This window comes from Euleptes europaea, chromosome 18 (assembly GCF_029931775.1).
Source record: "Euleptes europaea isolate rEulEur1 chromosome 18, rEulEur1.hap1, whole genome shotgun sequence".
Taxonomy (NCBI): domain Eukaryota; kingdom Metazoa; phylum Chordata; class Lepidosauria; order Squamata; family Sphaerodactylidae; genus Euleptes; species Euleptes europaea.
In genome coordinates this window covers 30,217,540-30,288,941 of record NC_079329.1, presented here as the reverse complement: position 1 = coordinate 30,288,941, position 71,402 = coordinate 30,217,540, and the positions used below count along the sequence as shown (strand labels likewise).

Sequence of the window (71,402 nt, the reverse complement as noted above, 5' to 3'; positions counted from 1 at the left end):
TTGACTCAGCCTTCCATCCTTCCGAAGTCGGTAAAATGAGTACCCAGCTTGCTGGGGGTAAAGGGAAGAGGACTGGGGAAGGCACTGGCAAACCACCCCATAAACAAATTCTGCCTACTAAACGTTGGGATGTGACATCACCCCATGCATGGGAATGACCTGATGCTTGCACCTTTACCTTTTACCTAAAAAACCTACAAAATCTGTTTCACCAGTGATGATAAGGTGGAAAAGTAAATAGACTTGGACACTATGGGCAATGATTCCTCCACCATGCCATCTTAAGCTTCTTATATTGTCTGCCTCTGGCCTTTATATTTATTGGTTCTAAAGGTCCTTCATGCAAACATTCTTTGGGTACAGCCTCACATAGACAATGTATTGGGTGAATTAGGTGGTCATGGATACAGCTAACAACATTTTCGGTGAGCACAAGTGCAGGAAATGCTGTCAACTCTACCCAAGGTTGCCTTGTTCACCCATCACACCTTTCCACATGAGAGCACTGCCAAAATGCTGGGGATTGCTCATGTGGATAAAGCTATGTGTCGTGTGAGCCAGTCTTGAGGCTCTCTCGATCTCAGTTCCGATTTCTATTAAGAGACAATAGGGAAACTTAATCTCATGCCGGGGCTGTGAGGATGAATGAGAGAGAAAGATGGGGTGCTACTCGCTCTGAACCTTAGCACCAGGATGATCTGTAAATCCAAGCAATTTAACACTTCCAGGTCTAAATTCAGATTGAACAAGCAAAAAATGCATCTCATTTTCTAACATATAGGAGTTAGTGGCGGAGCTCTGGCTTGGTGGTAGAGCATCTGCTTTGAATACAGAAGGTCCTGAAAGTCCCTGGCATCTCCAGCTGCTAATATTATGTCCATCTTGCAGATGACACTCACATAGTAAGTGATGTGAAAGACCTGTATCTGAGACCTTTGAAAACAGCTGCCAGAGTAGACAAGACTGACCTGGAAAGACCAAAGTTCTGACTAAGTTGTGTAAGTACAGATACCCTTTGCAAGCCCGGAAAGTATTTTGTTATTCACTTCTACTTTTTTAAAAATGCAAATGTCAGTTCGTAGCAAGGACCTCTTTGACCAAGCACCAAAACAAGTAAAACACATTGAGAATCAGACCTTAGGTGGTCTGACTGTAAAGCCAGTAAAAGCCTCATATAGTTGGGGATGTAGACAAATGCAACATATCAAAAATCTTAGTGCCAAAGATTAGTTGCTTCCAGTAACACCAGAGTGACATTAATAACTGAAACTTGCCACAAAGAATTGCATTGTTGGGGCCAGAGAATAAGATAGAGAAGGGTGTCGGTTGTGTTGGATCAGCTTCCCCTGCAATAAAACTGATAAGGAAATAGCTACTGGTATTGGACAAGGTTGTGAGGAATACATAAATAATTTTTCAGAATGGGAAGGTGGAGCCATGTATGAACATGCAAATCTGTGCAGGCACTGCCTTCAAACAGATAAAAATCTCATTGCAAAACTAAAAAAACGTTTAAAGGTTAACCATTTTTAAAGGATATTTAGCAAACTGATTTAGCACACTGAGGGGTATTAAAATGTTTCATTAACCAGGGCTTTTACATATTATTATTATTATGTAATGACTCCAATGTATGGCACTCAGGTTGACACAGGTGGAGCTTCAGGTATTGTTCAGATGATGATTTTGGCTCTAGTCTTGTCTCACAGTCTACCCTGTAATGTGTAATGTACTACGCAAGCCCCGCCTGTTTAGTTTCACAGCAGCCTTGCAAAGTAGGCTACTGTTATGTCCACCTTGAAGATGGTGACTCCAAACTGAAGTGCAGGGACTTGAATACAGACCTGGCTGGACATATATTTCCATTGACTCATGGCTAGCTTTCTCTGCAAACTCTTGTGAAGCATGCAACCTGATAGGTTGATATTATACCCCCTTCATGGACGGGGAAATGGAAAAGTAGAGACTCCCTAGTTCGCATTGATACCTGAACAAAAACTTTGGTTAAATTTATATAGCTTATCACCTTAGAGCTGCAACTTTTCTCTAACAAGTTTTCTGTGCATTTGCATACAAGCAAAATCCCACAAGTGCCACGTTTCCTATGCCTGCATTTATGGTCAGGAAAAGGTCCACAAGTTAAAATTCTTAATAGTATGTGCCTATTAAAAGTAGACAGGTATTCTGATGTGTGTGTGTGGGGGGGGGCTGGCATCAGACCACAGTACTGGTACGAAAAGTTGGAACAAGGCCTTTCTCATTCCACATACAAGCTTTTCCCCCAACACAGCCAAATATAATTCTGTACTTGCAAAGCTATGGAAATTTGGCTGACGCTTAAAGGGAAGCTACTGTGGCTACCTAAAATCTAAACATTAATCTTCCTTACTTCTGATTATCAGTAGATTTTTCCCCCGCCTCTAGAATTCTGAGAGCTAGGTCGTGGCATATATATGTTGAGACTTTAACACTCCCTTTCAAAACTTCAAGGTACAATTTGCAAGTTTAAAGCCTTACCTTTTCTCGGAGATCTTCAATGGTCTTGTAATATGGACTATAGTCACGGGTTGCGCTTGGTCCCTGCTTCTGGTACCACTCCCGGATTTTAACCTCCAGATCTGTGTTGGCTTCCTCCAGGGCATGGACCTTATCTAGGTAGCTTGCCAGGCGGTCATTCAGATTCTGCATGGTTGATTTCTCGTTTCCACTAAGGAGACCATCGCTGACAGCCATGCCGCCTCCAAACCCACCTCCAGCACCACTACCAAAGCCTCCACCATAGCCTCCGCCAAAGCCTCCTCCATAGCCTCCTCCATAGCCTCCTCCATAGCCACTCATCCCATATCCACCACCAAGGCCTCCTCCAGCCCCAGAGGAGACCAGCCTTGCAGAAGAGACAGAGATGCCCCGGCCACCAGAGCCACCATGGATGCTTGGGGCCCTGAAAGAAGCACCACCAAACCCTCCCCCTGAGACAGAAGAAGACTGCCTGAAGCTGTAAGAAGAGGTCATTGTGAGAGGAAATGTGGAAACCAGTTCTTGGCAAGAAAAATCACACCGTTGGTGCTCTGGATGTAAGAATGTGAGGATCTCTCTCGTTCCCCTCTCTCCTTTTATGTCAGCCACTGTGGGAGTTGTTTGTCCAACGAGCTGATATGTGAGACCTCTGGAATGGACCAGCCCTAAACCACTTGGCAGCAGATAAATTTCTCCTCATTGGTCAGTCGATACAAAGTGGGTTGTGTTTCCTTTCCAAGAACCTGTATTTCCACCCCCCCTCCTCCCAATGTCTTATCTCGCCCTCCCCTCTTTTCCTTTTACAACAAAAGGTGTGATTCACAGTAGGTGGCTTTCTGCTCCAAAGAAAAACCTGGGTGAAAGCTGACATGATAGTTTACTTAAGCTGCAGCTAAATCCTCAAGCACACACACCTGTCCTAATACACACTGGTTCCTTTGTAGAACCAAGTAAAAAAGAATATATAACAAAGATCTTGTGGAGGGTGGTTGCCAGATAAGGTGGGGAACACATAGCAATGAAACTGGAATCTGTGCTGGCATGGATGCAACTTAGATAAGATACAGCTTCCTTTTACAGATGAGCTGAATGTATCCAGAATGTCTCAGCCATTTATTTCTGTGACAAAAAGGGTACATTTCAGAGGAAAATAAAAATCTGCTTCAAGTAGTGTTGCTCTCAGTTTCTTCTGCTATTATAGTCATACTACAATAGTCAGGGATTCCTTATATGAAATGGGGTCCATTTTTTTCCATTTAGAATACAAGAATCTTCTGAAGGGCTACCTTTCCGAGGGTTCAAAGTCACAGGTCTGCATTGCATTGCCTGCAAACTGGTATGCAGCCAACTTCTGTGGCATTTGGTAAATAGACAACTGAACAGTTGAATGCAGTTTGATTATGGTTGCCAACCTCCAGGTACTAGCTGGAGATCTCCTGCTATTACAACTGATCACCAGATCTCTATCGAGATCAGTTCACCTGGAGAAAATGGCCGCTTTGGCAATTGGACTCTATGGCATTGAAGTCCTTCCCCTCCCCAAACCCCACCCTCCTCAGGCTCTGCCCTAAAAATCTCCAGGTGTTTCCCAACCCTGAGCTGGCAACCCTAAGTTTGGTGCAATTATTCTGATGCAGGGCTAGGCGCCTCCAGATCATTAATCTTCCACAGTGTTCCTTATTTTAGAGGCATGGTATACTCATGGCCCATGCCTGCTCCGGGTGGCCTAGCAGCACTTTCTCCTGAGCCAGCCAAATGGGATATCCCTAGGCTTACCAGGTCCCTCCTCTGCTCCAGTGGGAGGTTTTTTGGGCAGTGGTGAGGTATGATCGTGCGCTCACACCGACGCACTGATGCAATCGCATCACTTCCGGTTTATACCCGGAAGTGCCGCATCACAAGGGGCCTTTACCACTCAAACTGGGAGTTTGAGTGGTAAGTGATGCGGCACTTCTGGGTGTTAAACGCATTGCAAGGGGCCGTTTACCACTCATACTCTCAGCTTGAGTGGTAAAAGGCCCTTGCGGTGCATTTACACCCAGAAGGGTGTAAACTGAGAGTTTGAGGGGTAAACAACCCCTTGCAATGAGGCGCTTCCAGGTGTAAATGCATCGCAAGGGGCGCTGTGGGTAGGTGAGCGTGCATGCATTGCCTGCCAACCTTCAGCTGGTCAACGGGCAGCCAGGTGGATTGGCAAGGGTTTGCCTGCCACCACCTGGCACTTGGCAACCCTAGATGTCCCATGCATATCAGTCCTACATCAGTGGTAGAACATAGGCCTTGCATTAAAGCAGAAAGGCCTGACTTTGAGGTAGTGGTGTTATTTAATAGCTGAGTGGTAGAGTGCAAATTTTGCACAGACGACTTCCTAGTTTCATTCCTGGCTAAATGTTCTTGAGTGGCAAGGCTTGAGGAAGCCTGGTGCATTTGCAGAGCTGTTGTCAGGCTTGGGATAGATGGGCTGATAGCCTGACTTGGTAAAAGGCAAGTCCTTGTACGCTTCATAGAACTTGGAATCAGGTTTCCGCATGGTGCAGACCTCATGACTCTCTAGGACTGCCAGCTCCCATACATACCTGCCCAGCTGTTGAGACCATCATGTGTGTGTGTGTGTGCCCTTCTCTTGGTGACTACTACAGAAATGTGAGTTTCTGTTGTGATGCCTTGTCTGTGGAATTCCCTCCCTGCATCCATTCTCCTGGCCCTTACTTTTCTGAATGTTAGGCAAGAATTTGGTGATTGGAAACTACAAGAGCAGGACCCAAATCACATATTCCCCCTCCTCACCATCTCTGGTCCACCCATCTCTGGCTTGAGCTTGTCTTACCCCTCACCCCCATCAAACCACTTCTGGCTTGACTGTCCCACGCGCACCCATGCTGTCTTCAGCTTGTTGTTCCCCACACTCAGGTTTCCCTACCGACTTGCCCACTCACCTCTCCCCTTTCACAGTGAGAGTAGTAGAAGAAACAGATGAGTAAGGGGAGGCAAACCAGAGACAGCAGTGGTTTTGCTTCCTTGCATTTTGGGTTGCTACAGCAATGCAAACTATCACCTGAACACTTTGCAGACCCAGTGTCAATTTGGGGTGTGCTGAGAGCCGGCTACCTAAACCCAAACTCTGGCTCAGGTCCCCCCCCCTCCCGACACAAGCTGGTCAGTCTGAGCCCTTGATTTTTCGTGGCATCTGTACATATCAACATTAACTTTAGTGGAGGTTACACCCCAAGTTATTATTATTTTTTAAGCTAAGATTTTTCTGCAAACCTGGAGTTTCCCCTGGCCTTAAACAACCCAATATTGTAGCTGTGGCTGGAAGGATCCATATCTCCTTATAGAAACTAAGATATAAGAAGTTTTCTGCATTGCACATAAGCAGAGCAATGGCTGGGCTTTTGAAACCTTCCAAAGGGTGATCTCCATTTTCTAAGACCTGGGGTCAAGTTCACTGGGCAGGCTTTCCTTCCCTTCTCTGTTTCTAGCAGTGCGAAGGATTCTTGCATTTTCTTCCTGTGGGACTGAACTGGATGTTGCCAACTGCAGAGAATCAAGGTGATTCAAGTATCGGATCCAGGATCTTTCCCCTTCTGCAGTAGGAACCATGAATGAGGACTCACAGAACCAGCCTGGTTTCACCTCCCAGTGCAAAAGCTGGGAACTAACTGAACCTTCCTTGAAAACAGAGAAATTTTGCACTCATTTTTGCATTCAGTGATCAACAGCCCCAACCATTCAAAAGAGGAAATGCAGCTCACGTGTTTCTGCTCCTATTGTTCATTGTGTGGGTTTTCACTTGGGTGTGGCCAAAGCATTTAGAAGTGACTTCTTTCATTCCCTGGCATGCAGTGTGTACCCAACTGTCCAAAGTTTGGATAATAAATAGCCCAGTACGAATGACACACAATAGTGTTTCCTAGCAGGCATTACTTCCTAATATCTCTACATCCTGTCCAGCATAGAGGCAAGAAAAACTTGCTAAACTAGTCCCTCTTCCAGAGTTTCTCAAGAATGTGAAAAGTTAATTTTGAGTGGTTGTAACCTTAGTGACAGGAGTTAGGACAAAAAGAAAAGTCACAGATAGCTACAGTTCTTGGGGGGTTGTATATGTTACACCCAATCCAAAAATCTGGTCTATGACCAAGAAAAAATTTCAACCAGAATCAGTATGCAAAATAAGTATATCTGCTCAAAGTTGCTTAGTGCTATTAGGTTATTCCAACATTTGCCCCCCACCCCTGCCACACTCAAACTGCAAACAAATTTCTTTTAGCTCCCCCCCCCTCCGTAGGGTTGCCAGGTTCCTCTTTGCCACCAGTGGGAGGTTTGGGAGGTGGAGCCTGAGGAGGGTGGGTTTCTCCCCTAGTTTTATCACTGCTCTTCTTGTTCTCTTATCAAGCGCCTCAATCTTTTCCTCTAATCCAAGAATCTTATCATTCCAATTAAGCTTTGCCTCATTTATTGTGCATTTAGAGTCAAGAATTTCAGGTTTAGAGCTCAATTGGTTAATGAGAGTTTGTTGCTCCTTAAATTTTCTAAGACTTTTAAAGATTTCTTCAGTCTCCCCCACCCTCCTTAATATCTAGCCTTTTCTGGAGAAAACCTAGCTCCCCACACCCCACCCCGCAAGAGACACTGTAATTGCTGCCTCAAAATTCTTTCATTCAGTCACCAAAAGCTCTCTAATGTCATCTAAGGTTAAAGAAGTATTGGAGGGAGCATTTACATCAGACATTTCATGTTGTTTTTCTTAGGCCCAGTAACTAACTATCAGACTCAGAAGTAAGAAACCTATTACCTGTTCCATTATTACTTACAGGACTGTTACTTAAAGAAAAGACTCGGTCAGTCTCCATCAGAAAGGCAAAGGTCCCCTGTGCAAGCACCGGGCTATTCCTGACCCATGGGGTGATGTCACATCTTGACATTTACTAGGCAGACTTTGTTTATGGGGTGGTTTGCCATGGCCTTTGCCAGTCATCTCCACTTTATCCCCAGCAAGCTGGGTCCTCATTTGACCGACCTCGGAAGGATGGAAGGCTGAGTCAACCTTGAGCTGGCTACCTGAAACCAACTTCCGTTGGGATCAAACTCAGGTTGTGAGCAGAGCTTGGACTGCAGTACTGCAGCTTACCACTCTGCGCCACGGGGCTCTTGAGTCTCCATCTACTACAGTACTTATCTCATGTTTATCTACACATCTACTACAGTATTTATCTTATGTTTATCTACTTATCTTATTCTTAACTTATACTATATCTGCTACTATTACAACTATACTAAAACACTCAACACTCATCCACTGCTGTTAGTTGCCTAACAGTTACAGTTACATATGGCTTAAGCTCTATGATACAAAACTAAGTTAATGCAGCCTGAACAATATCCTAATGCCAAATTTAATTTAAAGAAACAGTGTTTTGGGGTTGTGCCTAGGGGCCATGCCAGAGGGCCTATACCCCTCTGGTGCTGCCCTTACAGGGCAGCGTATCTGCAGGCTGCAGCTAAAATAAATAGTCTGGCCCTGGAGGGAGGTCTCCAGTCAAGGCTGGGGTGCAGCACTGTTCCAGATGAGTGGGCTGGCACAAGCTTTCTTCTTTCCCCGTCACAGGACTCTTTTGGCTTCAAAATCATGAAAACTTTCAATGGTTATAGCATCTTATAGCATGTCAAGATGGCCAAGTAGACCAAAATGTAAGATTCAGGAGTAGGGTTGCCAGGTCCCTCTTCGCAACCAGTGGGAGATTTTGGGGGTGGAGCCTGAAGAGGGTGGTGTTTGGGGAGGGGAGGGACTTCAATGCCATAGAGTTTAATTGCCAAAGCGGCCATTTTTCTCCAGGTGATCTGATCTCTATCGGCTGGAGATCAGTTGAATTAGCAGGATATCTCCTGCTACTACCTGGCAGTTGGCAACCCTATTCAGGAGGCAGTCATCCTGCAGCATACTGGAGCATCCTAGGCCCTGAAGGAAGATGCTGGTTCAAATCTCATTCCTAATAGCCTGATTTTTAGGGGAGGGGCTAGGGTTTACTGGTAGAGTGCCTTCTTGCATACAGAATGCCCAAGATTCAACCCCGAAGATCTCAAGTTAAAGGCTGTCATGGCAAAATCATGACAAAGATCCCTCTGAAAAAGGGCAATTACTTGTACATGCAGCTCTGATTTGGATTGGGGAAGGTGTGTGTGTGTGTGTGTGTGTGTGTGTGTGTGTGAAACCTTCCAACTCCACTTGATTTCACAAATTGAAGATGACCTGTCCGCATTAGTGATATTTTAGGAGGAAAATGTGTGCATTTAAGGGACATGTGTTTTCCCCCTGTTTAAAATGCTATAAAGAGCACAGGGACCTCTGAGCATGCTTTGTCTTCATAAGGCTATGTTGAGGGTGGGTTCTTTTTAATTTAAAAAGTAATCTTTTCTGCACACCTCTGAGAATTCAGAAACTGCTGCCTTGTATGTGGAAGCTCAGTTTTGTTGCCTTCCCCATTTGCAGTTGAGTCGTCTATCAGAGTTACTGCTGGAAGGACGGACAATGATGTTCTTTATCACTCTTGATCTCATCCTGAAACTGTTGTTTGGAAACTGTTTGGGGGCCCTGAAATGCAAACAGCAGTTATGCAGTCATTGTTGACAGCAGGAGATGGTAATGTTCTCTCTCAAGAAAGAAAAAAATCTGTCTCAAACCACCTGAAGTACCTCTTGCTGGTACTTGATTTCTGACCTGAAAGAAACCAGAGATTAAGCCTTTCTGCTTGTCAAATCCTCTGATACACACCCCAGGTGTGTGCTGGCAGATGTGAGCTACTTGGTAATATGGGGTTAGATCCAGTCTAAATTCAATGGCAGGTCGAAACTTTCCCACCTCCCATTGCTGTTCACCGATCTCCTCAAAATGCTGCTCCTGTGGGATAGGATAACCAGAGGAATGCTTGCGGGGAGGGGGCGTTCAGCAGCAGGAAAGAGGAATTGGTGGATATTGCTAGTTTAGGCTGGATCCAACCCATGGGAAACTTTGCCCATTTAAAGAGGCAGTCTTGATAGACAGGTTGTTTATTTACGGCCCTTAGCCAGATAAAACCAGAAACATGGACTAAAATATTCTTACAAACAAAGAATTACAGTCCAAGTCTTATAACACTTAAAAAATAAAATAAAAACCGAGACACCTCTGCCAATTGGGCTAAGAGACTGTTCTATGGCGATGAATTTTCATTGCTGCAAAGCAAAATTTCGCAACAAGAGGCAGTCTTGATTAAGTCAAAGTCAAAAACCTTTAATGGCATAAAAAGAGCATAAAAAGAGCATGTTAAAATAGTACAATACTTACCAAGTTCAATATAATACAATAGTAGAGTTCCACTATAGGCACCAAAGAACACAGCTATTACTTGTCAGTATTAAAATCAGTAGCTAAAATTTTTGCCAAACATTCGGAACTGCTTCTGTAGAGTTGGGGGACTTATCCGCTAGTAATAGTTGGGTAGTCCTATTCGCTGGGCCAGGGAGATTCATGATGATTGGATCTATGAAATGATTTCTTAAATCGGAGAAAAAAGGGCAAATCAATAAGATGTGAGTTATAGAATCGGGTTCGAGGTGGCAAAATTTACATAATCTCTCTCTAAAAGGGATATTGTGGAATCCCTGGGAGAGAACTGCAGAGGGAAAGATGTTAAATCTGGTGAGCATAAAAGCCCACCAATGAAGGGGTTAATGAGGTTTTGTAGTGGGCACCTCCGGGCATATAAGTTGTCAGTCCGTGGAAACAGGGGGAACATGTCATAGTGGGGCCTGCATTTTATGATCTGTTTTTTATGATCTGTTTTTCAATGTCCCTAATTCTTCTCTGGATGGTGAAGAAAATTTGAGACTCACCACAATTATGGTGAAGAAATTGGCAGAGACACCTCTGCCAATTGGGCTAAGAGACTGCCCTATGGTGACGAATTTTCATTGCTGCGAAGCAAAATTTCGCAACAAGAGGCAGTCTTGATTAAGTCATATCCTGGGAAATTGGAACTCAGGACAAACTAGCAAAAACCAAGACAGCTAATGAGGTCAGATCTGGGAAAAACGGTCATTCTCTAAGGGATAGTCAGGTAACACAGCAGCAGTGTTGACCAAACAGGCTTTTCCTGCTTCGTTTTGCCCAGATCACTGGGGTGGGGGGAGAGAAAATAAGGACCAAACTGATACCAGCTGAGCCTCACTGGCAGGGCAGGAGCCCTTGAATGAATCTCACCACTAACTTGGCTCACCTTCCTTAATCCTGAAGATAGCTGCATGGCAAGTAGGTTGGGCCAGAACACTTGGCATTCTTGCAGCTATTTCCTCGAGAATGTACAGTTGCCATGAGATGGTTTGTTTTGGATAACAGTTCACTTTATACCTTATCATTACTCAGTCTTTCTCCCCCGTATCATTAGGCAATGAGCTGAAGGGCTAAGGGTGGCTGGTAATTGGAGGTGTGGTGGTGGTGGTGGTGGAATGGGCTGGTATGTCCTACTCCCACAAGATTTCTTTGTAGCTCCTCACAAGTGAAGGCAGCTGTACCCTAGGATCAATCTGTGTCCATCTGCCTCTCTTCTTCACCTTATAGGTAAACTTATAGCAACAACCTTATAGGTAAACTGCAGCAACAACAGGGGGAAAAGGTGGCCTGTAAAATGCTTAGACTCCCTTGCTAGGGCAACCAAGTGGTTGGCAGTGCAGGGCTGAAGTAGAACACAGCTCTGAGTAGTGCCGAGGCAGTCTCCATCATGCTGCCACCAGGCTCTGCTCAGGATGCTCCTGGGATTGGGGAGACCCTTCCCCTATCCCCCCCAGACCTCCTCTCTTTTCCATGTGATGATCTTTCTCAAGGAGGCGGTATCTGCTTGCCCTGGAACAGAGGGATCGGAAAGTCCCAGGCCTTTTACGCTTGGCTGTTTCCCTCACAGTCACCCCTCCGATGACTTTGGGTCTGTGTTGTGATTATGCATGCCGTTTCTGACCATCAGAGGTCGCCTCTCTCTCTCCCTGGCCATTAACGCATGGCCATCTTGTGCCGTGAATCTCCCGGGCATGTAGAGATTCTCCTTAGTCTACAAGCATGGCTGTCTCTGGCCTGCGCGTTGGACCCACCCACTTCCGATACTTACCGTGATCTGCAGTTCCTGTGTTATTGCGACTTAAAGTGTAAAAGTGCTGCAAATGTGAGAGTTCACCGGAGCTTTTGCTTCTGGGTTGACTCCCCGCCTCGCCAGGGTGACAGCAGAGGGACCCAAGTCCCTGCTGCCTCCTCCCAACTTCCCCTCACCTCCCCTCCCCTCACCGCTCCCACTCCTCCACCCACTGCCGATTTCCCCCCTGCTCTGCCCAGGGGACAGCAGGGGGCAGGGGTGGCGGTGGGTGGCGGCGGCTTCATCAGTCCCTGTTGCCTCCACCCGCCGCCAGCTTCCCCCTGCTCTGCCCAGGGGACAGCAGGGTGGCAGCGGCTGCTTCGCCAGTCTCCGCCGCCTCCACCCGCTGCCGGCTTCCCCTCCCTCTGCTCTGCCCGGGGGACACAGAGCAGCAGAGGCTCCCACGTGGTCCATGCATGTGGTTTTTTGTTTTTGAAATAAAAAGTTGTGTGATCAACCAGGAATAAAAAGCCTAGAAACTGGCCATGCGTTAATGGCCCCTGTGTTTCCCCACGTTTTGCCAGCGTTTTCAAGTTTGAGATAAAACAGGGGAAACGCAGGGGGAGAACGAGGTGACCTCAGCTGGTCAGAAACGGCATGCATAATCAAAACTAAGGCCCGAAGTTATCGGAGGGGTGACCACGAGGGAAACAGCCAAGCATAAAAGGCCCCAGTCTTACAAACAAAGGCAGCAGAAATGGGGAGAGGGGAGGACATTACTTAACCGTAACCCAAAATATCTCAGGATTTTTTTTTTGGAAATTGCACCACCAGTGCTTGTGGTAGGCTGCAAATTATGGCATGGAAAATAGTACATTCTCTTCTGCAAATCATCCCTCTGTCTCCCACTCACTAGAATGTGCAACAAAAGGAGTTAAGATGCCTCTCGGGGTGATTCAGTGTTTGGCAAACTTTTATGACAGATAAGAGTGCTTGGGGCTTCTCTGATGCATATCAGATTATATCCCCTACTTAATCATCCACCTGCAGATCCTGCAGTGTTAGCTTGTACCGGATTCTGACTGGAGGTGCCAAGAGAGGGAAAAGCAAGAATACACGGGCATTTGAAGAGGCAGGTCCTAACACATAAGACACACAGCAGCCTACTCACAGCTTGGGAAGGTCTTGCGCAAGATGGTGCGCTATTCACTGGGAAGAAACAGGTGTGGTAGTGAGGAGCTGTCTTCTTATCCTAAATAGGATTACCCCATAATCCTTGACCTTTTCAGACCCGGGACAAACCTTTAACCACAAACCACAACATGGAATGCATTTTTTAAAAAAATTGGTGTCATAAGTAGGAGCATGATCCAGTTGTGGGCCATAACCCGCTATCTGAAGAACAATGGCAGTTGGTGTCTGAGAGGTCAGCTACATGTGGCATTGGCTGACTTGCGTACGCTGGTTTTCCCACATCCCTTGCAACCACACAGCAGCTGCAGGGAACTGCTTCCCCCCCTCCTCCCCAAGGAGAGCCCAAATAGGCTTGAAAACAATGCTGCGGGGAAGGGATTTCTGCCTCCTTCCCCCAAGCAGTTTTCTTGCACAAAAACTATGCTGGGGGAGGGGGGGAGTTATTTCACTGATTTTGTTGCTTTACATGGAGCATCTGTTCCACGTGGAACAGCAAAATTGGTGAAATAACTGCCCCCCCCAGTGCTACTGTGTGGCTGCCGGGAACACAGGAAAACTAGTGTAAGCAAGTGAACAAATGTAATGTGTAGTTGACCCCTGAGCAACTAAGGGTGCCTCTGGTTTGTATTATTGCGGTGCTTCCTCACATGATTATACTGCTTTCTGACTCCCTACCCCATCCATCAGCTTTCACAGCTGCTTCCAATTTTTTAAAAGTACATAATTTAAAAAGGGAAGTAATCACTTAAGCATTTTGCTTTGAAACTTACTCTTTAGGTATCTCTGCATTCCTTTGGTGTCTGCCCCATGAGACTAGCTAATCTTCTTTCCGTCTCTTCTTGAATAGATGCCATGGACTCTGCAGGTGCTAAAAGCAGCAATAGACTAGCTGATGCCATTTAGAGGATGTGGAAACGCAAAGAGGGGACAAACTACAGCCAGTTCCATGGTTTACCATGTAAGTCGGTTTAATTACCTGACCATGACTCCAGGGGAATCATCTCCATTATCCAAGTTCTCCAGTGGGGTAAAAGCACTGCCAACTAGGGTCACATGGCCCTGTAGCACAATGGGCCGCTGTGCTGGTGGAAAGCTTACACTATGGTCTTTTATGCATGGCTGTTTCACTCGCCGTCACCCCTCCAACTTTGGGTCTTTGATTGGATTATGCATGCTGTTTTTGACCATCAGAGGTCGCCTCACTCTTCCCCTGTGTTTCCCTGCATTTTGTCCGCATTTTCAAATTTGAGATAAAGCAGAAGAGTTGGTTTTTATATGCCAAATTTCTCTACCACTTAAGGGAGACTCAAACCGGCTTACAATCACCATCCCCTCCCCACAGCAGACACCCTGTGAGGTAGGTGGGGCTGAGAGAGTGTGACTAGTCCAAGGTCACCCAGCTGGCTTGGTGTGGAGGAGTGGGGAAACAAACCCAATTCACCAAATTAGCCTCCACCGCTCATGTGGAGGAGCGGGGAATCAAACCCAGTTCTCCAGATCAGAGTACACCGCTCCAAACCACCACTCTTAGCTACTACACCACGCTGGTCTCTGAAAATGCAAACAAAATGCGGGGGAACCCAGGGGGAGAGCAAGGCAATCTCTGACAGTCGGAAACAGCATGCATAATCAACACAAAGACCCGAATCATCGGAGGGGTGACGGAGAGTGAAACAGCCGTGCATAAAAGACCTCCCTTGCTATCATTGCATTGCTCCAGTTAATAGGGTTGTGGCCATATCAGATCTGGGGTTTCTGTGCGGCGACAGCCCTCCAAGTAAAATCACTCTGCGCTGTCTCCATTCTTCCGCACAGAGGTCACTTTCTCTTAGTTCTCACAGTGCATAATAATGTCATTTGTAATGAAGTTGTTCGTGTGCCTTTTACCTAACACCTAACTTTGTTTTCAGTTTGTGCTTGTTTTCCTTGTCGTCGGCAGCCAGCCTCTGGCTAAATTGTAGAATGATGCAGATAACGTAATGACTTACCCTGCTGAGGATGCCGGGATAGTTTTTTTTCCCTAGGCTGTAGGTAACTATGGAAGCACTCCTGAACATATGGATAGAAGACGGAAGCAATTGTTTGCCTATCGCACTATAGTTAGGGCCATATGGTTCATGATATTGATGTTTTGTGATTAGAAGAATTCCAGATGTGTAATTTGGCCATAGGAACAGCAGCTGGGTGGGAGGAATATGGATTAAGGCTGTGGTGCTGGGGAAATGGGGTGTTAACGCTTGCAATTTGGGTTGTTTTCCCTATCAAAAACGGTCTCTTTTGGGCTGCCTTCATTCCCAATAAAGAAAAGAAAAAACAAACCCCCAAACAGGGGCCCATACTGTGCCTCTCTTTTCATTATCAGGTAGGGCTGCCAGGTCCCTCTTTGCCATTGGCGGGAGGTTTTGGGGGTGGAGCCTGAGGAGGGCGGGGTTTTGGAGGGGAGGGACGTCAATGCCATAGAGTTCAATTGCCAAAGCTGCCATTTTCTCCAGGTAAACAGATCTCTATCGGCTGGAGATCAGTTGTAATAGCAGGAGATCTCCAGCTAGTACCTGGAGGTTGGAAACCCTATTACCAGGACTCACAGCAACACGGGAAGTCATTTTCAATCAGCTAAGTGGTGCAGTAGGATTAATTAGTTCCATCCTTTACCCAGTGCCATGACCCCCCATGACCCCCAAGCCACTTGTGTGTGTATAAAGTGCTGTAAAGTCACAGCTGACTTTTGGTGACCCCAGCAATGGGCTTTCAAGGCAAGTGATTGAGCAAAGGTGGTTTGCCATTGCCTTCTTCTGCAGAGCTTTCCTTGCGGGGGTCTCCCTTCCGAGTACTGACCCTGCTTGGCTTCCGAGATCTGATGAGATCGGGCTATACCATGCCGCCTTCCCTCCCAAGCCACTTACGCACTGGGAATTCCAGTTATGGAACTCACACATCACACAAAGCTTGACACTAAGAACATAAGAAAAGCCCTGCTGGATCAGACTAAGACCATCAAGTCCAGCAGTCTGTTCAGACAGTGGCCAACCAGGTGCCTCTAGGAAGCCCACAAACAAGACAACTGCAGCAGCATTATCCTGCCTGCGTTTCACAGCACCTAATATAATAGGCATGCTCCCCTGATCCTGGAGAGAATAGGTATGCATCATGACTAGTATCCATTTTGACTAGTAGCCATGGATATAGCCCTCTCCTCCATGAACATGTCCACTCCCCTCTTGAAACCTTTCAAGTTGGCAGCCATCATCACATCCTGGGGCAGGGAGTTCCACAATTTAACTATGCGTTGTGTGGAGAAATACTGCCTTTTATCTGTTTTGAATCTCTCACCCTCCAACTTAAACAGATGACCCCGTGTCCTGGTATTATGAGAGAGGGAGAAAAGCTGTTGTATTATGAGAGAGGGAGAAAAGACTCTGAAGTATATGCAGTCAGGATTGAGAGTCTCTTGAGGCATAGTGGAGAACAGGGATTCTATTATCAGTATTCTTGAACAGATTCAGATCATCATCGCAATGACCACAAATCCCAATCTGATGCACGGTAAAAATTCTCCCCTTAGTTGGATGAAACAGGTAGCTTAGCCCATGGTTACATGTATCCGGTGATAACTAGTAATACACAGATTTTAGGGGAACTATAACGTTTAAATCAGCAATAATATGTATATAGATTACTTATCTGTAACATTTTAAAATTTTTATTCATGTAATTCTGGGGGTTGTGGGTTATATATTTTGTATGGTTTTAATCTGGGCGATGTCCGCACTGCACGTTTGCAGCTCCGATTTCTGCGGGGTTTCCTTGCATGTCTGCACTTCATCTCAACTGAAGGATTCCGGTGACGTCTCCAGGGCACAATTTCTCCGCGTTAAGAGGATCCGCTTATACGGCGAATGAATAGAATGAGACGTCTTCCTCACCCAGAGCCTTAAAGTGCGAACATGCAATCTGTGTTCAATCCACTTCCTGCTGCCAGCCAACCCGTCTTTGCTTCGAGCGCCAACTGGGCATGCATGGGAGGGCGCCGGTCGTCATTTGATCCTGGCTTATCAAATGCAGCGGAGAAAGGCGGCGCGGTGGGAACAGAAATTTAAAGTCGTGTTGGATGCTTGTGTACTGGACACGTTTAAATTGCGAGGTAAGTTGCTAGTGCGTTCTCGGGCCTGAACGCTGTTAAGGTCTGTGACTAAAACATTAATAAAATTGATAGTGATAGTAATAAATAGTCTCCCCTCATTTGATTAGGAAACAGTTTAGTGTCTTGGTGCAGTCTTGGCAAGCATTCTGAGAATATCTCTCCCAGTGTCTGATGCTGCTATATGGTCCCTGACGTTTTTGAGCATGTGTGCATTGCCACATTGCCCTCCTGAGAAATGTAGTTTGGTTGTGTACCACACAAACAGCTGGGACATTAGCTCACACAGCACGATATTGTTTCAAAAACTGCAAATGCTCTTTCAAAAAGTTCATGTAGCCTCACAGCATGAAAGGAGAGTTTCACTTAGAGCAAAGAATGAATATGAGAGATTGAACACCAGTCTCTTTGGGTCACATCCTGAGTGCCCATTTGTCATCAGTAGGCAATGATTTTTTGACTATCAGTTTGACCATGTGTAGCTGTTCGAGGGGCTGCCACACCTCCTTCACAGCACAATCAGCTTTCACTCATCCCAACTGTCACACAACCCAGTGGAGCCTCTTTCCCCCTCTTCCTTATTCACTGGTGTGTACTTCTTTGCTCCACTGCCAAAACACAGAGTTAAATCAATCATCAAGTGTAAAAATTGCTGGCAAATCAATGCTGTTTAAAAAATAAAATTACTCTTTGCTGTTCCATGTTGTAATCCCTAGCAACAGTAATGGCTGCTGATCGGTTGGCCTTGGGCGGGTTTTTGCACGTGCATGATTTTGAAATTCACCGTGGGGGCTGTAGTTTCTCCGTTTGTGTCTGTTTTTCATGTCTTCCTTAAAAAAAAATTAAATTAAATTGCGTAGCACAGTGAGAAGCGTATGACAAAGAGAAACAATATGTTGAAAGTAAGTGCACCCTGATTGTACTAAACGAATATCTATCACACAATCCCTGTAATGGAGGATGGACTACTGTAAAAGCACTTCCTTGCACTTTCTATTAGGGAAACAGATGTATTATGAGCAAGGACTGCTCTGATTGGCTGCCTTCTTGCACTCAAGCAACTAAGCGCTAGCACGCACAGCTAGTACGCAGCTGCAATAGGGTTGCCAACTTCCAGGTAGTGATGCAAATAACACAGTAGTAGGCAGAGATAAAAAAGGCGATAGACAATAGATAGCAAGCAGCAAAACAGCCAAGGCTGTAACTATATTACAACGAAAGTAATTATACAAACGAGGCTAAGCAACCGAGGTTACAAAGCAAAGGAGTAACAATGTCAAGAAGAAAAAGAACCAGCTAGAAATAGCTGATAATTGGTGCAAAAAAGTTCATATAAGACATAGAGTAATTTTCTAGTCAATTTCAATGTATCTTCAGGCGACGGAGATGCAGATGGTAATGCGGCTCCGGATGTATTCCAGCGTTTTCGCTACAAAAGTAGCTTCATCAGCCAAAAAGGCTTAATATTACTATTCCTAGGAATAATATGGAGCTCCCTGACGGGCTGCTATCTTGATAAATCATGCGTAACTTCCAGGTGGTAGCTGGAGATCTCCTGCTATTACAACTGATCTCCAGCCGACAGAGATCAGTTCCCCTGGAGAAAATGGCCGCTTTGGAAATTGGACTCTATGGCATTGAAGTCCCTCCCTTCCCCAAACCCTGCCCTTTTCAGGCTCCGCCCCAAAAACCTCCCGCCGGTGGTGAAGAGGGACCTGGCAACCCTAAGCTGCTAACCTGTTTGCAAGTCATTTGAGCTGTTTGCCACCGAACCAAACAAATTTGGGGATTGGCTAGGCCTGAGTTACATGTCACCTCGCTTCCTGACATTTTGTGGTTGGCTGTGCCTCCTGCAGTGACAATTTTGTGATTTGCTCCTCCTCCTGTGGCACCCCTTTTGTCATTCTGCCCTCTGCCTTGTGTCAGAATTCCAAAAGTGCCCGCAGACTCCAAAAGGGTGGGGACCCCTGTTGTAGGGGAAATGGCAGCCAGTCCATAACCCAGCTGGCCAGGATAAATACTGAACTAAGTAAGTACAAACCTCAACACTGGATCAAGTAATCTCTATGCACACATTTACAGCAGGCTATGGTTGTTTACACATGGCTATGATGTCCTTGGTTTGTCCCTCTTATGTCTCACGCTTTTCTATTCCGTTAAAAAAACCCAAACGCATGGTGAACTCCGACCTGCATCAATCCCGCAAATGATCAGGGAGGGATGTTCCCATGCATAGCACCGTGAGTTTACTTGGGGAGTGGTTGTCATTCTCGTCATCGCTTTGTGATTGGCTGAGGCCAGAAGTGGGTTGACCTTATGCTGAGTGTTTTTTTTTTTTTTTTTTAATATATTTTTAAATACTGGAATGCCAGTATACCGTCGCACCAACATAAAACGTAAAACGTCCTTTTTAGGCATGGTTTCACATCTCCCCCCTGCTCTTGAATCTGTGTTATCTGCCCGCACAAAAAAACTACACCACCTGCCCTCCGTCATGATTTTTTTAGAGTGCAGCAAGGCGACAGTGTGGCGAAAGAGCTCCGAGGGCAGAGTGGTGAGGCTTCCAGCATACCATGGAGGAGGGCTGCTTCTTTGTTCTTGTCAGGGAGGGGGAGCAGACCTACTCTTGTTCCATCCTGCATTGTCCCGCAGCAGAGGTGTATGTGTGTGTGTGTATAGGCAAGCAATGGCTGAAGTGCTACCCACCCGCCACTTTGTTTTGTTGGTATATCCACGTTCCAACATAATGTAAAAAAAAAAACCCCAATTAAAAAAATAGAACAAAGGAGCACTTGGGGGATGTCCGGGCATTCCAGCAAATGACGTACATGTTCCCGAGGTCACCTGGGAGGGAAATGGGAGGAGGAGAGGGAGGGAGGAAGTCGATTGGGGGCATGTTGGGACACAGGGGTGCTGACCCAGCAAACAGCTGCCATTGCCGCAAAACTACTTATTTTTGCTACAAAAGTGGGATGGAAAAACCAGGGGAAGTTGCACAACGGAAGTAGGTTGGACCTGCAGGTGGGAGATGATCATGCATTTCGACAAGGGAGATTTGCTACATTCATGGGAGAATCGCAAGACAAAACAGCCATGTGTTTTCAACTCTCCCATCCTTCCCTAAGATACATACCATATTTTAAAAGCTTGAGCAAATAACCTCCCACTATTCTTTCTATTTTCTCTCCACCCACTGCATACTTTCACCTACAGCCAAAGGCTAAAAGTTTCCTCCTGGGCTTAATTCCTTTCTCTCCATTTTATTGTCCCAACCCTTCCCATTCCCCAGAACATAACTTCTCTCTTAAAGCATCATTCCTCATATATTAAATTCCTCCTTCTCTTACACCAGCCTCACTTTCTCATCCCTCCTGTCCTCCAGAGACCCACACAGGCCCAAACTGCATGGTGAATCCTGCATCAGCAAGAGCTTCTGGTATGCAATGCAGCATGGAGTTTTGGAACATAACTATACTGTGTGTTGATAACAGGCCCTCGCACTGATCTGGATGGCCCAGGCTAGCCTGATCTCATCAGGTCTCGAAAGCTAAGCTGGGTTGGCCCTGGTTAGTATTTGGATGGGAGGCCACCAAGGAAAATCCAGGGGTTGCTATGCAAAGCCAGGCAATGGCAAACCAACCCTGTTCATCTCTTTCCTTGAAACCCCTACTGGGTTGCCACAAATTGGCTGCGATTTTATGGCACTTTCCACCACCAACAAGCCCTCAGGAATAAGGAATGTTGATGTTGGAAAGGGGCCTTGGCTCAGTGGTAGAGCATCTGCTTGGCATGCGGATGGTTCCTGTTTCAATCCCCAAGATCTCCAGCTAAGAGGATCAGGTGGTAAGTGGAGACCCTGGAGAGTTGCTGCCAGTCTGGGTAAATAATATTGACCTTGATGGATTAGTACTCAGATTCCGTATAAGGCAGCTTCACATTGTCTTGTGAAACCAAGCAGCAAATTTTGCTACTAAGAGAAGATAGATTGAATGAGCAAACAGTGCGGTGAGAAAGATGGACAAGAGAGATCTGATACACCGAAGACTGGCAAAATGCGAAGAGAGCCCCAACCTCTGATCCAGTATATGCTGCATAAAATCCCAACAGGGATGTGTTGAAACTAGAGACTAGAGATGCCAGATTGTGAAAACAAGGGAACTATTATGTCCCGCACAGTCAGGTTCAAACAGGCCCTTTGCAGAGGGGTACCGTTGCCAAATGGATTTCTAGCTCGTCTCAGCAAGAATTCAATAATAGCTTTGCTTATTGTTACTGTCAGATACAGATCAGTTCTGAATCAATTTGCAGCAAAGTGGCAAGTCAGGAGAGCTGGAGAGTATGAGAAACAGTCTCTGGGAACTTTTCCTCGTCGTTCTTATCTGCTGCCTCTCAAATCCATGTTCTTGACAACTGCAACCTTGCAATGTTCTGCTCGTTCTGCAACCACAGAGAACCTGCAACCGTATCGGGAGCTGGGCCTGCAGAGGGTCTGAACCTATGGCCTGCCAGAGGGAACCTTAAGAGGGGATGACAGCGCTACAGGAAGGATATAAAATGCCAAAGATGCAAAATAGTTTAAAAGATTTTTTATTACTCAGAAGCGCTGTCTTGAGACTCACCTGGAGCCCCGGTTTGTTGGCCCCGCTGTGGGAAGGGCCTGGAGAGGGTGGAAGGTTTTGGGGCAGAGCCTGAGGAGGGTGGGGTTTGGGAAGGGGAGGGACTTCAATGCCATAGAGTCCAGTTGCCAAAGCAATCATTTTCTCCAGGTGAACTGATCTCTATTGGTTGGAGATCAATTGTAATAACAGGAGATCTCCAGCTAGTACCTGGAGGTTGGCAACCCTAGTTAACACCCACTCCACGGTCTATAAAAGTCTGATCAGGGCAGCTCTGCCTCTGCTTCCCTCAGCTGGCAAGGTGCACAGCTGGGGGTGAATAAGGTTTCATTAGGACTTCCAGCTGCCTAGAAACTAGGTTTGCCAGCTCCAGGTTGGGAAGTACTTGAAGATTTTGGAGGAGGAGCCTGAGGTTTGGGGGAGTTAAATGGGGTATATTGCCGTAGAGTCCATCTTCCAAAGCAGCCATTTTCTCCAGGTGAACTGATCTGTTATTGCCTGAAGATCGGTTATAATCCCAGGAGATAGCCAACCCTACTAGGATCCCCTCATACCTAGCAATTTCCCATCCTTATTCAACATGAAACCAGTGTTGCTACATTTGCCAGATCCCCCCTGGCCACGGGTGGGGGATGGGCAGTAGGGTTGCCATATCTAGGTTGGGGAACTCCTGGAGAATTGGGGATGGAGCCTGGGGAAGGCAGTGGGGTATGATGTCATAGAGTCCACCCCAAAGCACCCATTTTCTCCAGGGGAACTGAGCATTGTAGTCTGGAGATGAGCTGTATGTCCAGGACATCCCCAGGTCCCACCTGAAGGCTGCATTCCTAAGGGTTGCTTGTGATATTGTAACATCGGCAATCCAGGCAAAGCAATTAACACTGTCAAATCCAATAAAATGCATTTCAACTGAGATAAATGTAAAGTTCTGCATTTAGGTAGGAAAAATCAAATGCATAATTATAGGGTGGGGGAGATTTGTCTTAGCAGTAGTGTGTGCGAAAAGGATCTTGGGGTCCTAGTAGACCAAACACTGAACATGAGTCAAAAGTGTGATGCGGTAGCTAAAAAGGCCAATGTGATCTTGGGCTGCATCATCAGAAGTATAGTGTCCAGATCACGTGAAGTGATGGTATCGTTTTACTCTGCTCTGGTTAGACCTCACCTAGAGTATTGTGTTCAGTTTTGAGCACCACAATTTAAGAAAGATGTAGACAAGCTAGAACGTGTCCAGAGGAGGGCAACAAAGATGGTGAGGGGTCTGGAGATCAAGTCCTATGAGGAAAAGTTGAAGGAGCTGGGTATGTTTAGCCTGGAGAAGACTGAGAGGGGATATGACAACCATCTTCAAGTACTTGAAGGGCTGTCATATAGAGGATGGTGCCGAGTTGTTTTCTGTTGCCCAAGAAGGTCGGACCAGAACCAATGTGTTGAAATTAGATCAAAAGAGTTTCCATCTAGACATTAGGAAGAATTTCCCAACAGTTAGAGCGGTTCCTCAGTGGAACAGGCTTCCTCAGGAGATGGTAAGCGCTCCTTCCCAGGAGGTTTTTGAGAAGAGGTTAGATGGCCATCTGTCAGCAATGCTGATTCTATGACTTTAGGCAGATCATGAGAGGGAGGGCATCTTGGCCATCTTCTGGGCATCGAGTAGGGGTCACTGGGGTGTGTGTGTGTGGGAGGTAGTTGTGAATTTCCTGCATTGTGCAGGGGGTTGGACTAGATGACCCTGGTGCTCCCTTCCAGCTCTATGATTCTTTGAAATCCAGCTGCCTAAGAACCCCCTATACCTAGTGATTTCCTCCATCCTTATTCAATGTGAAACCAGTGCTTCTTGTGATCTTGCAAAGTAAGGGTTCCAGAGAAAGCAATTAATACTGTCAAAGGTGTTTCCTGGCAAATCAGTGAGGGCAAAGTCCAACAAGCAGGAGAGAGGGAGCAGCCGAAAGCCAAGCCCCTTGATTGCTTGGACCAAAGAGCAAACTTGATCAGAAGATTTAATTGGGAGGGTGGGTAGGGTAGGGATTGTAAGGCCATATCACATGATCTCTGTTGGCCTACTTGCTTCAAAATACTTCATGCTAATCTGTCTGGTCATCTGGTAGTTTTATTTCCTTCTGGGCCTATTGCTATCTCCCAGATTTAAACACTGCTAGGGGCTTGGGCCAAGACAAATATTCAGGCAAATGTTTTCACTGTTAGTATTTTAGGCAGCCCTCAATGTCCCTGGACGATGATTTAATGGCTGGATGATGGTTTGCATGCCCATTAAAGTAAATCACTGAGATTTTTGTGTTTCTAATTTGCTGTGGGAGGGAAGGCAGCATTGGTAGAGCCCGATCTTGTCAGATCTCGGCAAATAATAACCAGGACTGACCCTTCTTAGCTTCTAAGATCTGACAAGAATAGAGCTCTACCATGCTGCCTTCCCTCCTAGCAACAAAATTGGCATAATGGTAGGTTGGGAAATCCCTGGAGATTTTGGCTGGGGGGAGCCTGAGGAGGGTGGGGCTTGGCGAGGGGAGGGGAGGGGAGGGACTTCAATGCCATAGAATCCAATAGCCAAACTGGCCATTTTCTTCAGGTGAATGGATCTATATCAGCTGGAGGTCAGTTGTAATAGTGGGAGAACTCCAGCTACTACCTGGAGGTTGGCAACCCTACATAATGGTCCTTAATTACCGGAGGATATTATTTCCGCAATAGCCTGAAATCTTGCTTTCAGAGCTTAAAGGTAGAGGAGAGAAATAGTTTGGAGCCAAATCTGCAGAGAGAACTTTGAGTTTACTGGTACTGAAGCATCCTTGGGGGACAGTTGCTTTCTTAGGGAACCTTGCAAGGTTAGGCCTGTCTACACAGTATAGCTCACCCTGTTCCCAGCTGGTGACACGTTGTCTGGTGAGAGTACTTTCCACAAGAGTTGACCATTGCAAATGATGCTATATGTTGCATGGTACAGAAGATTAAAAAATACCAACCTTTTCTGTCACCAAGGCGGATTACACAGAGCGAGTCAAAACCCATCGACAGGATGGAGTCTTCAGTAAACAAGACAAGATTAGCGCTGAAGAACCAATCAGAAATCTAAAAACAGCACTAAAACAAAGCATGAACATAAGTCTGAACATGACACATTAAATGGTACAAAAATATATAGCAGGATTCTTTTCAGTAGTAGGCTAAACACAGTAGCATAGACCGCAGCCCCTAGTAACTTATCTAAGCTGTTTTGTGAATCATTTAGTACAGCTCTTGAACAATTCCGCTTTGCATAGTTGGTGGAAAGCCCGGTGAGTGGGAGCCTTTCTGACCTCCTCAGGCAGGCCATTTCACAAGGTGGGGGCCACAATGGAGAAGGTTTTATGGCAATCTTGTGAGACTGTAGGTTGACTTGACATGAAAAGCCCTGTGAAACCCTACAGTCTGATGAGAGCTAGACTTCTGATCTGCTCACAGCACTTTATTCCAGCCAAAAGGTTGGAATATTCCAACCAAAAAGTTAGTTATTGCAACCCTGTAGCCAGCCACCCTTATAATGGCATTTTAGAAAGAATTGCAGAATACATCAACTACTTACTTGTTGTGGGTCAGAGCAAAATTAATGGTGCTGAGACTGAGACAAAGCAGAAAGAATGCCACAGCAAATCTAAAATCTTCCTAAGAAAGTTCAGTCTAGCTGAATCGGTCACCTTATTATTTTTTAAAGAAATGGTTGTTCACTTGGCCATTCCAGCCATATCTTCATTGCAACTGCTACAGATGCAGCTGACAGAGGTCATGGGTGTTTTACCTGAGGTTCGTTGCTTGCTGGACCCACACTTTCCTGTTGGGAGTCTCTGCACCAGCAGTCTCCAAGCTCAAATTAGGAAGTATTTGAATCCCCGCCCCTTGAAACGCTGCTTTGTAATTGGCTGTAGTGAGAGAAAAGTTAAACTGCTGCCTAAAAAATCATTTTAAGAACATAAAACAAAAAACGGAGCAATCTGAAAAGAGGGGGTGGGGGCGAAATCCAAGCCTCGGTTTAAAAAAGCCTTTCTTCTGCTCAGAAAGAGCTCTGAGAAAGCAGGAAGAATCTGAATCCCCGCCTCTGGGCATGCTGCTTTGTAACTGGCTGTGAGCAAAACTAAGCTTGTGTGTCCCGCACTTTGCCTTATGCACGGAGATTTCACCCGGGCTGAGTTCAGGGGAGAGGGAAGAATAGGGTTAACAGAGGAACGGAAAGGTCCAGGATTTGTGAGGGCTGACAGCGAGGCCATCTCTAATGGAGGGAAAACTAATGCATTGAAGGAAGGGGGGCCAGCTTGGCTTGCAGCTGATCAAGGCCTTCTTTATCTTGTTTCTTTGCTGATTTTCTGTATGCACAACCCTTATCACTAGTCATGTGCAAACACATAAACATCCATTAATCCAAGCCACCCTCCTTTGTACTTAAGGTTTCCACCCTCCGGAGATCTCCTCCTAGGATTACAATTGATCTCTAAGGATCAGACATCAGTTCCCATGGAGAAAATGGCTGCTTTGGAAGGCAGACCCTATGGCATTATACCCTGCTGAGGTTCCTGTCCTCTTCAGGCTCCATTCCCAACTCACCTGGCGTTTCCCAACCTGGATCTGGGAACCCTGCCTCCCCCATCCCCCACTTAAGATTGCCAGCCTCCAGTTGGTACCTGGAGCTCTCCTGCTATTACAGTTGATCTCCAGGCAACCAAGATCAGTTTCCCCCTGGAGAAAATGGCTGCTTTGGAGGGTGGACTCTATGGCATTATACCCCGCTGAGGTTCCTCCGCTCCCCAAAACCTGCCTTCCCCAGGCTCCACCCCCCAAATCTCCAGGAATTTCCCAACCTGGAGCAGGCAACCCTATCCTGCTGGTGGCTGGGGGTGGGGGAACCTGGCAACCCTATTTGTACTGGTCTGTAGCAAAGGTTTTGTCTGGGAAGCAGGGAAATGCATAAGCCTGGACTTCTCCAGAAGCAGTGGCTAGTGTGTGGATGAGGGAAATGGTGACTCAAATTGGTTGGTCTTGTGCAAGTCCCGATGTCTCATCCTGATTTACCCACAACCAGCTCTGAGCATCTTGAAGTAAAGGTGGGATGGGGTGCAAATGCCACAGGTGCCTCACAGATGCCAGATATAACCCGGAGAGAGTAGATAATCTGGAAATGAAATGTGATGAGAGAGAAGGTATGTCTGGACACTGTGTTGTAGCAAGAGAACTGTGCCATTTTCAGGCAGTGGTCTGTATCCCAGGAATGTATCTGGTCATGAAAAAAATGCACTCTGACCCTTCTTGGTTGTCTTTTTTAAAATATAAGAGGTTGCCAGCATGGTGTAATGGTTAAGAGCAGCGGACTCTAATCTGGAGAACCCGGTTCGATTCCCCACTCCTCCACATGAAGCCTACTGGGCCAGTCAGAGTTCTCTCAGAACTCAGCCCTCGTGGAGGCAGGCAATGGCAAACCACCTCTGAATGTCTGTTGCCTTGAAAACCCTATGGGGTCACTACAGAGGGTTGCCAACCTCCAGGAGGTGGCTGAAGATCTGCTATTACAACTGATCACCAGCCGATAGAGAACGGTTCACCTGGAGAAATGGCTGCTTTGGCAATTGGAGTCCCTCCCCTCTCCAAACCCTGCCCTCTTCAGGCTCTGCCCCTAAAAGCTCCAGGTATTTCCCAACCTGGAGCTGGCAACCTTATCGCTATAAGTCAGCTATGACTTGACGGCACTTTCCACCACCAAGAGTTAGCCGCTACACACAACCCTGAGAATTTCCCAGTGAAATTGCACTAGTCAATTTGCAAGCCTATTTTTGAAGAGGTAAGTCAGGCCAGCAGCCAAATACACACCCACATAGTCATTTGTGTCTGGAAGGTTATATGTTATTACAAATTTCCCTGTTCTGACTTGCCGAAGGGCAATTGGCAGCTGTGGTTTTCCGTGCCTCTGCCTTGCCGTTCCGAAAAAATGTTTCAAGTATCTGTGCCAAAGCACCCTGTTACTAAATTGGCCAAATTTCCTCTCCTTCAGGCGCCGCCATCTGCAAAATATTATTGCTAATCTTGGAATCTCCTGGTACCAACTACGCTACACTTATTAAAAATGTTGGGCTCTTGCCTGAATTTCTCAGGTTTCATACACATACACCACTGCAACTCTGAAGTACGTTTTGGTCTGTTGTATTGTTTAACCATCTAGTGTATCAAATGCCCACTGATCTGAACACGATTAAAAATCCCAGTACTCCCATGCAAATCTCACTGAAATGAAAAAGAGCTGTGCTCGTGCTAGCCAAATTAGCTGAGATGCTAGAAGTTGCATGGTTGGATCTCCCTAGTAATTTTAAAAAGAGAGGTTTCCGTATTGTGGGGCCCCAATTTCAGCTGTAAGGGGTCATCTGGGGAGAGAAAAAGAGCTTTATCATCATCTTCTTCTTCTTCTTCTTCTTCTTCTTCTTCTTCTTCTTCTTCCTTGGCGTCCAGGATATATTGTCGCAAACTCACTAATACATTAAAAACTGCCTATTAAAATATTATCAGATGTTTTCAACATTTCTTATCCTGTCTTCTTTTCCTCTCTTCTTCTCTTCTTAATTTCACAAACTCAGTTATAACCCAAATTGGGTTGTGTGATAAACATAATAACACAGTGAGACATACCTATATATGTAAAATTGCAAGTGGATATTTACAATATGATTTAAGACTTTAAGCTCTAATACCATTTTCAAGATAAACATAGTGAAATCAATAATATTGATAGAACAGCTTCCATCTCTCTTGGAATAAATCAGAAGGGTTCATGTTTACTTGATTTGTAAGCTTGGCCATTAAAGCGAATTCACAAAGTTTGTCCCTCCACTTCAATAGTTTTGGTATTGTTGAAAGTTTCTAGTTTCTGGCAAAGATAATTCTGGCAGCTGACATTGCATATTGATAAAGTTCTTTCTGTGAGTTGTCACTTTGAGGTGGAATCATGTTTAACAATTTGCCCCTTTCATCCCCATATTGATTTTCTAATCGAAAGTGGGGGGGGGATGCTGGGTGTTGAGGGTACCCCCTGACTCCCAGCAAGGGCAGAGCTGAGTCTCTGGGGTGGGGGGGGCAGCTGATTGCTTTGCTAGGTGGCTGCATGCAGGACCCAGTGGGAAACCCATTGGCCACTCATCCAAGAGGAAACAACACAGGTTTTGCCAAGCAGAGTGACAGGGATCAGGAGGGTAATTATAGGGTGAAAACAGGGAAGGAAGGGGTTAAAATAGGGACGTATGAGGCCGGCTCTACCAATCAACCAGCTTTCCAGGTCTCTGGAGGAGGAGGAAGGCTTGCCCTCCCACAGTGGGGAGTCTTGGCTCCAGGCAGCGGAGGAGCCAGCTGGGGAAAAGGAGGATGGGGTGAACCTCAAACCCCTCCCTTTTTCAGAGGTGACGCCTTTAATGAGCAGGCAAGCAGCCTTCTGGAAGGGAGCTCAAGCACTGAATGCAACAGCTGTTGTTACCCCTTTAAAAAAGGATGACGGGACCTGTCACTATTCCCTTAAAAAGGTAACGGTCCCCTGTGCAAGCATTGGGTCATTCCTGACCATGGGGTGACGTTTCCAAGGCAGGCTTTGTTTACGGGGTGGTTTGCCAGTGCCTTCCCCAGTCATCTTCCCTTTACCCCCATCAAGCTGGGTATTCATTTCACTGACCTCGGAAGGATGGAAGGCTGAGTCAACCTTGAGCCGGCTACCTGAAACCGACTTCCGTCGGGATCGAACTCAGGTCGTGAGCAGAGCTCAGTACTGCAGCTTAACACTCTGCACCACGGCGCTCTACTGTTCCCTTAAGGAGCTAGTAAAAGCTGAGAGAAGGGTTGGTGTCACTGGAAACCATGAAGGCACAGGAGACCACACAGAGAAAGGGTTGAGCACCCTCTCCTCTTCTCACACGTGGTCTAAACTGAGGCTGCATGCCGCTGCAAATCTCTGTCCAGGGCACAGAGAGATCCTCAATCTCTGTTTCATCTGGTGTGATCTTTAAGCTTCTGTCATGTTAACCTAATGAATGCATTTATTGCCAACATTTATAATTCCACCTTTTCTCAGACTCAAGGCAACTAGCAAACCAACAAGTAGCACAAAACAGCAACAACCTAACAATATATCCACAAGATAAAGAAAACATACACTCTATCCATCTATCCATCTATCCATCCATCCATCCACATATAAAATCACATGCCTTGCCAAAGGCAGCTAGTGCAGGCACTCCTTTAGGAACAATGCAGCATTAAGAAAAGAGGGCTCATTTTGCACAGTATGTGGAGGTGAACCCAGGCTTGCCATCCCATGTACAGAAGTAGCAGCCAGTCTTAATACTCTGCTGAGTGCTCCTGTACGGTTCATATGCTTGAAACATGTTTGTTATGCCAAGACATCACATTTTAAGTACACCATTAAAACACATCTTAAAGTTATGTGCCTGGGAAAATGTAATGTGTAGAGTGGCCCTTAGCCCTGACCTGGATGGTCCAGGCTAGACTAATCTTTTTGGTCTTTTATGCATGACTGTTTTCCTTGCTGTCACCCCTCTGACGACTTCGGGCCTTTGTGTAGATTATGCATGCCGCTTTCAACCATCAGAGGTCGCCTTGCTCTCCCCCTGTGTTTCCCCATGTTTTGCCCATGTTTTCAGAGACCTGTTTTATCTCGAATTTGAAAACGCGGGGAAATGCAGGGGGAGACCGAAGCAACCTCTGATGGTCAGAAACAGCATGCATAATCAACACAAAGACCCGAAGTCATCGGAGGGGTGACCGCGAGGAAAACAGCCATGCATGATAGACTTTCAGATCTCAGAATCTAAGCTGGGTCAGCCCTGGTGGAGAGCCAGCATGGTGTAGTGGTTAAGAGCGGTGGTTTGGAGCAGTGGACTCTGATCTGGAGAACCGGGTTTGATTCCCCACTCCTCCACATGAGCGGCGGAGGCTAATCTGGTGAACTGGATTGCTTTCCCCACTCCTACACATGAAGCCAGCTGGGTGACCTTGGGCTAGTCACTCTCTCTTAGCCCCACCTACCTCACAGGATGTCTGTTGTGGGGAGGGGAAGGGAAGGTGATTGTAAGCTGGTTTGATTCTTCCTTAAGTGGTGGAGAAAGTCGACCTATAAAAACCAACTCTTCTTCTTCTGGTTCTTATTTGGCTGGGGGACCACCAAGGAATACCAGGGTTCCTATGCAGAGGTAGGCAATGGCAAACCACCTGTTAGTCTCTTGCCTTAAAAACCCTGTAAGGGGTCACCATAAGTCAGCTGCGACTTGACAGCACTTTACACACGCACGCGCACACACACACACACAAAGTGACCTTATAATGGTAAGCCCCAGGGCTAAATTTCTTGCCGGGTTGGTTTCTGGCCTCAACACTTGTCCTAGTGCTGAGAAAGAACTGCCCTGTATGCTCTGGCAGCAAAGAAAATAAGGTCCAATATGGCTGCTAAGGGAGCTGATCCTTCAAATTGATTTTAATGGTCACTAGATCCCATTGGCCAATTGGGACACCAGCACAATTGTTAGTTATTATTTTGTTGTTGTTGTTTTTGTATGCATCGATTTAGCATAGTTTTATTATGTATATTTATTATTAATCCAGAATTCTATTAACGTAGTATTTCCTTTTACTATGTATCTTTGGTGTCCTTGACATGTTTGTAATGGCCTATGGCTAAATGCAAATAAAACCATTCATTCATTATAATGGTAAGCATTTTCGTTTTATCTATTCCATTCTTGCATGGCAGAGCAGAGAATAGCGTATAATTAAGTAAAAGCTGCACATTGCATTGAGCAACTTGCTTCCTTGGGGATTGCTGTTCAGCACTTGGCGGGTTGTGAGAAGAAATTAGAAAAACCCTCAAGGCTGGCAGATCCCTTCCATTGTGCAGAGTGTGAGAAAGCCTTTTTTGCTTCACAAGATGTCTTCCAGCTCTGAAAGCCTTACTGTATGCTTGCTGGAACATCTTCTGGGTTTTGTCCTCTCTGTTGCAAACCCAATGGGTTGGACCCATAGTGCAGATTGCCTCCTGAGCTAGGTTAAATTCCATGCTGAGCAGGAGATGCGGCACAGTTGGGGAGTGAACTCTGCTTGACTTTGGAGGGGGGACTTCTGGAGTTGGTTGGATTCCCTGTTCTCTTCTCAGCGTTCTCGGTGCCCACTGTGAGTGATGAATGATCACATTCCATACGCGTGGCTTCCTCTCCTTCTCTGCATACTCCTCTGGCACATGCTTAGCCTATTCAATGCCCTGATTCAAGTAAAAGCAAACACACCTGAAACCTTAAGATACAGCTCGTTGCTCTCGGAGACAGAATCAGTTGCACAATAGCAGGGCAAAAGCCCTCCTCCCGCCCCGACCTCTAAAGAATGCGAATGGGGGAAAGGACGCCTATGTTTACACAAGTCCCTTCCTACTCATTCAAGTTTCACCTTGAGCAAAAGGAGTGTCAGTCATTTATTAATACGGCACATCACCAGTCAAGAAGGAGAAGGAGAAGAAAAGAAGAAAAAGAAGAAGAGTTGGTTTTTATATGCCCACTTTCTCTGCCACTTAAGGGAGAATCAAACCGGCTTACAATCACCTTCCCTTCCCCTCCCCACAACAGACACCTTGTGAGGAATGTGGGGCTGAGAGAGTTCTAAGACAGCTGTGACTAGCCCAAGGTTACCCAGCTGGCTTCGTGTGTAGGAGCAGGGAAACAAATCCAGTTCACCAGATTAGTCTCCGCTGCTCTTGTGGAGGAGCGGGGAATCCATCCTGCTTCTCCAGATCAGAGTTCACCGCTCAGAGTCCTTATACAGAAGAGAATAGTCAACAGTTGTCTAAAATCCCATCAATATTAAAACCAGAAATTCCAAATAGAAAAGTATAAAATACCTCAAATCCTAAGAGGACGCTACTATGTACATAGGTAGTAAAACGTGCCGTCCCACAATTTGCACCTAATTTTGGATGCGGCAGCACAAAATTTAGCAGTCTCAACAGTAACCCTTGGGTTTTCATCCAAGAGCAGCTTCCTTGCCCTCTCTGCCTCCAAGTTATCTGAGAGCCTGTTAGTCCAACGCTGGATACATTTGCCATGGATCTCTTCATAGTAAAGGCAGCAGATGAGAATATGCTCCATGGTTTCCACATCCCTATACCACGCCTATACCATGCCTATACCATCCCCTATACCACGCCTATACCATGCCTGCATAATCTCTCTGAGATTGGGGAGAAAAAGGAGGGGTAACGGGACAAACGCAATGTGGCACACAAGAATCCCTCCTCAACCCCATCCCGAATGGTACTAGCGCTGCACTTCATTCCCTCCCATTTGGCTTTAGCACAATCCAGGGAACCATCAAGCTGCTCAGGATCCTATGTGGTTGTTGTCAGCCCCGGGTACATTAGGAAACAGTCAACAGAAGCACTGGCTGGCAAGGAATCATAACCTCCCTGACATGAGACCACGCCCTTTTACATCCCATTAATGAATCTGGTATAACGGCCTCCTAGGTCAGTGACTAATCCATATCACTCACTCCCTAAGCTTATCCGATCGTCAGAGTTCATCACCTTAACCGCCTTTGTTGGCCAGGGTTCAGCCCTAGAAGTATCACGGTAAAGTTGAATGTGTCCCCGTGCATGCCTGGAGTGCATTTTCTTCATTGGCAAGCATCCAGTTCCTGTCTCCTGTGTAGGCCTTCCATTTACACACCGCTGGTGGGGAATGACCACACCCCAATTTCCCATCGCCAAGAAATGAAGGAGCAGGAGAAAAAATGGCCTCCACATAATGATGCTCTAGGAATTTCCCCTAGTCTCTATGGTAAAACTAGAGGAGGCAGCCTAGAGAGTCACCAAGGAGGACATCACATCCTCCTTAAACTCCACCTTCCCTGGCACTGTCCTCAAAATCTCCCAGCATTTGCTGAGGCAGTATTGAGAACCCCACCCTACCCCTGTATTTATTGATTTTGATAAATTTTTATACTCTGTTTTTCTATCATGTACGACCCTCAATGGGTCTTACAAAATCCATCCAAATACAACAGATTACTAACACACACACACACACACACACACACACACACACACACACACACAAGTGGTAGATAGATGTTTCATTCTCCCTGGTTCTCGAGACCTATGAGAATTAATCCATTAAATCCTGGTTTTTCGATGTTTATTTACCCTCGAAGATTTTGTTGGAGAGTCATATCTACAGCTAGTATAGGATACAGGGTTGCCAGGTCCCCCTGGCCACTGGCGGGGAATGGGGGGTAGGGTTGCCAGATCCAGGTTGGGATACTCTAGGACATTTGGGGATGGAGCCTGGGGAGGACAGAGACCCCAGTGGGGTGCAGTGCCATAGAGTCCACCCTCCTTAGCATCCATTTTCTCCAGGGGAACTGATCTCTGTAGTCTGGAGATGAGCTGTGATGCCAAGGAGTCCCCAGGTCCTACCTGGAGTCTGGCATCCCTAATAGAATATGATTTTTGACAAAGAAATTGTAATTGCTTCGGAGTGTAAATCAGATACCTGAGCAAACGTGGACTGGCCATTTAACTGACAGGGAAATTTCCTGGTGGGGCATTGCCCTGAAGGGCCACTGGCAAGCAGAACAAAGCTGAGCCAAATCCTGCTATTGCAACTGATCTCCAGCCGATGGAGCTCTGCCCCAATAACCTCCCACCGATAGCGGAGAGGGGCCTGGCAACCCTATCTTATCTTCCACTGGTTGCAAGTAGTAACCCCAGCAAGCTGGGTCCTCATTTTACCGACCTCGGAAGGATGGAAGGCTGAGTCAACCTTGAGCCGGCTACCTGAAACCAACGTCCGTCGGGATCAAACTCAGGTTGTGAGCAGAGCTTGGACTGCAGTGCTGCAGCTTACCACTCTGCGCCACGGGGCTCCTGCTGAATTACCAGAGCCATTCAAAAATCAAACAACTATCAAGTACTCAAATGGCTGATTTGAAGGGAAGACCCGATGTGGGGCTTGGGGACAGGGAGGGAGGAAAACAAAGGCTGGGCTGTTGGAAGGCAGGAGGCCGTGTCTAAGGGCCGAACAACTCAGATTGTAAGGGAAATACAGGATGGGGCTCCATCAGGGCCTGAAATCGCCTGCAGGGATGTTGCTGGTACATAATGTAAATGTAATAGAATGTATGCCACCTGCTGGTGGACTAGATGATCAGCAGCCCCTGTGTAATGACACATTAAGGAACAGAAGGACTGATCCGTCTGTGGTTGGCAGAGAGTAGGATGGGGGGGAAAATCACCTTTTGCAATGCACCGCCTGGATGGCATGGCAGGCTTTCCCAGGCATGCCCGGTAGGTGTCACTCTTGTGTGTTTTTGTTTTAATGCTAGATTGTTCTGTGGAAAGGCCCAAAGGGTGCATAGTGGGTGGTGAGAAAGTTGAAATTATTTCCAGAAAAGAAGGGAGGAGACAGAATGGGGAAAGAAAGCCCCCCACCACCACCACTAAGCCCAGGAAGCTAAATATGATGCCTTTGGGTATCCTGATCAGGCTGTTCGCTGCTGCCCACTGTGGCTTGCTGCAACCCTGCCGCTAGGGTTGCCAGGTCCCTCTTTGCCACCAGCGGGAGGTTTAGGGAGGCAGGGTTGGGGGCGGAGATCAGCGTCATCTATGTGATGACGTATGTCCGGCACCAACTGGGGCTACAGATTAAAAAAAGCAGCCCCAGACGACCACCCCAACGCGTGAGTAAGAAAGGCAACACAGGCTGGAAAACTGCGCCCCTTTCTCCTGCCTCGCACGAAACAGCTGATTGGGGAAAAAACAGCTGATCTGTGGCGAGGCTCTGGGATAGGGCTGTTGAAAAAAAAAATCGGTATAGTTCGGCTTCGGCAAAATTCAGCCTGGTTTTATTCGGGCCGTGCCGAAGTCCGAACTTCCCCGCTTCGGATCCCCGGAAACTCGGGGGGATCCGGAGTTCGGGGAAAAATTCGGCCCCCTGCGCTCCTTCAGGGGGATTCCCGGAAGGCACGCGGGGGGCCCTTTAAACAAGCCCCTCTGCGCTGTCTGCGCAGGCAGCGCAGAGGGGTTTAAAGACCCCCTCCCCCCTCCCAGGTCTCCCAGGAAGGCAGGCGGGGGGCTGTCAAGCGCCTCTGCGCTCTCTGCGCAGAGAGCGCAGAGGGGTTTGAAGACCCCCCTCCCCCCTCCCAGGACTCCCGGGAAGGTAGGCGGGGGGCTGTCAAGCCCCTCTGCGCTGTGCGCAGGCAGCGTAGAGGGGTTTGAAGACCCCCTCCCCCCCTCTCGGGACTCCCGGGAAGTCAGGCGGGGGGCTGTCAAGCGCCTCTGCGCTCTCTGCGCAGATAGCGCAGAGGGGTTTGAATACACCCCGCGCGCCTCCAGGGAGCTTCCCTGGAGGCGCGCGGCGGGCCCTTTAAATAGATCTGTGCCTCCCAGCCGGGAGGCGCAGATCTGTTTGAAGACACCCCCGCCCCCGCGCCCTTTAAACAGATCTCCAGGAATGGCTGTCTTCATTAGTCTTCTCACTGGAGCCGTGCCACACCCCTTTGATACATTGGGTATGGGTGAATACCATGAGTCCTCCTCCTCAAGTGGAGCAGTTGGTGTCGCTCTTCTCACCTCAACTCCTTTGGCCTGTGGTACCTTCCTCTTCTGTTCCTGGGTAGCACATTTTCGTTTCCACAGCTGGAACAAGTCAGGTGTTGGAAGGCCGTCTATCCTCTCTTTTTCCACTCCTTGCCTAAGGACCTCAAAAAATATCTGCCTTCGAGTTACTTTTGGCTCCTTTATTCTACCCTTTGACTACTCCTGCTTATTTTCCACAGCGGCCCGTGTTCCGGGCTGGTTTTCTCTTGAAACATCCCCCAGCTGTCCCAGAAGGATCACCACATCCCCCACTGCCCACCCTTGAGCAGGCCCTAGCAGGGCTAATAGAGTACCATGCAAACTAGGTGGGGCTCCCCTAATTAGCTGTGCTCTCATACCGGCCGTTAGGAGAATAGGGTCAGGACCTTGGAATCCCTGGATATATATCCCAGTTTGCATTGCCATCCCCCTAAGCTGTATTGTTGCCTCAGCAATGGTATTCCCGGGTGGCAAATGTTCCTCCTAGTCCATGGGGGCAGGGAACCGTTGTCTTACACCCAGGCAAATCCAATCAAAGAGGGCCTGTATTTGACCAGTAGCTCCCCTCAAATACCCATTAATGAGTATATCGTTGGATAGAGCACCTAATTTCAATAACTCCTGGGGGCTCATATGCACACCTGTATAACCTTGATCCCAAAGTTGCACCAACCATTGGCTCAAACATTCCCCCGGGTGCTTAGTATTTTTGGTGATTTCAGACAGCTCCTGCTGGCTGAAATCCCTTACAGTGCGAGTGACCTGTGCTTGCCCTCCAGGTGGATCCTTGGCCTTGTTGGAAACCAGAGGTCTTACGTGCACTTTATCATTTCTACTATCTTCCCTCTCAGTCCACTCTGCCTCACTGGAATGCCCTGACTCTGCAGAATTCCAGTCTCTAGGGACCTTGAGTGCTCTAGTTTTATAAGGGTATTTCTTCTGCTGTTGGTTCAGTTTAATGTTAGTCACACAAACAGCTATAGCCCCTGCCTTTTCCTCAGCAGCATTCCTGCCTTCTCTTGCCTGCAAAATCATTTGCTGCTGCTTTAAGGCACTTATCTCTTCAGCCTGCTCTTCCACTTGCTTCCAGGAGGCTTCCAATGACTCCCAGACCATTTTTAGTGCAGTTAGAAGTAGCCAACCCACTTTGCCACATTCCTCTACATCTTCACCTTCCCTTATTCCTATCTTTCTTAAACATTTGGTTATTACCCTGGGTGTGGGACCTCCTGCTTTCTCTAGCTCTGTATCCCATTTGGTAGGTGGGGTTATTGAGTTTAACATGTGCGCAGTTGGGGCCCATGCACTGGTACAAGACCATCCTGGGATGCAGCTTTGCACATTCCCTGCATACCTTTGTCCCCATAATGCCTCTGGAATCCTGCTCACAGCACCAATTGTATTACCCATGGTTCAGAAAAAACAGATTCCAACAGGCAGGTATTGGGGAGAAAAAGGTATGCAACTTTATTAAATAAAAATAACCCTTTATCCAGGCTAATAACCTTAAGAAGATGGGAAGTCGTCTCCTGGGAGGCAAGCAAGCCGTTTCGTCCTGTTTGGCAGCCCTTCCTTGTTCTGCAGACACTCCTTCTCTTTGTCTCTGGCTTCTTATCTGGAGCCCTCCTCTCCTCTCTTCAGTAGTGAGCGAAGCCAGATTTATTTCCCCACCACCAGGTACTCATTATTTACAGTGCGGTGTGACAATTAACTCCCTGATACCCTGAGACTGCTCTGCTCTCACATGGAGAAGGGCTGCATTGAGCACCACCTACCTCCTCGTGAGTACAATTGTCTTCCGCAATTTCCATTACACTGCCCCAGGATGTGGTGATGGCTGCCAACTTGGAAGGCTTGAAGAGGGGAGTGGACATGTTCATGGAGAAGAGGGCTATCCATGGCTGCTAGTAAAAATGGATTCCAGTCATGTGTGTCTGACTGCACTACAGTCACCAGGGGATCATGCCATTCTCCCACTGGACATGTTGGTGCAAACCCTTGTAGACTGGTATAAGAGATTAAGAACAGCTAGCCATTGCCATCCATGCCTGGCATAAGCATCAGCCTGCTATTGTGCGTATGCATCCTAATTTTGGAAAAGGTTGCTTTGCAGAAATAACTGTTACAGGACCGAGTTTTCTGATTGCATCAAGCAGTAATAAAGTTTATTAGACAACCCTCATCAACATTAGAAGGCCAAGCAGTCAGCCATTCTGTGTAACAAAGTAAAGCGAGAGGACGTTCTGCTAGAAAGAGCATTTAAGAACAGATGAACCTAGCAGGATGGGGAATTAGGGGCGCCGCTACAATGGACTTTTATAGAGAGATGGTGAAGACAGAGTTGGGTCGCTGGTGAAGGAAATCAAGTCTGTTTTGTGTTGCAGAGAACATCAGCGGCTGTACTCTTTCTTTATTAGCAGAGCTATTTGTAGGGTTTGGGGTCAGAGCATCTTCATGTGGCTGTTGATTAATCCATAGATTTCCTTCCGTGTCCTGTTGAAAGAGAGGAGAAGAACCAGGGAATAGGCAAGTTATTAAATGTATGAATGCCAAGGATTTAAGCCTGTTGCAAATTATATTTCATACTGGCTTGTCAAGTCTGCTTTCAAACTTTCTAAATTTGCCCAATTTAGCACCATTTTCTTTGAAAGCGTTGGCTTATAATGCAATGGAAAACTATCTGCAAAACAATAATGGAGCACATCATCTCCACTTTCTCCTTCACCCAACTTGTTCTTCTTCACGAGATTATTCCTCATTCTAATCCAATTTAGAAGAACATATCAGATATAAAAGTATTTACAGAACCGTAAAAAGTATTTGCAAGGTAGCCTTGCTGAAGTTTTGGCCTTCCTTAATTGTAATTAATTTCTTGAATGGTGTTGGAGATTCTGAGGCTGAAATCAAGAGCCCGGTGGTCTAAAGATGGAACCTAGGAGAAGGCCCTACTATTTGCTCAAGCTTCAGAAGCCTCTTCACAGAAGAGAACCTCAGGGTGCAACAGTAGCTCCAGGAATTAGCAGTTATTATGAAGCCTCTAGATGCACCAGGGCTGGTATAAATATTATAATTCTGGCCTTTTGGCTGGATATAGGGTTGCCAGGTCCCCCTTTGCCACCAGCAGGAGCTTTGGGGTGGGGGGAGGCGGTTATTTGCGAGCGCACAGCTTGCACACGCACAATAATGTCCCTTCTGAGGTAAACCCAGAAGCTATGGGAACACTTTAGCACATACCTCAAAAAACTCTATGGAAAACATAGAGTTTTCAGAGGAATGTGCTAGAGCATCCCTGTACCCAGGAAGAGACATTATTGTGCCATACGCTGCTGAACATTTGTGGCAATCATCCCCCCTTTAGCTGGCCTGCTTTCCCCCACCAGCCAGCTGAGGGGCAGCGGGCAGGCCTGTTAATTGGCAGGCAATTGCCCGCCATTAACAGGCATCTGGCAACCTTAGCTGGACATGTTCAGCACAGCATCATCTGCCCACTGCATTTCAGGCTCCAGCTTCAAACTTCTTCCAGTCAAAGTTTCAGCTCCAACTCCAGCAACTGACTTCAGAAACCCTGGACCTGCAGTCCTGATTAGAATAGCCCTGGTCTGGCCTTAACATATGATTAGAAATGTATAGGAGAAAAGTAAGCAAAGTGCTCTCAGATGTTCACATATGATGACTGTACGTACATGTACCGTGTGCATGCCCTGAGTGGTCATAGCTAATTTTTGTTTCTGGAAGCTGATGTACAAAGCCAACTTGACTTTTATTTTAAAGTACAGTTCCTGTAGATACCCTGCACTTTTTGCCTACAGGGTAGGGTTGCCAACCTCCAGCTACTAGCTGGAGATCTCCTGCTATTACAGCAATCTCCAGCTGATAGAGATCATTTCACCTGGAGAACATGGCTGCTTTGGCAATTGGACTCTATGGCAATGAAGTCTCTCCCCTCCCCAAACCCCACCCTCTTCAGGCTCCCCCCAAAAAACCTCCCTCCGGTGGCAAAGAGGGACCTGGCAACCCTACTACAGAGGGATGCTTTAATAAAGGAACTTTGTCACAACTGATCCAACCTTTGGTGGTTAATGACCCCCCAAAAAACACCCTGGGGTGATGGTGGAATTGTGTTTGAACCAGTACTTTAGCCTTACCTGAGGAATGTGAACTGGAGTAGGACTGAGACCGTCCTCCGACTTGACAGCTCGATGCTCCTCCACTTCCTCCTCCAACGATGCCTCCTCCGCCGATTTGGCCACCTCCTCCTCCAAGTGGACTGCATGAGCCTCCACTCATGCCTCCTCCGCTAATGACGCCACCACTGCTCATGCCTCCGCTGCTCATGCCTCCTCCGCTCATGCCTCCTCCGCTCATGCCTCCTCCGCTAATGACGCCACCGCTGCTCATGCCACCGCTGCTCATGCCACCTCCACTCATGCTTCCTCCGCCAATTCGGCCACCTCCGATACTGCCTCCTCCGATACTTCCTCCCATACTTCCTCCGCTCATGCCTCCTCCTCCTATTCTGCCACCTCCTCCAATGCTTCCTCCTCCAATGCTTCCTCCTCCTCCAAGGCTACCTCTTCTACCGCCTCCATATCCTCCAGATGAAATTCCGAATCCTCCTCCACCAGTTCCGCTGAAAAAGAAAAAAACAAACAAACAGAATGATAAATAGAACTGCAAATCCGTACAGAGAAAAAAATGCTATAGTAGAATATGGGATGTGAAGGTGATCTAGTAGAATATGTCTTGTTGATGGAACATCAGCTTCTAAGATTAGTCCATGCCCAGTATATTCATTTAGTCTGAGACCTTAAAAACCTCAGACCATTTGAAGTAGACAGGACTGGGTTAGAAGGATGAATAGTCCTTCAATATAATGCTCTCCCCTCTAAATTTCTCGAAGGGAAATAATAATAAAAGTCCAATGGATGCACGAAAATGTAAATGCAACCAGGAGGACACATTAGAAACCACAAAACATGTCCTTTTTATGTGCACGATGTACAATCACATACACTCAGGGCCTCTTATTCCCTTGTTAGTGGATTGTCCCAGACCTCTCAGAAAACATCGTCTAGAGCTCCTTTTGTCAGACACAACACCAAATTTATCAGTTAGTATGGCTAGATTTGCCTGGCTGCCAACTAAAATAAAACAAAATACACTTAAGGCTCTGGAATAACCAATCTGTGATTAAAATCTCTACTGTTTTATGCATATCTTGGAGGATTTTATCCCTTTATTCCAGTTTTTAATCTCCACTACATTTCTACCTTTTGTATTATCGGTCCATAACTATTTATGTATGTATTTAATTTCAATTTTTTAAAAGGATATTTGATGGTCTATGACTGCAAATAAAGTCTGTTCTGTTAGTCAGATTCAATATAAGATAGCGTCATATGTTTACTAATCAACAGTTTGTTACTCATTTTCCTCCTTGATGCCTAGCTGCGGTAGGATTGGTAAGGATATAATGGAAACTAGCAAGTCTGCTTTTTGATGTCTGTTATTGCAGATATTCAAGCAGCGGCATTTATGGAGGTTCGTGGTTATTTTTGTTCACGGTACTACCATGTGTGGTTTGCTGCCAGGACGGCTTCGCTTATCTGACCTTCTGCCAACCTACATTTCTTGCTGTCCTTCCTCAAGCAGTCGGCGGTACTGAGCGATCTCCTGTTCCAGGCGTGACTTGATGCCCAGGAGCAATTGGTACTCCTGGTTCTGGCTCTCGATCTCCATTCGGATGCTGGCCAGTTCTCCTTCCACTGGCTCGATCAGGGACTGAATCTGTTGAAGCTGCATGTTGTACCGACGTTCCGTGTCTTCCAGATTGTTTTGCAAGGACTGGATCTGAGATCAGGAAAGAAACTCATGAGGAAGGAGGCAAATGCCGAAAGCTGAGAAGTTGTCCAGGGGAAGGAGACAAAAAAGGACAATCTTGGCCACTGCTGACAGGAAATAAGAAGCAGCTTTCTGTGCGATCCCTTACCATGCTGAGCTGGGATTGGAGCTCAATCTCCAGAGTCTGATAGTCTCGTCTCAGTTCTGAAATTTGATGGTTGGTGCTGTCAACCTCCTGACCAGTAGATGACACCTGTTGGCGAACCTCCTCCATCTGAAAGGCACAAATGAAGGCTGTGTGATTTATGGGGTTACAGCAAACCTTGTGAACAGAAAGAAGCTAAGACAACAAGCTTAAGAGAGGTCTGGAATAATGGGCAGGCACTGTGGAGGACTCTTTCCACCCATACTTCTGCACCTAGGATCTTGCTACTGATTACTTCGAGGCTTTGGCGATGCCCCTCTTCCCTAGCTCAAAGAAAGCCCTGAAATCTCAGTTCTGCACCTGTAGCATCGGGATTGGCAAGCGATGAGCACTGAGCCAAGCCTGGCCCTATAAACCAGCCTTTCAGGCATCAAGTTAAGTACTAGGGTTGCCAGGTCCCTCCTCACAACTCGCAGGAGTTTTAGGGAGGCGGGGTTAGGTGCTGTAATCAGCGTCATCTACGTGATGATGTCACTTCTGGTTTATCCTAAAGTTCTGGTAGCGCAAAAATCTCTATGGTTTCCATAGAGTTTCTTCCACAAGTGCTAGAGCATTCCTCTAGCGCGATGCCAGAACTTCCACATAAACCGGAAGTGATGTCATCATGTATAGGATGCCGATCGCTCCCCCTCCCTTCCCCCGGCATGCTTCTGCCTGCCGACCAGCTGAGAGACGTGGGCAATGGAAGTAATTGGCGGGCAGTTGCCCGCTATAACCGGGCAATTGGGAACCCTATTAAGTACCCACTTCCTCTTCCCCTCCTTCGTGCCAGAATTAGATATTTTAGGCATCCAGGAGAAACAATCAGTGTCTAACTCAAGATTATATGCAAATGCATGTAATGAAACTTGGATATTTTTAAGTTAAATATAAAGAAAAGTCTCTGATTTAGAGTGGAGAAGTGTATGGTGAGTTGCTCAACTCTTTCCTCCCCACTCCCAATTGCCCTCCTCAAATGCATAACTTTTTCCCCTGTGAAGTTGCAGCTGTGCATTTGCAAGAGGGAACACACGGTCATAATCCTCTGCAAGGAAAAGTGGCCTAGCATCTCATTTCCCACACACGTGCGGCTTCTCTGCTTTACACGGCCCCTCCCAATGCAGTTTGTATCTTTTAATTGGCTACCTGGATTTCATTACTTGTGTTTACAAGTTTAGTTAGGACCTGATGTGGAGATATTGGCAGCTGTTGCCTTGGGGGTGGTGAACAGAGGGGTTTGCCAGTAGAATACTCCGAAGAGGTGTCCTTGTCTCTCAGCAAATCGAGTCGCTTAGACCCGCCCTATCTCTCAAGCCACTTCCAATAGCAATAATATGATCATAATTAAAGCCCTTTTGGAAATATGGTAAGACCATTTTCCCTGCTTGCAACAAGGGATTTCCTGGTGAATTGATAGGGTTGCCAACCTCCAGGTGGGGACTGGAGATCTCCTGGGATTACACTTGATCTCCAGGCAACAGAGATCAGTTCACCTGGAGAAAATGGCAGTTTTGGAAGGTGGATTATATGGCATTAAACCTCACTGAAGACACCCCCCTCCCCAAATCCAGCCCTCCTCAGGCTCCACCCCCGAAATCTCTATGTATTTCCCAGCCCAGAGTTGGAAACCCTATGAATTGATCAGGGCTGCTAGCTAACCCCAAAAGTTAAAGCTGAGCTAACCTGGGGCTCAGGAAAGGGGATATCAATGTAAAAGGATGAATGGGGGTGTCCTGGCCTCCCCTTTCCCTCTACCCTACCAAAACCAACGTCTGACGCCTATTATTTCTATGGAGAACATCAAGCTATTTCTTGGACTGCTGTATTATCTTCCTCTGCTTTCTCACCCATCCACAAAAAAGTGTACAGAAAGACACTTACCTTGGTTTCATACCAGCTTTCCACCTCTCTGCGGTTTTGATCAATGATATTTTCATATTCACACCTGAGCTGGTCGAGACGTTGTTTCAGATCTAGGCCAGGAGCGGCATTCACCTCCACGTTGACATCACCACCGGACTGGTGTTGCAGTCCCCTCAGGGTCTGCAAGAGAGGAAAGAGAATGCATCATGAAATGAAAGCAACAAATCCCAAATAATGCACCAGACTAGGGGGCAATGGATAGGGGGAGAGGCCATTAGCAGAGAAAACAGATTCTAGAACAGGGGTCCCCAATGTGGTGCCTGTGTACACCAGAGTGCCTGCTGATACCGTTCCTGGCGCCCACCAAATGCTTTTAGAAATTAGGCGGGGCTGGTTGTGGCTTTCCCCCACTAGGCCTTGTGGCTGGCTGTGCAAATTAAGAGGCATCCTATTAAACAGAGCCTCTGCCTGAAATGTTGAAGACTCACTATTAGACTTATATATAATCTTGATCCCTGATGTTTTGTGGTTGGTTGTGTCTGCTGCGGCAGCCGTTTTTGTAATTATGCCTTCCATCCTTTGTCAGAATTCCACAGGCTCAAAAAGGTTGGGGACCTTTGTTCTTGAAGAAATAACCACCTGCTTCCTTCCAACCCTTCCTTTCAGGATTCCAGCCCTTTGTAGGTCTTGAACTCTGGAGAGTGTCAGGCATGACATAAAATCCTGGGCATTACAGCTCAGCTCTGCACAAAAGGGAATGGCAGGGAAATATCTTGTAACAGTGACTGCACTGTGTGTGGCCCATGACATTATATTTCTTGACCCCTGTAAAGGTTTCTGGGTCAGGCTTGTTCCCTTTTCCTCCAAAGCAGAAATTAGTCTCCATAACTGCAAAATATTAACATACACAGTGGCCCTTTGAGTAGTGGGAGAACAAGGCTGGTTGAGGAGTTGTATCTTTACTCCTTCTCAAGAAGAATTGAACCTACGATTGAGAACCGTCCCCTCCCTTCATACAGTTTATTTATGATCTTTACATACCATTAATTGATGCACCCTTTTTCCAAGAAGAAAGGTGCTTGGCATAAATGGCATGCCATGGGCAGACTAAAAGCATTTCTGTGTCCGTGGGCACAGAAATATGCTGATCTAATATTGTGGGGAGGGGCTGTGGCTTAGTAGCAGAGCATCTGCTTTGCATGCAGCGGGTCTCAGGTTCAATCCCTGGCATCTCCAGTTAAAATGGATCAGGTAATAGGTAATGTGAAGGACCTCAGCCTGACCTTGGAGAGCTACTGCTGGTCTGAGTAGAGAATACTGACTTTGATGGGCCAAGGGTCTGATTCAGTATAAGGCAACTTCATGTGTTCATAGCTATTTTGAAGTTTGTACCCAAACTAGCTGCTTATTATGCAAGGAAATTCACAACGAGATTCAAAATATTGAATTTTGTTTTGGAGCTGTTACCTCCTCATGGTTCTTCTTGAGGGAGATCAGTTCTTCTTTAAGAGACTCAAACTGCATCTCCAGATCAGACCGGCTGAGGGTCAGCTGATCCAAGAGAGGACGCAGTCCATTGATATCAGCCTCCACATTCTGATGGAGACCACATTCGGTTTGGTACCTAATCCACAAAAAAGGGAAGCAAAAACCATTACTGACCATCTTCATAGAATGTTGTTTCTGTTCTATTACTGTGACTCTTTCACATATAATCAAGTTATTTTTCTTAGCGTATTATCAAAAGAGTTGATTCCCACCACCTTTTCAGTATGTTCAACTCAATACATGGAGACTTTCCAGGGGCGCTGCAAATATTAAGCTGGCCTTTTGAACACCCTGATTTCAAACAAGAATTTCCCATTACTCTCAGGATAGCCAGAGAAGCATCTGAAGACCATTTTACCCACCCATTGAAAAAGTCCGTTTGAGTTGACTTCCACATAGAAAACTGACTATGCTTGTCACTGTTTATTTAATAGGGTGAAATCCAGGTAGGCACAGGGAAACTTTTACTTTTGTATGTGAATATAGATGCACTCACAATGCTCGGATTTAGTTGCACACAGGTTTCTGTGCACTGTAGACAACAACTCCCAGTTATCAACTGCAAACATCTTTTACTTTCGGTGGTCAGATGCTAAAGTCCATTTTGTTCAATGACAGTATTGATCTAAGAACTGGGGCTGTAATCAATCTCCCACTGAAATCAGTCGGGAAAATTTTCATTGGATTAATGGAGGTGAATATTAAGTCACTGGCAGTTAAAGATGCACATTGAAGTATTATTTGGTTTAATGGGCCAAAAATAACCCTTCAGTGGTTGAATGTTACATATATGAGCTATCAATTTGGTATCCAGGGTTTTGGAAGCTGCAACGGGTGCAGAATATTGCATCCAACTACTCTACAGGTTAAGGATAATGAGGCACAGAAGATCAGTTTTGGCTATTCTGATGGCACAACACACTACAGGTTGCAGCTTCCTGCCTACAAAGCACTAAGTGGGCTGGGATTAGCATATTTTACCCAAAGAGAATGGGCAGAGACCTTGTTCTGAGGTTCATCTACCAGCCCATGCAATCAGCCTGGGTTTAGAACGGGGACTTCTTGATGGTAGTCCCTTTACAGTGCAAACTCTGTTCTAAACAAGCCTGTCAGAATCCATCTCTGATTGCATTTTAGGATGCAGTATGCCATGTTTCTGTTCTCATAAGGTTTTAGAGATTTAATTAACTAATGGGTAAGTGTCTTGTTTAATACTGTGTTACTAGTTTCAACTATTTCATTATTGGCTTTGGCTTTGTAGTCATAATGTTATAGAACACTGTTTGTGGGAGTTAAGGCCCACTGAATATGCTTCAGTGGGATTCTCCTTCAGATTTGAACATTAACGAATGACATATTTCCATTAAAAGAGTTCATTTCTGAAATGAAATGGAGAAAGGCAGCTAGATCTGAACGAGGAGGGAGAAATTCTATACTCACTTCAGCTTAAAATCTTCAGCAGTCATCCTGGTGTTATCAATGTTCAGCAGGATTTTGTTATAATCATTGGTTTCACCAACCAGCTGGAAGAAAAGAATGGAAATAGTTCATATTCAATACCTTTGGCCAGGATGACCACAGCATAACAGAACACCATAGATATGCAGACTGGCTTGTCTGTTTTCTGAACTTCAGGTGCTTGACATTCATGCATTTGCACTGATGGGGAGGGCAAGAGGAAACTGATCAGAAGAACAATATTGGGGTGTGTACTTAAGATTCCTTAGCATGGGTTGATGGAATACTTCAGTGAAGCATTTTAGGGGGCTAGATGATCTTTAACTGTAACCTGTCTACTGATTAAGTGGTTAGTTTCAGACACAAGCAATGATTTCTTCCTGCTAGAAATTAAGGAACTTTACCAGATTCATCATAGCTCATAATCCACACCCTGTTCAAGTGTGGGTCAGGGTTACTATTGGCTGTAGCTCGAGGTAGTTGTATGGAAACATAGGTGGATATTACTGCAGTGTGTCTTCTCCCCTTTGCAGGTAATTGGTGCAATGGACTTGGAAGACAGTACATCAGGGGTCCCCAACCTTTTTGAGCCTGTGGGCACATTTGGAATGCTGACACGGCACGAGAGGTGCAGCAGCAAAATGGCTGCCACAAAATGGCTGCCACAGGAGGCGGAGCCAGCCACAAAATGATTGCCACCGCTTAATTTCAGTAACGCAGTGCAGATCCTTCTACAGCCAATCAGATTTCCAATAATCAAACAGAAACCTTGCTGGACAAACGGCCTATGTAGCCCTGCCGACTTCCTAAAGTGGGAACCAGAAAAGGTGTCAGTGGGTGCCATGGCACCCACGGGACCCATGTTGGGGATCTCTGTGATACATTGTACACTAAATCCGAACTTCTGTGCTTGGACTCACCAACCATGGCATATATACAGTGAAATAATTGTCCACAATTTTTTTAATGAGCAATTAATTGTATGTATCAGCCTCTGAACAAATCCATTCATCTATCACAAAATATCAAAATTAGGTCTCTCCAAATAATACCGGTTAGGCTCTGTGGAAAAGAACTCTGCCTTGGTTTCATTGCATTGCATCACATAGTACCATGGTAGCCTAAACGCTCCCAAACAGCGGATGACTTAGTCTGTCTGGACTTTACCACTTCAGATTGCTGGAGGGAACACATTTGAAGTGATGTTCCTCCATATGAAGTTTGTTTAAGTATAGACATCAGGGGAGCCCCTGCATTCTATCACATCATTCCATCTGAAGTAGTACAACTAAGATACAGACTTGTTTTCTCATCTTCTGTTTGTGAAAATGAGTCTGTATTAACAGTATACAATGGACAAGATGAGCAGCTATTGGGACCTAGGAGCTCACTTTAAAGAGTATATTAGCATTTTAAAAGAAAAACATTGTACAGAGAATGAGTGTCCTGTTTCCCAATTTCTTCCATTTTCACTACAAATCCCGCATAAGATGGGAGGACAGCTGCTGGTTGCTTATTTTTTACTCATTGCCTCTTACTGTATAAGCTTTTCTTCCTTTTGTTCAGTGAATAGAAAAGTGTGGGGTGGCAACTGCACTCCACCCTAAGCATTCAATGTGAACATGTTTTATAGTACATTAAATTATGGCCATTAAATATTGCTCAGTTCAACGACACAGTGAAGCCCAAACATTCAAAGTTTTGTAGTATCTGTTAAAGTAGTATCATCTACCTCATTGTAGAGCTGATCGATTTGTTGATAATAGCCACTGTAGTCCCTTGGCGAGCCAGTATCTCCATGCTTCTGGTACCATTCTCTGATTAAGATCTCCAGCTGGTTATTTTCTTCTTCCAGGCCTTTTACCTTGTCCATGTAAGAAGCCAGGCGATCATTAAGATTCTGCATGGTTGACTTTTCGTTGTTGGAAAGGAGCCCCCCATCTCCAAAGCCGGCTCCACCAAAACTACCACTACTGAATCCTCCGCCACCCATGCTACCACCACCAAAGCCAATGCTGCCACCACCCATGCTGCCACCACCAAAGCCACCGCCAAGGCCACCACCACCCATGCCATAACCACCACTACCATAGCCAAGTCCGCCACCATAACCTAGTCCGCCGCCATAGCCAGCTCCGCCACCATAGCTACCACCGCCGTAGCTGCCGCCATAGCTTATTTTCCCTCTGCTTATTCTTCCACAGCTGCCACTGCTGAATCCACCCCCTCCGCCATAACTCCTGGAACCTCCACCAATGCTTCTTCCAGAATATCCTCTTGAGGATCCTGAGGATGAGCCTCTAATTTTGGTACTTCCACCACCTCCACTGCTCATGCCTCCACCACCAATACTTCCACCACTAATGCCTCCACCACCCATGCTTCCACTGCTAATGCCTCCACCACTGACACAACTTCCACCACTTATGCCACCACTACTGCCACCGCCACCTATGCTAACTCTGCCACCACTGCCCTTTGAGGATCCTTTGACGCCGTAACTCATATTGGAAGATATTTAGAATCCAAAACCCACAAAAGCCCCAGTTCAGCTGTACAGCCTAGGATTGAGATCAGACTGCAAATGCTTTCTCCCAGCTGATCCTTATTTATACCTTTCAAAATGGGAGTTGCCACCAAGGGTGTTCCTGGTCCTTCCCAAGGCATTTGCCAATCTTATTGTTTATGTTAAAATGATTTGCCAAAGGGAGTTTTTTTCTAAGCTATCAAAGGCAATCAAGTACATACTTGGGTTTTTTTCACTCTCAAGGAGTTGTAGTTCAGATAACGCACTGCTGCGATGGAGACAGCAGGCACATCTTCACTTTCTTTTCCTTTTCCTTTCATTTTGCATGCTCAAGTTGCAACCTATTCCATTTCCAGCATTTCGGTGCATTGGTCATGTTTAGGTAGCAAAGAAAAACACACCACTAACTCTCTATAATAACATGGAAGGAGGCTTCTGTCCTGAGCTGGCTAAACCTTGATACCCCCCCCACCGTCCAAAAAAGCAAAATGCATGAATGTTATTGGTAAGCTCATGAGGTATTTAAAATGAATGTGTTTTTAAAATTATTTCATACTGTAAGAAAGAACAACAAAACAAAAGATGCCTTTTCTACTTCATCAGTTTCATGATCTCTCTCCCCCCCCCCAGGTAATTTGTGTGTGTATGTATGTATGTTGTATGTACTTTGGTAGAAGACTACTGCAATCAACTTTCCACTTCAAAATTCAGAATCATCCTCTAAAAAGTCCAGAACCCAGGAAACAGTAAATGATGATTAATTGTGTGTGTGTGTGTGTGTGGGGGGTCTTATGGAAAAAAAAACCACTATGGAGTAACTTGCTGCTATTCTTGCCTCAAGCTTCTCGGTGATTATTCGCAGATTAATTGTGGAATGACGTGACCTCGTGCCTTATTATCAGGCTGTGCAAGTAAGCTTACTGGCCCAAGGGGAACAGCCCTATAGTTGGTTAAGATGTACAATTAAGCATTTTGCATAGGGAATCTATGAAAACGTGACTCAGAACTGGAGAGCAAAAGCATCAAGCAGGCGAGAACGCATTTTTAATTAACGAAGGAACGTGGTGGTTGGTTTGCTTTGTTTGGGTGGCAGTTGTGTGTGTGTTAAGTGCTGTCAAGTCGCTTCCGATTCATGGGGACCCTATGAATCAATGTCCTGACCAAGTGACATTTATGTCATCGCTGGCCCTCATAAAAAATTGAGTTTGACACCCCTGGTATAGAGAGTCTGAGTGTTCCCCCAGAATTATTTCAGAAATCTCAGAAAGATCAAGTGGGGGGACTTATCCTCAGTCCTATCTGCGGTTCCCTTTCTCCAAACACCCTTATGAAGTGGGGGGGGGTAGCATTAGTAAGGAGGGCTGATATGGTGGCCTTCAGCAGTTGCATAACCCTCATCTTTAAGGCCTGATAATGCCTGGATTCTCCTGGGGATTTTCCAGTGAGTTCTGGCTCAATCTATTAACAAGAGAGAGAGATTGGGAATTCTGTTTCTAAGCTCCCCAGCACTGGTGGACTCTTCTGAGTACAAAGCATACTGCCTTCAATTAAACAGGACAGTGTTATAGAAAATGTACATTCTAGGGATGCCAGCCTGCATGTAGGACCCTGGGATCCCCTGGAATTACCGCGCTCATTGCCAGACTACAGAGATCAGTTCCCCTGGAGAAAATAGATGCTTTGGAGGGTGGAATCTATGGCATTATGCCCACTGAGATCCCTGTCTTCCCGAGGATCCATCCCCAAATCTCCAGGGGTTTCCCATCCTGAACCTGGCAACCCTAGTACAGTCAACTGACCTGCTGCCATATAGTCATGCTCGTCTTTTAAGGTCTTCATTGCAGTTCTTTCTCTGGGTGCCTCTGGCAGCCAAAGGGAAGCAGGTAGCTACCCAAGCCTGTACTTTCTCCATGGGAGAGTATGGAACAAACTTCACTAGGTGGTTCATCTGATCCCATCTCCGCTGACTTCTCCATGCCAAATGAAGACTTTTTATTTCAATTAGCTTTTCCTTAGGTTCTTTGTTCCCTATCTTTATTAAGTTGGAAAATTCTTCATTGCTACAATATTAACTGATGTTATTGTGATGTTTTGAAATCTGATATTTTAACTACATCTGCATTTTTACTGAGTTTTATTGCGGCTTTTCATTGTGTTTCATTGGTTTATTTTATTGTTGTGATTGCTACATATGATGTGGACTTTTAAACTGATTGCAGAGAAAGGCCATAGCAATAATCTTGGTTTAGAACCGATTCACCATTTCTTTGAGGGTTTTGACCCTTGTGAATTCATCTATGGTTAATGCCTTATATCAGTGGTTTTAAAAAGCTGGTGAGTAGCTTTCTTATATGATATTTAAGGGTAACAACACAATAAATCAGATGTGCAGAGTAAAAGTGATGAGGGAAATCATCAGTTCGCTTTTTCCAAATGAACCATAAAAAATGAATGGAACACAATGCTTTCCAAACTGGCATGCACTGGTGTTCTAGAAAGTCTCTTCGACAGGAGATTGGGAATATCATTGTACACTGATAACAATATCCATGCAGAGTATTAGCAGAAGATTAAAGTGTCACATTAAGAAAGTGGCTTGTAGGGCACCATAGAGGAGACGTGACTTGCGGTCAGTAACATTGAGCATCTTGATTTTGTTGGCCATCCTTGTACCGAACTGTTGAAACAAATATATTATGCAGATTGTGGGATTTGAGATTTGTAAGATATACAAATACCATATTCTCTCTCTCTCTCTCTCTCTCTTCCCCCACCCTCAACATTTAAAGAAAACAAAACTTGAAAGTGTGAACTCTGATATCCTTGGCTAAAGTTTCATTTAAGAGCCCTGTGGCGCAGAGTGGTAAGCTGCAGTATTGCAGTCCAGGCTCTGCTCACGACCTGAGTTCAATCCCAACGGAAGTCGGTTTCAGGTAGCCGGCTCAACGTTGACTCAGCCTTCCATCCTTCCGAGGTCGGTCAAATGAGTACCCAGCTTGCTGGGGGTAAAGGGAAGGTGACTGGGGAAGGCACTGGCAAACCACCCCGCAAACAAAGTCTGCCTACTAAACGTCGGGATGTGACGTCACCCCATGGGTCAGGAATGACCCAGTGCTTGCACAGGGGCCCTTTACATTTTAACAGTTTCATTTAATAAAGTAATTTATCACCTTAAAATCATGTTCATCCATCCTGCTTGTTACATATCAAAAAACCTGTGACTGGTTCAGTCCAGTCTCCTAAGCCAAGAGGCGAATATTTACCAATTAGTTTTGTCCTTTTCTGAAGCAAGCTCTTCCAAGTTTAGCTGTTGTTCTGGCTGAAGCAACAGCGATAGATGTACAGATGTAAGTTAGAAAGGTACAGCTGTGGATGACTTATTGGGTGTTACTCGTTTTGGGGGGGAAACAGACTCACACAACCATGCTTCTTTTGTTCTAAGGGCTGTGCCACTACAAGTAAGATTTAAGCAACTGATATTAGAAGCAACATTTTCACTCCATATGCCACCCACAATGGGCACACCCAGAGTTTCTTCATTGATTGGCTTTCTTGTGAAGATGACCCATTTATTAAAACCTTCCAAAACCTTGTGGATATCCTGACAGTCCAGTGTTTGCTGCTCAGTGGATGCAACATATGCAGTTATTCTAGCTACACAAATAGTTTTTAGCCAAGGCTGTTTTGTAAAATAATCTTCATCTTTCTTTTTCATTCATGTATTTATTTGGGCCAACCAGTCAATTTGTACGTTTTCTGCCTGAGCCGATTGGTTCCATCTTGGGAGGTGCCCAGCTGAAAGAAGATGCCATTTTGTAACCACGTCCTCTTGGCTGAAGGTTAAGAAACCTCTTTGAAGTGAAGACGTTCCCTCCTCACGATGACTATCTTGTCCCTTGCTACACATAAACATTCAACGGTGACAAAATGCTTTCAAGATCATCTGGGGATCTCTCCCATCTTCATTCCACCGCCCAGTGGTGAGGATGTTGTCATCACTGCTTGGGAAACCCAGGCCTTGGTCTTCATCTGTCGAAGCAGACGGGAGGCTTGTTCCCTAACTGAAGATTCGGTTTAATAAGTGCAAATAAATTGTTCTTCATTCTTCTCCTGAGGGCCATGTTACACCGAGCACCTCTAGGCAGTTTAAGTTGCTCCATGTAGTGACTGTTACCATGCCACCACAGAGCCATGGTTTTGGAGGCAGGCTAGATATGACCACGCAAAAGGTAGTCTGGCTCTGCCCGTTTACAAGCCCTGAGCACAGGCTTGCCAACCTCCAGGTGGGGTCTGGATAGGGTTGCCAACCTCCAGAGCTCCTGCTGTTACAACTGATCTCCAGCTGATAGAGATCAGTTCCTCTGGAGAAAATGGCCGCTTTGGCAATTGGACTCTATGGACTCTATGACACTGAAGTCCCTCCCCTCCCCAAACCCCACCCTCCTAGGGATCCGCTCCAAAAACTTCCCGCCGGTAACAAAGACAACCCTAGGCCTGGATTACTCTCAGAATTACAATTGATCTCCAGACTACAGAGACCAGTTCCCCTGGAGAAAATGGCTGCTTTGTAGTGTAAACTGTATAGCATTATACCACACTGAGGTCCATCCCCTCCCCAAACCCTCCCCAGGGTCCTCCCCCAGATCTCCATATATTTCCCAACCTGGAGTTGGCTACCTTACTCCAGAAGTCTCTGAAGACTTTGTCCCTCTTATAGGGTTGCCAACCTCCAGGTAGTAGCTGGAGATCTCCTGCTATTACAACTGATATCCAGACGATAGAGATCAGTTCACCTGGAGAAAATGGCCACTTTGGCAATTGTACTCTATGGCATTGAAGTCCCTCCCCTCCCCAAACCCTGCCCTCCTCAGGCTCTGCCCCCAAAAAAACTCCCGCTGGTGGTGAAGAGGGACCTAGCAACGCTACTCTTCAAACAGGAGAGCCTTGAAGGGTTTACTCTCCCATTGTACTCGTAGGGAAAAGGGTAGGGTTGCTGGCCCTCCTGTTGGGAGGGAAATTGCTGGAGATTTTGCAGGTAAAGCATGGGGAGGGCAGGGTTTGGGTTTGGGGAAGGGTTAAAGCAGAGGAAATGTGATCCAAGCCTCTGCATTCTTTGCCTATAGTCATGGAGCCCGCAGAGATTGGAAGAGGCAGAGTTTGGGCTGCTTTAGACATGGGGAGTTTAACACGTGGATTGACTGGAACATGAGGCTGGCAAGACAAATGAGCTTTCCTGTGAAATGTTGCATGGAATCAGGAGTTTTATTTAAGCTGGGCTGCAAGTAGGGTTTAGCTTGGAAAGAAGGAGGTTAAGGGGAGACATGATAGAGGTCTATAAAATTATGCATGGTGTGGAGAGATTGGACAGGGAGAAACTTTTCTCCCTCTCTCATAATACTGGAACGCTGGGTCATCTGCTGAAGCTGGAGGGTGAGAGATAAAAAGAAGTATTTCGTCACACAACACATATTTAAATTGTGGAACCCCCTGCCCCAGGATGTGGTGATGGCTGCCAACTTGGAAGGCTTTAAGAGGGGAGTGAACTTGTTCATGGAGGAGAGGCCTATTCATGGCTACTGGTAAAAATGGATACTAGTCATGATGCATACCTATTCTCTGCAGGATCAGAGGAGCATGCCTATTATGTGCTGTGGTACACAGGCAGGATAATGCTGCTGCAGTTGTCTTGTTTGTGGGCTTCCTAGAGGCACCTGGTTGGCCACTCTGTGAACAGACTGCTGGACTTGATGGACCTTGATCTGATCCAGCATGGCCTTTCTTATGTTCTAGGGTTGCAAGCTCCAGGTTGAGAAATACCTGGTGATTTTGGGTTGGGGCCTGAGGAGGGGAGGGTTTGGGGAGAGGAGGTACCTCAATGGGGTATAATGCTGTGATGGATAAGGGGTTAATCTGCAGCAAGAGCTGACAGATTAAGAGTGGCCGGAGCCAGAGAGCTGACGCTCTGAGAGGCAGAAAAGCATTCGAAGCTTGGGACCCAGCCTGGATAGGAGGCTGTGAAAGGATTCGAAGCTTGGGACCCAGCCAGAGAAGGCTGTGATAGATTGGAAGCTTGGTGGCGAGACTGAGCAGAAGCCAGACTGTACTCTGTGAACCTGAGGGGTTCTGTTGAAGCTATTGAAGTTTATAAACTCACTGTTGAATAACTGCAGCCTATACAAAAGCTGGTCAGCTATGACATCCAGCTACACAGAATGGCAAAATTGACCATACCCAACAACCAAATGTGAACCTAATGTGAACATGGTGTAAGTGCCGGTTTCTTCGATCTACGGCACAGTGTAGATGAACACTATAAAATGCCCATGCATATCTAGCAATCTCAGAGTGAATTTTATAGAATCATAGAGTTGGAAGGGATCACCAGGGCTTCTGTTGACACACACAACCTGTGGTAGTGACAGGAGTGAGAATTGGGTCGGAGAGGGCCCATTCTCAGGTCACAAAGGGGAATTAGTCTCTGAGGTAGAGCTATTCCGGTAGCAGGGAGGTGTGGAGGATTACAGCCACTGAGGTGGGGTAGTCAGAGAGAGCTGGGCTGGGGACAGAGACTGAGGGCGAAAACGCACGGTCGCTTTATCCTCCTTTAATCCCTGTTTCAGCCAGGATTCAGCCAGGATCGAACGTATGCGTTTCGCCTAACGTGCGTTCGATCCTGGCTGAAACAGGGATTAAAGGAGGATAAAGCGACCGTGCGTTTTCGCCCCGAGAGTCTGAATCTGAATAACAACTCTGAGGGACAGAACTAAGCTTGAAACTAAGAATCTGAAGAAACTTGATTTAAGAAAACATCTAAGCTATCTCTCTAATCTTATGTAGATAAACCTGACTTTGAGTTTTCCCTCCAATTTCTACCTTTTCCTTGAAAATCAGTCCCTATGAGTTCTGTTCAATAAACTTCCCTGTTTTGTCTGTTTAAGTTAAAAAGCCTCTTGTCTCATATTTCTCTCTGAGGTAAATACTGGTGTGGGACTGGAGGAGAGCGAAAATAATTCTCCTCACAAATACACTCAGGCCAATGCTTTTCCCTCAGCATATACGGTTGGGCTGAGAGAGTGGGATATTAAAGTGGTGCATCATAAATGCCATAGAGTTAGGGTTGCCTTGCCAGATCCCTCTTTGCCACTGGCAGGTGGTTTTTGGGGTGGAGCCTGGGGAGGGCGGGGTATGGGGAGGGGAGGGACTTCAACGCCATAGAGTCCAATTGCCAAAGCGGCCATTTTCTCCAGGTGAACTGATCTCTATCGGCTGGACATCAGTTGTAATCTCCACCTAGTACCTGGAGGTTGGCAACCCTACATAGAGTCCACTTTCCAAAACGGCCATTTTCTGTGGGTGAACCGATCTCTGTCACCTGCTTTGGAAGGTGGACTCTCTGGCATTGTACCGCACTGAAGTCCCTCCCCTCCCCAAACCCCACCCTCCTCAGGCTCCACTTCCGAAATCTCTGGGTATTTCCCAGCCCGGAGTTGGCAGCCCTACTACTAGAACTCTTCCCCCTCCTCTCATGTGGTAATGTTTCATGTTCAGGGATTCTGTTAGCTAAGGAAGGCATTGGCACGCATCCTACCAGGCTGCTTAGCCCACTGGAGTTTTCATCTGAAGAGCTTGCCCATCATAACTGTGGCTCACATTGCCCCGCCGCACGCTCCTCCTGCTCCTTGGCTAACATCTCTCTTGCTGTCCTTACTTGCCAAGAAATTCCATTCCTGTTCCTGTTTCAAAACCAGGGTGCCTACGTGCTCCAAAGCACCTTGGCATAACTGGTAAAACCACAGCTCTGCTATCACTTAACCCCAGGGATATTTTTAACATATGTCTGTCTAATTCTAAGGATAGAAAATATAAACATTACCCATAGACAAAGCAATAGGCCTGTCATCCCCAGCCAAAAGTATAGTGAATGAAAACCAAGTGAACAGCGAGGGAACCTGCTCAGTGGTGGTGTTGTGCCAGCGTGGTGTAGTGGTTAAGAGCTGTGGTTTGGAGCGGTGGGCTCTAATCTGGAGAAACAGGTTTGATTCCCCACTCCTCCACATGAAGCCAGCTGGGTGACCTTGGGCTAGTCGCAGCTTTCTTAGAGCTCTCTCAGCCCCACCTACCTCACAGGGTGTCTGTTGTGGGAACGGGGAGGGAAGGTGATTGTAAGCCAGTTTGATTCTTCTTTGGTAGAGAAAGTCGGCATATAAAAACCAACTCTCCTCCTCCTCCTCCTTCTTGAATAAAGGCAATATATATTCAGCTCTTATAAAAAAATACAAATAGCAACTAAATACTAAATGAGGTATTTTTCAGGCCTTTTTTTAACCATTAAAAATAGCAGCCATTAAAGGGAGCAAAAAAAAAATCAGATCCCAAATTATGCCGAATAAAGTGCCATTTCCCCCCTCCTTCCCTCCTTACCAACCTGCTAGCTGATTCCTCGCTACTGCTGCCTCTGAAGTCCATGTCAACTTCAGAGGCAGCAGGTGTGGCAGAACTGAATGTTAGTCTCCTCCAAGCCCAGCGTTCAGCTCTGTGCCACATATTTTTCGGGTTTGGGTTTAATAAACCTGAAAATTTTCAATTATTCGAAAAAGCCGAATCCTTATATTCAGCTTTTTTGATTTTTTTTTTTTTGAAAATTTCTGGGATTATTAAACCCCAACCTGAAAAATACCGGGGGGGGGGGGATGGTGCACAGCCCTAGTCTTATATGCTATTGGTGGTTTTTTGGAGGGAGAGGCCAAAGTTGTTGTGAGGATAAAGATGGAGGAGAGGAGAACGATGTAAACTGCTTTGGGTCCCCAGTAAGGAGAAACATGGGGTATAAATGAAGTAAATAAACAAACAAACAAGTAAAGAGGTTTGGTTGCGCTTTCTATGTGTTAGAGTGCAAAAGAAACCATTTGAAACACTGTGCTTCAAGTCGAAAACCAACCTGTGAGAGATCCCCCTCTCTGAGTTTGCTTCTCCAAATCAGTTGCTCAGACGTTGATACAGAAACAATAGATTTATTGAAGCCTTCAGGAGATGAGACAGGCACAGGTAGAAAGTTGCAAGTGAGGGGCTATACGGGTTTACAGAATATATTGACTCCAGGGCACTGGGGCACTGGGGTTCACACTTATTGTTATGGGAAGTTACAAGCTTGGCATAATACAAAACATCAGACGGATCCCAGGAAGTCTGGTGCGGCTATCACACTTCCAAGGCCGCACCGGCCTGAGGGAGTACTGGCAGGAAGAACAGCGGGGGGGGAAGATACATGGGCCATCAGGCCTGGCGCCTGAGACCAGAAGGTGTGAACTGCTTTTACGAGTTCACTGATAACACCGCAGGTGATGGAAAGCAGAGACACAAAGACAGAGACCCTCACATTCTGCCCCCCTTAAGGCCCCCCTCCGAGAGGACGAGGCTTATCGGGATAAGCGAGGTGGAATTCTCGGACCAAGCGAGGGGCTGCCATGTGGGGTGCGGCCACCCATTCGTCATGAGCGGAGCCAAGGTTTTTCCAGCGAACAAAGTAAAACAGTTTCCCTTTCTTCCATTTGGAATCTAAAACCTTGGATATTTCCAAATGGGTATCCCCTCCTACTACGGTAGGAATCTCATGAGCGGGAGGGGGGTGGAACTGGGGAGCTGCTACATAAGGTTTGAGGAGGCTTATATGGAAGACTGGATGAACTCCCTTGAGAGTCTTAGGGAGACTCAGTTCCACGGTAACCTCGTTGATTACTCTGGTAATGGGGAAAGGTCCTACATAACGGTCGCTCAGTTTTTTGCAGGGGCGAAGAGAGCGGAGGTTTTTGGTGGACAGATAGACTTGCTCCCCCACCTTGAGTTCCCATCCCGGAGACCGGTGTTTGTCTGCTTGTTCCTTGTACTTGCTTTTTGCCCTTTCCAGATTTTTGAGCAACCATGGCCAGGTGGATTTAACCACCTGAATCCACTCCTGAAGATCAGGGGTAGACTGGAGCTCTGGCGAGACGGGGGCAGAACCGAAAGGGCCAAAATCCGTCCCGTATATAACTTGGAAGGGACTAAAGCCGGTAGAGGAATGAGGCGCATTGTTGTACGCATATTCGGCAAATGGCAGCAGGTCGACCCAGTCGTCCTGGTGGAAATTTACATAGCAACGCAAATAACATTCTACTACCGCATTTACTCGTTCCGTTTGACCATCCGTTTGGGGGTGATAGGCGGAAGAAAGGCCCTGTTCCTCCACTCCCATTAACTTTAGGAAAGCCCGCCAGAATTTGGCAACAAACTGGACCCCCCGGTCGGAGAGGACCTTCCTCGGGATCGAGTGTAGCCTGAGGACGTGCGTGATGAACAGTTTAGCTAAGCCCTGGGCTGAAGGAAGACCTGCACATGGAATGAAATGAACCTGTTTGGAAAAGAGGTCTGTGATAACCCAGAGAACCGTTTTCCCCCGACTTGGAGGTAGGTCGGTGATAAAATCCATGGCGATGACTTCCCAGGGACGGGAGGGGTTCTCAAGCGGTTTGAGAAGCCCTGGGGGTTTTCCCATCCGTTTCCTGGCTGTGGCGCAGGTGGGGCAGCTGCGCACATACAACTCTACATCAGATCTCATACCGGGCCACCAGAATTGCCTTCGAACCAGGTGAAGCGTTTTTATGAAACCAAAATGACCCGCTAGCCTGGCTCCATGTACAAGTCCCAATACTTCTTTGCGAAGGGAGGATGGGACATAGAGTTTCCCCCCTTGCACCCACCAAGTGTTGGTTCGTTCCAAGCCAGTGGGGAGGAGATGGTGCTCCTCCTCCTGTAAGGAGGCGTCCCGGAGTCGCTGTTGGAAGGCTTCCGGGATACCTTTGAGCGTAGGGGGGGTCTCTGGTTGGCGGGCTTGGGATCGGGTGGTGACGGCCAAGCTAGGGACTTCCCCTCGCTGTTCGGGAGTGAACAGGGAGTCGACGGGGCGATCGAAATCGTTGCGATACTGGGGAAGTCGTGACAAAGCGTCGGCTAGGGCATTTTCTTTGCCAGGGACATGTTTGAGAGTGAACCGGAACTTTGCGAAAAATTGGGCCCACCGAATTTGTTTGGCATTGAGTTTTCTAGCTCCCTTGAGAGCCTCGAGATTCTTGTGATCGGTGCACACTTCAAACGGCTGTTCGGCCCCCTCTAAGAAGTGTCTCCATATGGTAAGGGCATGTTTGACCGCTGCTGCCTCCTTCTCCCAAATGGCCCAGTTGATTTCGGACTGGGAAAACTTCTTGGAGAAGTAGGCGCATGGCCTCAACCGTCCCCCCTCATCCCTCTGCAATAGGGCCCCGCCCATGGCTACATCCGAGGCATCCACCTGCACCACGAAGGGCTTGGTGCAATCCGGGTGAGCCAAAACGGGTTCGGATGAAAAAAGTAGCTTTAAACGTTCAAAAGCTTGCTGGCACTGGGGGGACCATTGCAGACGGGCTGAGGGAAGCACGGCGCTAGCCCCCTTGTCCTTGGTACGCAACAGGGCAGTGAGGGGAAGCGCAACTTGGGCAAAGTTGGGAATGAAGTTCCGGTAAAAGTTGGCAAACCCCAAAAACTGTTGAAGTTGGCGACGGGTAGTGGGGGTTTCCCAGTCCCGCACCGCCTGGACCTTGGCGGGGTCCATTTCCAACCCTTGGTGGGAAATCACATACCCCAGAAATGTAATTGCAACTTAATGTGAGAGATCCCCCTCTCTGAGTTTGCTTCTCCAAATCAGTTGCTCAGACGTTGATACAGAAACAATAGATTTATTGAAGCCTTCAGGAGATGAGACAGGCACAGGTAGAAAGTTGCAAGTGAGGGGCTATACGGGTTTACAGAATATATTGACTCCAGGGCACTGGGGCACTGGGGTTCACACTTATTGTTATGGGAAGTTACAAGCTTGGCATAATACAAAACATCAGACGGATCCCAGGAAGTCTGGTGCGGCTATCACACTTCCAAGGCCGCACCGGCCTGAGGGAGTACTGGCAGGAAGAACAGCGGGGGGGGAAGATACATGGGCCATCAGGCCTGGCGCCTGAGACCAGAAGGTGTGAACTGCTTTTACGAGTTCACTGATAACACCGCAGGTGATGGAAAGCAGAGACACAAAGACAGAGACCCTCACATTCTGCCCCCCTTAAGGCCCCCCTCCGAGAGGACGAGGCTTATCGGGATAAGCGAGGTGGAATTCTCGGACCAAGCGAGGAGCTGCCATGTGGGGTGCGGCCACCCATTCGTCATGAGCGGAGCCAAGGTTTTTCCAGCGAACAAAGTAAAACAGTTTCCCTTTCTTCCATTTGGAATCTAAAACCTTGGATATTTCCAAATGGGTATCCCCTCCTACTACGGTAGGAATCTCATGAGCGGGAGGGGGGTGGAACTGGGGAGCTGCTACATAAGGTTTGAGGAGGCTTATATGGAAGACTGGATGAACTCCCTTGAGAGTCTTAGGGAGACTCAGTTCCACGGTAACCTCGTTGATTACTCTGGTAATGGGGAAAGGTCCTACATAACGGTCGCTCAGTTTTTTGCAGGGGCGAAGAGAGCGGAGGTTTTTGGTGGACAGATAGACTTGCTCCCCCACCTTGAGTTCCCATCCCGGAGACCGGTGTTTGTCTGCTTGTTCCTTGTACTTGCTTTTTGCCCTTTCCAGATTTTTGAGCAACCATGGCCAGGTGGATTTAACCACCTGAATCCACTCCTGAAGATCAGGGGTAGACTGGAGCTCTGGCGAGACGGGGGCAGAACCGAAAGGGCCAAAATCCGTCCCGTATATAACTTGGAAGGGACTAAAGCCGGTAGAGGAATGAGGCGCATTGTTGTACGCATATTCGGCAAATGGCAGCAGGTCGACCCAGTCGTCCTGGTGGAAATTTACATAGCAACGCAAATAACATTCTACTACCGCATTTACTCGTTCCGTTTGACCATCCGTTTGGGGGTGATAGGCGGAAGAAAGGCCCTGTTCCTCCACTCCCATTAACTTTAGGAAAGCCCGCCAGAATTTGGCAACAAACTGGACCCCCCGGTCGGAGAGGACCTTCCTCGGGATCGAGTGTAGCCTGAGGACGTGCGTGATGAACAGTTTAGCTAAGCCCTGGGCTGAAGGAAGACCTGCACATGGAACGAAATGAACCTGTTTGGAAAAGAGGTCTGTGATAACCCAGAGAACCGTTTTCCCCCGACTTGGAGGTAGGTCGGTGATAAAATCCATGGCGATGACTTCCCAGGGACGGGAGGGGTTCTCAAGCGGTTTGAGAAGCCCCGGGGGTTTTCCCATCCGTTTCTTGGCTGTGGCGCAGGTGGGGCAGCTGCGCACATACAACTCTACATCAGATCTCATACCGGGCCACCAGAATTGCCTTCGAACCAGGTGAAGCGTTTTTATGAAACCAAAATGACCCGCTAGCCTGGCCCCATGTACAAGTCCCAATACTTCTTTGCGAAGGGAAGATGGGACATATAGTTTCCCCCCTTGCACCCACCAAGTGTTGGTTCGTTCCAAGCCAGTGGGGAGGAGATGGTGCTCCTCCTCCTGTAAGGAGGCGTCCCGGAGTCGCTGTTGGAATGCTTCCGGGATACCTTTGAGCGTAGGGGGGGTCTCCGGTTGGCGGGCTCGGGATCGGGTGGTGACGGCCAAGCCAGGGACTTCCCCTCGCTGTTCGGGAGTGAACAGGGAGTCGACGGGGCGATCGAAATCATTGCGATACTGGGGAAGTCGTGACAAAGCATCAGCTAGGGCATTTTCTTTGCCAGGGACATGTTTGAGGGTGAACCGGAATTTTGCAAAAAATTGGGCCCACCGAATTTGTTTGGCATTGAGTTTTCTAGCTCCCTTGAGAGCCTCAAGATTCTTGTGATCTGTGCACACTTCGAACGGCAGCTCGGCCCCCTCCAAGAAGTGTCTCCATATGGTAAGGGCATGTTTGACCGCTGCTGCCTCCTTCTCCCAAATGGCCCAGTTGATTTCGGACTGGGAAAACTTCTTGGAGAAGTAGGCGCATGGCCTCAACCGTCCCCCCTCATCCCTCTGCAATAGGGCCCCGCCCATGGCTACATCCGAGGCATCCACCTGCACCACGAAGGGCTTGGTGCAATCCGGGTGAGCCAAAACGGGTTCGGATGAAAAAAGTAGCTTTAAACGTTCGAAAGCTTGCTGGCACTGGGGAGACCATTGCAGACGGGCTGAGGGGAGTGCGGCGCTAGCCCCCCTGTCCTTGGTACGCAACAGGGCAGTGAGGGGAAGCGCAACTTGGGCAAAGTTGGGAATGAAATTCCGGTAAAAGTTGGCAAACCCCAAAAACTGTTGAAGTTGGCGGCGGGTAGTGGGGGTTTCCCAGTCCCGCACCGCCTGGACCTTGGCGGGGTCCATTTCCAACCCTTGGTGGGAAATCACATACCCCAGAAATGTAATAGAAGGTTGGTGGAATTCACACTTGGACACCTTAGCATACAGTTTGTGCTCCCGCAGCCGCTGGAGCACTTCTCGCACTAGGCGCACATGTTCTTCCATGGTCTCAGAGTAAATAAGAATGTCATCGAGAAATACCACCACCCCCCGAAACAGTAAATCATGCAAAACTTCATTAATTAATTGCATAAAGACACTCGGAGCCCCCGAAAGTCCGAACGGCATGACCAGGTACTCAAACATCCCAAAACAACTGGAAAAGGCCGTTTTGGGTTCGTCTCCTTCTTTGATGCGAATGCGGTGGTAGGCTTCTACCAAGTCCAGTTTGGTGAAGATTCGGCCCTCCTTTAATTGTGCTAGAAGGTCAGGAATAAGAGGGAGGGGGTAAGCATTAGACTGGGTGACTGCGTTCAGTCTGCGAAAGTCAATACACAGTCTTAAATCTCCCGTCTTTTTCTTTACAAAGAAAGCTGGGGCAGAATAAGGAGCCTTGGAGGGGCGTATGAAACCCCTCGCCAGATTGACATCCAGATAGTCTCGCAATACAGTCTTTTCACTAGGGCTCATGGGGTAAACCTTTCCCTTAGACAGTTTGCCTTCCCCTACAATCTCGATGGCACAGTCCGTTTCTCTGTGGGGAGGCAGTTCGTCGCACTCTCTAACATCGAAAACATCAGTAAACTGCGAGTACTCAGAGGGTAATTGAGGAGAGACTGGGGCGGGGGACCCTACCAGTGCGGCGGCTGGAGTTCTGAGTACCCGTTCCTTGTCATGCAACCCACAGGGGTTTTCGGGGAAGGAAAGCACCCGTTTAACCCAATCAATGGAGGGATTGTGTCCCCTTAACCAGTTCATCCCTAACACCACAGGGGTTACAATAGGGGCGATGGTGAAATACAACCGTTCCCAATGTTCCCCCACGGACATAATCACGGCTGCAGTTCTGTGGGTCACCGGGCCCCGTTTAAAGTCACTCCCGTCCATTTGGGAAAAACGGAGGGGTCCCGGAAGCCGCTTGCGCCGGACACCCAACTTCTTGGCAGTTTCCTCATTTATCATGGTGCGGGCACACCCCGAGTCGACCAACGCGGGGACCTCTAACGGGGGACCCCCTTTGGGTAAGCCCTGGGCTGAAGGAAGACCTGCACATGGAACGAAATGAACCTGTTTGGAAAAGAGGTCTGTGATAACCCAGAGAACCGTTTTCCCCCGACTTGGAGGTAGGTCGGTGATAAAATCCATGGCGATGACTTCCCAGGGACGGGAGGGGTTCTCAAGCGGTTTGAGAAGCCCCGGGGGTTTTCCCATCCGTTTCTTGGCTGTGGCGCAGGTGGGGCAGCTGCGCACATACAACTCTACATCAGATCTCATACCGGGCCACCAGAATTGCCTTCGAACCAGGTGAAGCGTTTTTATGAAACCAAAATGACCCGCTAGCCTGGCCCCATGTACAAGTCCCAATACTTCTTTGCGAAGGGAAGATGGGACATATAGTTTCCCCCCTTGCACCCACCAAGTGTTGGTTCGTTCCAAGCCAGTGGGGAGGAGATGGTGCTCCTCCTCCTGTAAGGAGGCGTCCCGGAGTCGCTGTTGGAATGCTTCCGGGATACCTTTGAGCGTAGGGGGGGTCTCCGGTTGGCGGGCTCGGGATCGGGTGGTGACGGCCAAGCCAGGGACTTCCCCTCGCTGTTCGGGAGTGAACAGGGAGTCGACGGGGCGATCGAAATCATTGCGATACTGGGGAAGTCGTGACAAAGCATCAGCTAGGGCATTTTCTTTGCCAGGGACATGTTTGAGGGTGAACCGGAATTTTGCAAAAAATTGGGCCCACCGAGCTGCCGTTCGAAGTGTGCACAGATCACAAGAATCTTGAGGCTCTCAAGGGAGCTAGAAAACTCAATGCCAAACAAATTCGGTGGGCCCAATTTTTTGCACAGGTAGAAAGTTGCAAGTGAGGGGCTATACGGGTTTACAGAATATATTGACTCCAGGGCACTGGGGCACTGGGGTTCACACTTATTGTTATGGGAAGTTACAAGCTTGGCATAATACAAAACATCAGACGGATCCCAGGAAGTCTGGTGCGGCTATCACACTTCCAAGGCCGCACCGGCCTGAGGGAGTACTGGCAGGAAGAACAGCGGGGGGGGAAGATACATGGGCCATCAGGCCTGGCGCCTGAGACCAGAAGGTGTGAACTGCTTTTACGAGTTCACTGATAACACCGCAGGTGATGGAAAGCAGAGACACAAAGACAGAGACCCTCACATTCTGCCCCCCTTAAGGCCCCCCTCCGAGAGGACGAGGCTTATCGGGATAAGCGAGGTGGAATTCTCGGACCAAGCGAGGAGCTGCCATGTGGGGTGCGGCCACCCATTCGTCATGAGCGGAGCCAAGGTTTTTCCAGCGAACAAAGTAAAACAGTTTCCCTTTCTTCCATTTGGAATCTAAAACCTTGGATATTTCCAAATGGGTATCCCCTCCTACTACGGTAGGAATCTCATGAGCGGGAGGGGGGTGGAACTGGGGAGCTGCTACATAAGGTTTGAGGAGGCTTATATGGAAGACTGGATGAACTCCCTTGAGAGTCTTAGGGAGACTCAGTTCCACGGTAACCTCGTTGATTACTCTGGTAATGGGGAAAGGTCCTACATAACGGTCGCTCAGTTTTTTGCAGGGGCGAAGAGAGCGGAGGTTTTTGGTGGACAGATAGACTTGCTCTCCCACCTTGAGTTCCCATCCCGGAGACCGGTGTTTTTCTTTGCCAGGGACATGTTTGAGGGTGAACCGGAATTTTGCAAAAAATTGGGCCCACCGAATTTGTTTGGCATTGAGTTTTCTAGCTCCCTTGAGAGCCTCAAGATTCTTGTGATCTGTGCACACTTCGAACGGCAGCTCGGCCCCCTCCAAGAAGTGTCTCCATATGGTAAGGGCATGTTTGACCGCTGCTGCCTCCTTCTCCCAAATGGCCCAGTTGATTTCGGACTGGGAAAACTTCTTGGAGAAGTAGGCGCATGGCCTCAACCGTCCCCCCTCATCCCTCTGCAATAGGGCCCCGCCCATGGCTACATCCGAGGCATCCACCTGCACCACGAAGGGCTTGGTGCAATCCGGGTGAGCCAAAACGGGTTCGGATGAAAAAAGTAGCTTTAAACGTTCAAAAGCTTGCTGGCACTGGGGAGACCATTGCAGACGGGCTGAGGGGAGTGCGGCGCTAGCCCCCCTGTCCTTGGTACGCAACAGGGCAGTGAGGGGAAGCGCAACTTGGGCAAAGTTGGGAATGAAATTCCGGTAAAAGTTGGCAAACCCCAAAAACTGTTGAAGTTGGCGGCGGGTAGTGGGGGTTTCCCAGTCCCGCACCGCCTGGACCTTGGCGGGGTCCATTTCCAACCCTTGGTGGGAAATCACATACCCCAGAAATGTAATAGAAGGTTGGTGGAATTCACACTTGGACACCTTAGCATACAGTTTGTGCTCCCGCAGCCGCTGGAGCACTTCTCGCACTAGGCGCACATGTTCTTCCATGGTCTCAGAGTAAATAAGAATGTCATCGAGAAATACCACCACCCCCCGAAACAGTAAATCATGCAAAACTTCATTAATTAATTGCATAAAGACACTCGGAGCCCCCGAAAGTCCGAACGGCATGACCAGGTACTCAAACATCCCAAAACAACTGGAAAAGGCCGTTTTGGGTTCGTCTCCTTCTTTGATGCGAATGCGGTGGTAGGCTTCTACCAAGTCCAGTTTGGTGAAGATTCGGCCCTCCTTTAATTGTGCTAGAAGGTCAGGAATAAGAGGGAGGGGGTAAGCATTAGACTGGGTGACTGCGTTCAGTCTGCGAAAGTCAATACACAGTCTTAAATCTCCCGTCTTTTTCTTTACAAAGAAAGCTGGGGCAGAATAAGGAGCCTTGGAGGGGCGTATGAAACCCCTCGCCAGATTGACATCCAGATAGTCTCGCAATACAGTCTTTTCACTAGGGCTCATGGGGTAAACCTTTCCCTTAGACAGTTTGCCTTCCCCTACAATCTCGATGGCACAGTCCGTTTCTCTGTGGGGAGGCAGTTCGTCGCACTCTCTAACATCGAAAACATCAGTAAACTGCGAGTACTCAGAGGGTAATTGAGGAGAGACTGGGGCGGGGGACCCTACCAGTGCGGCGGCTGGAGTTCTGAGTACCCGTTCCTTGTCATGCAACCCACAGGGGTTTTCGGGGAAGGAAAGCACCCGTTTAACCCAATCAATGGAGGGATTGTGTCCCCTTAACCAGTTCATCCCTAACACCACAGGGGTTACAATAGGGGCGATGGTGAAATACAACCGTTCCCAATGTTCCCCCACGGACATAATCACGGCTGCAGTTCTGTGGGTCACCGGGCCCCGTTTAAAGTCACTCCCGTCCATTTGGGAAAAACGGAGGGGTCCCGGAAGCCGCTTGCGCCGGACACCCAACTTCTTGGCAGTTTCCTCATTTATCATGGTGCGGGCACACCCCGAGTCGACCAACGCGGGGACCTCTAACGGGGGACCCCCTTTGGGTAGGGACAGATGAACACGCACAAATACATTGTCCTCTTGGGCGCTTACCATCGGTGGAGCTCCTTGCACAACGATAGGGACGGTCTGCTGCGGAGCCCCCTCTACAGCAGACCGACGGCGTTTTTTGCCGGCTGTTCCCACTCTTCCTCCTCGCTGGAAGAGGGGGACGGGGTGGTGGCTTCCGGGGAGCCGTCCGAATCAAAGACGGTATTTGTAATCCGGGACCCCGATGGGACCGTAGAGTCGGATGCCCCATCCTGGGGGCGCGCGTGGAGAGCGGAGGGTGCGCCGGAGCGCCGGCTCAGTGGTCCACTTCTGCGGCGAGGCTGGCTGTCGGCGGCCGGTTTCGTCGGCTCGGCCTGGGTTTGGCGGGGGGGGGTCGGACGGCCTGAGCGAGAGGGGCATTGCGATGCAAAGTGACCCTTTCCCCCGCAGATCAGGCAGACGCCGGCCTCGAACCGCTTGCGGCGTTCCGCGGCCGAGAGACCCCCGCCACCCCCTTGCCGGAGTTCCCGGCCACGGTCACCTCGGGGCCTGGGGTCTCGCCCAAGCCGTTGCTTGGACAAGTTTAGGAGTTGTTTGCGATTCTCGATGTCAGCAGCATGGCGAACCCAACCTTCCACATCCGGGGGGTTCCCTTGCATGAAGGCCCAATGTTGGAGGTCTGGGTTGAGACCCTCCCTGAAACATTGTACCAAGGTAGCTTCACTCCAGTCCAGAATTCGGCTAGCCAGTGACTGGAACTCACTTGCATACTGCGCCACCGACTTAGTCCCTTGGCGCAGTTGCATCAGGGAGGCTTTAGCCCGCTCACCCAGAGTCGGGTCCTCAAAACGGTTTCGGAGTGCTACCATGAACTCGTCCAGGGTTCGCAGCACCGGCGAGCGGAGTTCATACTGCAACACCATCCAGGCAGCCGCCTCCCCTTGCAGTAAGGAAGCCACGTACTGCACCCGGGACTCCTCAGAAACGAAGGTTCGGCCTTGTTCCCGCATAAAAATGTCTACTTGGACCATAAAAAAGGTCAACTGGTCTCCCGACCCGTCATACGTGACTTTCAGGTCCCGACGGGCCGGGGGGGCAGGGGTTGCGGGCGGAACTACCGGCGCCCCGTCTGGGGGAGCACCGGCTGGAGGTTGCAACTTCAGCGCATCTAGGGTCGTGGCCATCTCACCCATTACGCGTTGCATGATCTCCATCTGCTCCTGCATAGCCCGGCGGTCTTCCTGCCACTGCTTTCGTTCTTCCTCCATGAGGGCCTCTTTGCGGGCCGGGTCCCCTTCGAGTCCCGTGCTGGGGAAGGCCAACCGGCGATCCTTCGCCGCAGTCCGCGAGAGCGACCAGCCCTTGGGAGAGTCCAGCCAATAAGTAAGCCCCCGGGGACGTCCGTCCCGATCTTGGTCGGGTGCGCGACCCTTCGGTTCCTTTGGCTTGGCTCCCTCCTCCTTCGGGTCCGGCTTCTCCGGCTCGTCCGGTTCCTTGGGGGCATCGGGGTTAGGGGTGGTGTCCTCGTCGGCTGACATTCTGTCCAAAGCGGTACAGCTGCAGTCCGAGAGGCAAGGACTTGCAACTTAATGTGAGAGATCCCCCTCTCTGAGTTTGCTTCTCCAAATCAGTTGCTCAGACGTTGATACAGAAACAATAGATTTATTGAAGCCTTCAGGAGATGAGACAGGCACAGGTAGAAAGTTGCAAGTGAGGGGCTATACGGGTTTACAGAATATATTGACTCCAGGGCACTGGGGCACTGGGGTTCACACTTATTGTTATGGGAAGTTACAAGCTTGGCATAATACAAAACATCAGACGGATCCCAGGAAGTCTGGTGCGGCTATCACACTTCCAAGGCCGCACCGGCCTGAGGGAGTACTGGCAGGAAGAACAGCGGGGGGGGAAGATACATGGGCCATCAGGCCTGGCGCCTGAGACCAGAAGGTGTGAACTGCTTTTACGAGTTCACTGATAACACCGCAGGTGATGGAAAGCAGAGACACAAAGACAGAGACCCTCACACAACCAAGGTGAGGATTTCTTTTGCATCCCTACCTGTGGAATCTATTTCTGTCATTGCTGCCTGTTCACCAGCACCTAAAATATTGTAATACACATCCACAGTAGGGTTGCCAGGTCCCTCTTTGCCACCGACGGGAGGTTTTTGGGGTGAAGCCTGAGAACAGTGGGGTTTCTGAAGGGGAGGGACTTCAATGCCTTGGAGTCCAATTGCCAAAGTGGGCATTTTCTCCAGGTGAACTGATCTCTGTTGGCTGGAGATCAGTTGAAATAGCAGGAGATCTCCAGCTAGTACTTGGAAGTTGGCAACCCTAGTCCACAGCCTTCCAAATAACTGTTATACATAAACAAAATGGGCTCCACCTGCTTGAATTTCTGTTATATTTATTTACATATCATGGGCAATTTGACAGCAGAGCATGGGTGAGCCTGCGCACTACAATCTCCATAATCTTACGGCAGATGCACCAACGAAGCAAAAAGCGCAAGGCAGCAATAAAGCCCCAGGGCTCGAAATGACACACAAAGCCAAAGATCCCTCTCAAAGGTTCTCGCTCTTTCCTTTCTTTCCCTTTGCTTATCCCAAAGGATTACAATTCCCTTTCATTTCTTCCCAGGAAACCATTCCTGTGTGCTTTGACTAATTGCCTAAGCTTAAACAATAGGGCAGTTCATTAAGTAATATTCCACCTTGGGCCGTTCGAAATTTGACAGTAAAATTGTGTGTTTTCTCTTGGCTGGCCCATGAACTGTGGCAACCCAAGCACCATCTGAGCAACGCAGGTGAGGGTTTTTGCTCTGTTTTATGCCTGGGAGACGAT

The 71,402-nt window shown here is 47.5% G+C and overlaps 2 protein-coding genes across 2 annotated transcripts in view; both read right to left on the bottom strand.

Annotated features, from left to right (window-relative positions):
• The window catches only part of LOC130490971 (keratin, type I cytoskeletal 19-like), a 9,923-nt gene extending 6,762 nt beyond the window's left edge, over nt 1–3,161 (bottom strand). Inside the window, exon 1 of the mRNA XM_056864793.1 lies at nt 2,518–3,161. Within this exon, the coding sequence (XP_056720771.1) occupies nt 2,518–3,012 (495 nt within the window). The 5' untranslated portion in view covers nt 3,013–3,161. The remainder of the gene's footprint in view (nt 1–2,517) is intronic.
• A 35,450-nt stretch (nt 3,162–38,611) lies between these two features.
• LOC130490977 (keratin, type I cytoskeletal 10-like) lies at nt 38,612–49,677 on the bottom strand. Its single transcript, XM_056864801.1, has 9 exons — nt 48,837–49,677; nt 47,087–47,169; nt 45,566–45,722; nt 44,117–44,278; nt 42,200–42,325; nt 41,837–42,060; nt 40,629–40,840; nt 40,356–40,580; nt 38,612–38,703 (listed from the first exon to the last, which is right to left on the bottom strand). Exons 1-9 carry the CDS (start codon nt 49,608–49,610, stop codon nt 38,678–38,680), a joined length of 1,989 nt encoding a protein of 662 aa, XP_056720779.1. The 5' UTR covers nt 49,611–49,677; the 3' UTR covers nt 38,612–38,677.
• Between the last annotated feature and the right edge of the window lie 21,725 nt (nt 49,678–71,402).

What these genes read in the sequence shown, in the direction of transcription:
- LOC130490977 (XM_056864801.1), bottom strand. Translation starts at nt 49,610, where the DNA reads ATGAGTTACGGCGTCAAAGGATCCTCAAAGGGCAGTGGTGGCAGAGTT. An exon ending in TCGATCAGCTCTACAATGAG is followed by an intron (nt 47,170 to 48,836) that starts GTAGATGATACT and finishes CTTTTCTTCCAG; the next exon opens with CTGGTTGGTGAAACCAATGA. An exon ending in CGGAGGAAGCATGAGTGGAG is followed by an intron (nt 40,581 to 40,628) that starts GTGGCATGAGCA and finishes TCATTAGCGGAG; the next exon opens with GAGGCATGAGCGGAGGAGGC.